Here is a 72,089-nt window from a genome sequence, read left to right on the forward strand (position 1 = left end):
TCTCTCAATGTAAATTTTGTTGACAAAAATGAATCCACAAAACTGTGGAGAGAAAATGGACTTTGAATGACTTTTCCTGGGGCTTTATGTCAGTCTGAAGATATGAATCAGAAGGATTCCTATCATCACAATTCATCATTACACTTGGCTTACCATTTTCTGTTGGAGCTTTTTTCTTTTATACCTTCAGGATGCAGACACATCACGTTGTGCTGCAGTGCATTCCAGGGTCAGAGCACTGTAGCATGACTTACAGCAAGCAAGACACTTTTTTACTTGCTCTTCTTGAATAATTGCCTTTGAGCATCTGCCATGTGGAAGAATGTTAATGGAAGTGATTTGAAAATGAAAAGAGATACCCAGATTTCCTTAAATGTTGCAGCCATATCTGAAAATTGCACACGAGGTACAATATCAAAACATATATATCTACATAAACATATGTATTATTAAAGAGTTTATAGGGCTGACATCTTTTTCTGAATGCAGAAAATTATTGTGATGCATGTGAGAAAGGAATGTAAACTAAGTAATTCCAGCAAATCCTATCTGTAGGAAATGACTGATTGGATGCAAGAGAAATTACTTCTATTTTGACTATGTCAGGTACTATATTACATGTAAAATGTAGTTCTTACTTATGGATAAAGCTGACTGACAGTTTGGATTTGTACTGTTTGCCATGATCCATTTTGTTAACTTTATTTGCAATGTGAAAAGGTGAGAAGATCAATTAACAAAAGCATAGTAAGTAATTTGCACAAATTTACTATACTTCTTGTCAAACTGCCATTTTTACTTTATTAACCAACACATTGCTTTTATGCTGGTAGCATGCAGCCTCCAAATTAACTTATCCAGCTCTGTTCTTTACTATAAGGAATATTTTGGTTGGCATTAGAAATCATGGATTATTTTCTAAAGTAGGCAGCAATGATTCTCAGAGGTGGCCTATGAAACACCAGCCATAACAATGCAGTGTGATGCTCTATTCTGTAAAACAACCCAGATTGCAGCAGCCAAATATTTTTTGTCCTTGGTGTTTCTGGGTCTCCTTGCCATTTTTAGAGTTTCAGTTGTCTGAAGGATGAGGTACATTTAGCATAGCATCAGCATCCTTGTTCACTGGAGCAGAGAGTTGCTGCACAGCAGCTCGTGATTCATAGCTGCCATCCCATTTCTGCCACCTATGGGAAATATGGCTCCTACCTAAAACTCCTGGATTATTTTCTGGGAAATACTGATAAAAGTTATGAGCATGTGAGATACAAAGATAGTGAGCTAGCAAGCAGTGTATCCGGTACATTCTAAACACGATAGGCATGTTGCACAGATCAACTTCATAGCACGCATCCAGTGGCCAGCTCTTTAATTGTTGAAGTATCAGGCAACCTACCTGGAAATAGGGTTTCATATGAGATACGGCGCATGTGGTACGACCCTCCACAAATAAACATATTTGTTGTTTTCATCACTGCCAGCTTGAAAAGAGCTATGGAACTCCTCTACCTAGAAGAGTTAAAGATACCTTTGATTTTTTTTTCCAAGAATTCTCCTTCTTGACACCTTTCACTGTCTTTACTCTGGGCAAGGGGATAAGAAGAATCTGCTAAAAAGAAACCTTAGAAATGACCCGGAGGAGTGCTGAACAGCATTGAATTATTTTGAGGCACACAATGCGAACAAACTAAAATGCAGAAGGTTCTGTCTGAACATCAGGGAAAACTTTTTTACTCTGAGGGTGACTGAGCACTGGCACAGGTTGCTCAGGGAGGTTGTGGTATTTCCTTCCTTGGAGATATTCAGAAGTGATCGAGATGTGGTCCTGGGCGACTGGCTCTAAGCAGCCCTGCTTGAGTGGGGGGGGGGTGTGTGGACAAGATGACCTCTGCAAGTTCCTGCCAACCTCAACCATTCTGTGACACTGCCTTTCTATGTGCCTCCGATCTGTATCAGGCAGGTACAGTGTGTATCAACATGGGAGATGTAGTCCATTAACGCTTTACATCATCGGTACTTGCAAATAATGTATTCTACCCTAATACCTGAATTTAGAGACAGTGGGCTGTGAAGAGAAAAATTTCCAAAGATGATAAAGAATCTTGGACAAGGTAAAACCAGCATGTGACATCTGGGTGTGTCCACAAGGACATCTGGGACATCCTAGTAGTTCTGAGTGTCAACTATTATCAATAGAAGAAGTTGCACCTTTGTCACGATGCATTACACATCAAGAGAATTAAGCAGTCCAATTGTCTGAAACTTAGGAAAATTTATCTTGGACAAGTGGCACAAAACTCACAAATCAAGTAATGAGATAGGAACTGAAAGGATTAAGCCCTCTGCGTAGCTCTTCAGGGGAACAGGCTTGACAGGTTTGAAGGAAATAGCAAGAAACTTATAGGCACCTCCCACCCCCCTGCAGATATACAGATAGCAATGTGTGAATAAAGAAAAAAGATACAAAGAGCAACAAATTTACTGACAACGCTGAGTGAGATCAGAAAGACTATCCACGCACACTTGCTGTTTATGATAAAGAAGCTTCTCTCTACTGCCTTTATAAATAGGTTCCTTCCCTTGATATCTCATTTTGGAATAATTTCAGAGACTGCTAACTTGTTTTGTCAGGTTTGTAATTATTTCCAGAATTGACATCAGCTCCAGTTGTAACAAGCGCTAACAAGGTAAGCTCTAATGTGCCCCAAACAACAGACACATTCCCAGAATCTTAAACCCACCCAGTCCTGCTTAAATTGACACAGAATGTCATTTTTCCAGCATGTTAAATTTAAAGCCATTTTGAAAAGAAATAGCTCAAAACCTGTTGCACCAGTGAGGTAGACAGTGTTTCAATGAGCAGAGAAAAGAACTGACTCAAGGCTACTAAAAAAATAACCAAACCTTCCCTTACCTTTCTTTTCCTAGACTTGACGCTTTGCTTCATTTCTGCTTTGTGCATTTCCATTCCAAAATGAAAGTTACAAAGAGTATGGCAGGTATGTAATAATTTGTTTCTAACTGGTCCAAAGAGGAGAACCAACACGGAAAAATGGTGGGTTAACTCGGCCATATTCTTCTCTCACTTCTACTTTAGTGCAAAAGGAAAACAGTTCAGTCAGCAACATTGCATTGCCGGATTGTACGTACTGATGACAAAGGAATCAGACCAGATGTCTCTCCACTCCTAAATAGTTTTTTTGGTTTTCTCTTTTTAGTAAAATAACTATTGCCTTACCATATCTGACACAGATGGAGGCGTAGAGGCAATAGTGTGCATATATTAAATGCTATTTTAAATGGTTGTTCTATTACTATGGGAGGATTGATTTCATTAGCTGTATACCTCATCAATTCCCTCCATACTTCATGGAAAAGACACCGCTACTGTTTTCTCTTACAATCTTTGCATTCATAATATGTAAGTCCAGTGTTATTTAGCCTAAACTGAGTCCAAACTTTTTTCTTCCTTTCTACACAAACACTAAAACAGTACAAGACCTTGTAAACCTGCGAACTTTGTAACAGATGCCTGACAATGGGGATGGGCACCTAGCATTCTTTTCCAGAGCTATTTGAGTTCAGGTCCCAGCAGCAAGCATGGGATGGGTTGCATCTGGCTGGAGCTCTTGCAGAAATTGAGCAGTAACAGTTTTTAACCAGCCACAGGAATCAACCGGGTGGAGACGTTCAGATCTCTGCCAGCCAGAGCATCACAACAACTTGTTCAGGGATTGAACTCCCGCCTGCCTTATGGTTATGGAGAACAATACCAGGAAGTTTATCAAGCCATCCAAAACATCTGCCTTGGCATCTTGATATTTTTATGATAAATTGGGGAAGGGGGAAATAGAATTTGGCAAATATTAAAACTTTTCTGTTGTTGCTTTCTGAGTAACATTCTCCTCTTGTTTTAATCAAACTATAATTCCATGTTCTTAGAATATTCTCATGAGTGATTTTTTTTAATGTCAAAGTAAAAACGTTCATTTTGTTTCTCGCAAAAAACTAGAATCTTTATGTCTACATCAGATAAATATGATATTTCTTCCCATGTGCAAAACCACCAGAAAAACTTCAAAGTTGAATTCTATTAGGATTGAGAAACATAGCAAATGTTGTCCTAAGTTTGTTCTTCCATTTCTTCATTAACTATTTTTCTCTATGAGTTTAGGAAGATGTGGTGCTCTTTTTTTTTTTTTTTTTAAACATCTAGTCTTTTCTCTTTAGTCTGGAGTCTTCAGTTCCTGTCTGTGTCTTCTAAAGGGACAGAGATAAAATGTAGATGTGTGAGGTATATCTTCAGAGTCTCATTGGTTTTATTATAGGTATGTGTCTGACAATATATGTTTTTTGGTTTTGGTTTTTTTTGACAGAAAAGATAAAATGGGAATGCCAGGCATTAGGAAGGCTGCCATATCTTGCAACATATGAAAGACTCCAGTGAAAAAAATGCAGAGCTTATTACATTGCAATTGAGGTAGAATAGACTACAATGACATTGTGGATTTAAGTACTCAGCTGTCAAATTTAGCAATTAAAGTAATATCTACCAGTATTATTTTTTATGACGTTCAATGGAGGATTTTCTGCAAAAACCTTGCTACTTCCTGAATGTCACTCTTCAATCCACATGGAATTAATAAAACAGAGCTGGAGAATTAAACTCAATACTGAAAACAAAAGGCAACATTAATGGTCTCAGTACAGTTCATAACATGAACATTTAAAGATAAGAACACTATTCTTTTCCTTAGAAAGGTGAAAACTAATTCCTGGGTTTACATATGCATTTCCTCTAAGTACATTTCATTTCAAGCTATAGGCATAAACTCAACATAGGATTACACAGTGGTGACAAGTATGCACCACACTGATAAAGCTGTATAAAGGATTTGTAAAATCTGCTAGCTGATGGCACTTGCAGCCAAGCCCCTTCAATTTTTGGGGCTCTGGGAGAACAGATATACCCTTTCAGTAATAAATTTCCCTTCCAATAAAAAGGTGTTTACCCCAAATTGGAACAAAATTGATAAAATTGAGCTTTTCCATGGAACAGAAATTTTCAAAATATTTTGTTTTGGGAGAATGAAATGGAATATTTCAAAAATTCCAAGCCACAGAGCCAACTGACTAAATATCTTAGACAGAAATCACACCAGACCATGGATTCAGCTGCTCCTATGAGTGGGGAACTCCATAAACCAGCAGGGAGGCCCAGTTTGCCCGGCTGGCAGACTGGAGTCTGTCAGGGTTTTCCGCAAAATTAATGTGTTCCTGCAAAATGATTTAATTTCACTGTATCAGAATTTTCCACAGAAAACCAATCCGTCAGAACATTTGTCTAATTCTATTGTTCATGCTCTACATAGGAATAATTTATTGTTTGTTTGCCAGTGGCTTCCGTACTCTTTTGCAGAATTTATGACCACACCACGACGGGTGTTGCTATTGGGTAACCCAACAGATAAATCATCCACAGACCCTGAAAAGCAATTCCTCCCATAGAAGTACCTCTAGCAAAGGGGAAGGAGATTGGAAATGGGATATTGGGGGATATAGATTATCTCAACCTGTAAAACTAAAGTCAAATAATTATCTTTCTCTTTGCCATTGTTTATGTTTGCATCAAGTACTGTACTCTCAATATCTGACAAATCCCATGTAAAACAACACCTTTTCAAAATGTACTGAATATACATGTTAATTCCAGAATTAGTTGAGTTCCCTGAAAAGATATTTAAAGTATTTGTTTTCTTTTTAAAGTAAGAAGATCCCCAGGTAGAGCCCGTCACATTGTATGTAGAGTAATATTTTCATATTTTACAATTTGTTACTAAAAGTTACTTCAAACACATACTTGAGGAGGATGGTGTAGGTGAAGATCCAGAGTTCAATCAGGTTTTTGGTTAACAGTCTGAGAAGCGCAGGAACATCCCTGACTCTGTGGAGTCAAAGAGTCAAAGGACTTGCTAACTTTGAGGCAGTCAAGATTTTACTGTAACTGCTTTAAAGTCTTACTCCCCTTAGCCCAAATTTCTCCAGGATTTCAGAGGCCAGTCTTGGGATCCGCATAGGTAGATCAGTGAAGCGCATCCCTTGGGCCAGAGGAGGCTGATGTAGAGGAGGTGGTGAGGGTCCCCATCAGCTTGCTCTGCACCCCATGTACCCGAGAGCAGCGCTGGGGCTGACCTGCAGCCACCTGCTTAAGAACAACTTTATTTACTTTTGTTCTAAACTTGCATCATCAACTGAACACTTCTCACTCGTACTCATTTCAGTTGGGTTTAACTAAAAGAAATGGCTGATAAGTCAAGAAACAGTGCTGACTCCCCACTGCCAAAGTGCAGCTGGAACACAGTAACCCCAGAAAACCAGACTGCTCCTGGAGTTATCAGATCAAAGTGTAAAAAAGTGGTGAGAAGTCAGACAGACTAGTTATGAAATATGCAGATAAAATGTTGTTTGACCACAGAACAGCTTTCAGAGAGAGGTGAAAAACAGTTCAGGACCAAACTCACTTTACAGTGTTCAGCTCCGTTCTGTAAAACCATTAGTCTCATCAGACATTTTTTCCAAGTAATATTTCTCTTTTAAAACCAAGGCCCTGAATAAATGCCATCACTTTCTTCTCATTAAAATCCTTTTAACTTGTGCAAAATTTGTTAATCAGCTACTGTTCCTTTACAGGAGACATATGTCACAATAGAAGCAGAGGCAGATGGAAGAAGCACAGTATAGATGGCAAAAGTAAAATACTTAATGCTCAACATAATGCTTTCTCATTTTAAGTAGTCTATATTTCAAAGCTGACAATCAAGTACTATTTGACATTAAACTGTACAACAGGATGTTTTTAGAAGCATTCATTTTTTTCACATTGAAATACACTTTCATTGTCTCGTACATTAAAAAGTATATTCAAGCATCCTGCAGATTTTAATTATTATTTTTTTAAAAAAGAGAGAATATGCATTATATAGCATACTTGCATGCCATTCTTAGGCTCAGTGTCATAATTACTAAGAATTACAGAAAGGTTTACCAATAGGCTAAAACTCTAACCTTGTCTTGGGCAGCTTCAAAAGAATGAAACAGAGCCCAAAGCAGGGTTCGGAGATGAAAAACATAGGAAACCCTGGACCATATTTCTCTTCAGGCAGAAGTTAGAAAACTTGTTGTGAAAAGAGAGTCTCCATACAATTAATGCCTATGAATTCCTCATAAATTCCAAAATTTACAGCAGAGGGCAAATTGGAGGTAGAAGCAGTACAAATATTTAAAGATAAGGACTGATCAAAGTAAAGTTCACCAGACATTAATATAGTTCTTTTTAAACTCCTATGAGTTAGGGAAATAATATTTTTCATCATTGTTATATTTTAAGGGTGCAGTCTGGAGACTGGTGAAACACATGTAGCAGTTTGGGATCAGACTTAATTCCTTTCAGTCCCTTTCAAGTATCTGAACCACAAGAGCAATGCTCATATAATAAGAAAGTGAGAGAGGTGAAAGAAAATCCCTGGAAAGGCTAGGAAGCAGTATTGGGCATGAACAGTTCCGGCAGGTCGTGAAGGAAAATAAAAAGTTCATTTGGCCTATGATCAACAGAGTAAGACCTAATTCTTTAGATTTCCCAATTGTAAATTATTGATAAAACTGAAGGTCATGTATGCGACGTGGTGCATTCTTCTGCAAAGGAATGTCTTGATTCATAAAGATACATTGAGCATTTTTATTGATAGTCTCAGGACACTAGGAACAATAAGTTAGAAGCAAAATCAGAAGCACACTTTCTTCATCCAGGAATCTGATCTAGAAGCCAAAACCTATGGTGTTATTAACAGTGACCAGGACTAAGACTTTGGCCCCATGCTTTGTGCATGGTTAAAGAACAGAGAACGTCTGGACCCTAGAAAACAGGGACTTGTAAAGGCAATTGTACCTCCCACTTTGAAGCTGATAGAAATCTAGCCAGAATTACAAAGATCTTTCCTCAGTGACCTCATCATCCTATTCCAAGAGTGGGCATGGAACACAGGTCTCTGAAATTCATGAAGGTAGACTCTGACTTTTAATTAATGTAAACAAAAAGTGAAAAACATTTTTTCCGTATTTGCACAAAGGGACTCAGCTACAAAACACTGGCTGTAACGGAAGTACACTCTCTTACGGACTTCATAAGGTACATTTGTCTGTTTACCTGTTTTCTACATGAGATGATCACAAATACATTCACTTAACTGATCCTTTTCTTTCAATGTCTTCCCAAGCAGTAAATTATACTGCATCCATAGTCCTCTAAAGTGTAAGTCAGCTTCCGCACGATAAAATTAATGAGCAGTGTTGCTAAGAGCCAGGTGTGCCAGCCTAAATGAAATGTCTCGTGGAAGCTTGGACTTTGGACCATTAACCATGGCTAATTGGTATGGCTATTTTATACACAGAAACAGATGTCCCTCCAGAACTGAATTCATTTTTTTAGCATGCAGGTACCAGGAATTACTTTAAAACAAACTTTATACACTACTCTAAAGGCTGTCGGACAACAGGAGTGGCAATGTTGATTCTTTCACCTGTTATTCTGATTCTATTCAATAATATTGCTACTCACTATGGTGGCTGAAGACAAGAAAGAATGTCTATTCTTTTGCTGCAACAGGCTAAATTTGCAAGACCTTCCTACACATGTGTGTGGCTAAATGCATAGTATCTCTAAAAGTACACAAAATATGCCAAAGTACTTTTTCTTTTTTTTTCCCAAAAACAAAATGCTGCCTTTTTAAAGTGCTCTGGGGAAAGAAATTGAAAGATGCCAGATGACAAATGCTAAGTGCTCATTGCTTAGCAAACATGCTGAACAAATATCACAAACCTGCAAAGCCATTAAGTACAGGAACTCATTCCACTGAAGCCCAGAGCAGGAAGACAAATAAAGGACTAGCACTACACTCATGATAATACAGTTCAAGGCAACCGAATTGTATCTAAATTGAATGGGAAGAGACATTTATTGGTGCAACTATATTGTTACACATTGCTTTATATTAAGCTCACTTTAGGATAATGAAAGGAGTCATGACAGAAATGGAACTACATTATGAAAATTAACATGACAACAAAATAAACTCTTCTTATGTAAAACTTTCATCTGCTATTTTTACTTTCCTCTCTGCAACAAAGGAATGGACCATGCATTCAAGTAGAGTCAATTACCATTCTGTTGTTTTACTAATATTTAGCATCCTTAATCATTGAACCATCAGACATTTTACAGTGTTACACTGCAAGCTAACACGCACCGTATACTTTACTATCACTTACATTCAATGTTACTGCATATGAGAGTAAAACAGAAGGTGAGAGAGTTGTCATAAAGATGTGTGGAAGGCTACAGGTAGGGAGAAGACATGCATGTCTGGCTCTTTGCCAAAGGCAAACTACATAGAAAATAAGGAGCCTGCCAAGTTCATCGAAGCTACAGGGCCTGTCATAATGAAGAATTTAGGCATAAGCCAAGGGCACTTGTCTGAAAGCAGAAATGATTTACTTTTGCCGCAGCAAAAAAGTTTCAGGTTCTCAATAAAGGGGAATTTGCACAGGATAGCATACCTCACTTACAAGGTATAGTAAATTTGTTTTAGCAGTTCCACCCATGTACTACCTTGATACACAAATCTTATGTTTTGACAAAGTCAATTTATAGCTCTGTTATTAAGCAACAGAGGATGATTTGCAAAAGGTAAACTGGCTACCTGACCAATCCAAAATTTGAATCTAAGAGTAAACCCTTTTGGACACATACTTTATCAGTACTTAAAATGCCATTTAGTATGTTTCAAGGAAAATTCTCTGAGATTTTAAGAGCTTGATAATGCAATATTCTGGCTCTCTATTTTTTTATGAATGATAAAAAAATATTTATGAATTGTAGAAAATGACTCATGAAAAAATGCTGGTAAAACACTAACTCTTAAATTAAGTAAATTTCTATTAGTGAAGTCAAAAAGCTATGTCTGGGGTTGGGACAGAAGATTTTGCTTCAGAATATGGACCTGCCAGAAAATGTCCCTATGCAGAAAATAAAAGTAAACAGGAGTGAGAATATACCCTTCACATCAGTTAAGGATTTATTTGAGGAAAGGGTATTTGAGGAAAGGCTTCTTATACCCAGAAGGACAAATGTGGATTATGGCACAAGATTCCAGGTGCTTCTCCCACCTTAAGAAAGATGCAAGTGAAAAGTGAGAATACCAAGTCAATGCAAAGCTCTACCCATATTTAGTGATGGGATTCAAAGCCTAGGAAAAAGAGCCAGGAGATAATTCCTGTGCTGTAAGCGACCACAGTCTGCGTATGAGAATGCATAGACATTCTCCAATAGATTTATGTGTGAAGAAGTTTAAGAAGGGGAGAAAGAAGACCAGAAATATATAGGTGGGGGAGAGTAGCTGAAGCTGAGCATGAGAAACATAAATTTTTGAGGAGGCCATGAAAGGCAGAATTAGACACTTCTAAAAAGTATCATCAGCAAGTTACTTGGACCATCTCCAGGGCAACAACCCAACCACATCAGGTGTTTTTGAAACAGAGGCTCCAGAACTTGTTGGTTGAAGGGGACTCAGCACCAGTGTGCAGTGGCTTCCAGAAGAAATAATCAAGCAGATGCTCAGGCAGTGTTGCCTGCATGAGACACTTTTCACTGCCTATGGGACTCTGTCACCCTGTTCGCGTCCAGAAACAGCGCATAGCCCACGCTCAGTGAGACCACACCGTATATCCAGAAGCCCCACTGAGGGCAGGGCGATGGTGAGCACTCAGAGCATCCTCTCCGATCCGTTTCTCCCTTTGGACCTCTCTTCAGAGAGCTGCACGTCAGTCGCCCAGGGATGCAGAGCACTGTTTATCTGGAGGCGATTACACATCATTCTTCCCTCCACATGCATGGTGTTGCACCCGAGTAAAGCCTCCTTGAGAGGCTTCTGCTTACTGCTGTGAAGATTTTTTATGTTTTAGCTGCCTTTGAGGGGCTCTGTTTGAATGTCTGAGTCCAGGCCAGAATAGCCTTTGTTCTACACTTCCATAGGTGAAGAACCTAGTGCAACACACTCAGTTCCTGATGCCTAGGTCACTGCGAGCTGTTTGCTCCTGGCATACCATAACCCAAGGATGCGCTGGGTCACCTGGAGGTCTGCAAGTCAGAGCTAGAATTGCAGTGCAATGCTGTCTAAACCGTGTCACTCTTCTATCACGGCTACTGCTGCCAGGGGGCCCAAATATAAAGCATAAACTGCAAGATTAGAAACCAGCAGCTAAAGATTTTTGGTCCTGCCTGTGAAAAAAAAGAAAAAAAAGGAGATAAAAAAAAGAGTATTTCATCTCTATACTCTCTGGCAGAGTTAAATACAAAACCGCCTGTTGTGGTAAGTGGTCAAGTAAGGTTCAGAAAATCAGCACAGATTCCTCCTGCACAGATAAATGACAAGATATGGATATGCTGCCCTCACACCCACATCATTCTTGCCAAGAGTTCTGGAAAGTGGTGTACTTAAGCATTCAGACGAAGGCCAGTGTTTACTGGAATCTGCTGTGAATTGCAAGAGGATACGTATATTATTAGGCCTCAGAACATTCATTGGCTCCATCTGGGGAAATAGTTTCCATACTCTCAATGCAGGCTGTAGCCCCCGAAGGAAATGCTGCAAAGAAAACCATTTAAATGAATAGGAGCAACATTTACCACAAAGCAAGCCAATAAAGTCACAAATTCGACAATAAAATTACATAAAGTGGGCTGCTAACCCAGAGCAGTTCCAACCCAGAGTTGCTGTCAGATAACTTCCCGAGGCAGATTTTGTCCCAAAGTCACTGTTAGAAGTGGCTGTGGATTTAAATTCACCCAGCAAAAAAAACCCCAAACCGAAATCAAACAGAGAACACAGGGTTGTAAATCCACATTCTTTCCTAGTGCTACTATTTCGGTCTCTTTAATAAGTCCTTGTTCTGTCATATAAGGTGGTAACACTGGCTAATGCCCAGGTAGCCCTTTTCTGATGTTCAACCAAAGGCAGCTGTGGGTCAGGCAGGGGGTCTCAACAGCCTGGTTTGGTAAATGACACTGGAACATCTGTCAACAACTGGCAGCCTTCTGAGCCCCACCTGGAGAAAGTCCCTTTTTCCTCACTTTTGTGTATCCTTGTCATCGTGTGATAAATTGTGGACTTTTCTGTCATTGAAAGTTTTCAGAATTAAGTAGTCTTTATTCAATCTGAGAAACTGCAAACATGTTCAGGCAAAACTGTAAAAACTAATGATAAAAATACAACAGAAGTTTCCCAAAATTTTCTGGTTTGTGATAGATCTGAACCCACAGCCTGTGATAAACTGCTGCTGACCTTAATAATCAGATTTTGGCTTTTCAGCGCAAGTCCATTTGATATTCAGTTCAGAAATTAAGCATGTGAAAAAATATAAAAAAACATAAATTATAAGACCAAGCGTGAATCTGAGTATGTGCTATCAATGAGCTCAGGTAGGACAAATGGATTTTCAATATTTAAAGAAAAAAGGCAAAACAGAGCCTTAACTGAATTCCTTTTCCAATCATTTATATATTTGGACATCAAAATTTTTTCCTGTTATGGACAGAAGCTATTCTTCTCTGCTTTCATTAAATACTAGAACTCAGATTTTTATACAGTATACCTGATGCTACTCAGTAAAAATATTTTGCATTCTGCATAAGGGGTTGTTGTAATCTAACCTACATAGCAAAGAAGTATGATTCTCTGTGTAACTCAGGTATCTTAGAAAGCACACATACAACTGAGATTAACTGTTTTTAGTTTAAATATGCAGGTGGTAACAGTGCCTGCAAAGCTTTGCTTGTTCATTTGAGTGTACCATGTTGGAAAAGAAACCAGCAAAATCCTAATCGCAAAAATGTCAGGAGAAAGGTTTGGTTCTGCTTTTTTTTTTTTTTTCCTTTCAACTTCTGTCAGTTATGCATTCTTAAATGAAGGAAGGTGCATACATACATAAAGTCACTTTGAGACATTACATAAAATAACAGAAGACCAGAGAGTGACAAGCATTTTGGAATTGCAAGTTGTTTTAATATGAGAATATGTTTTGAAGTACTGTAACATTTTTCTTATACAGAAATCGATTTCTGCAGTATTTTTGTTTTAACTTAGCACCTTCGGTGCACTTTCTATGCTTCTTGGATCTGAATTCTTTCTTTTTTTCTCATTCAGTGAAACCAAGACAAATAGCCATTAGAAGGCTAGATCACTCAGTTAACAATACCATTCATTTATAGACTCTAAGAGCAGGAGGAATTTCCCCATGAATAATGCCTTACTGTTGAATTAACATTAAGAAGTTGAAGGAAAAGAGTCACCCCTATCACAGTTTACATTGGAAAAGGCAGGTACATTTACATTTCTAGCAAGCCACAGTATTATACTAAGCCTATTTGAATATATAGGGAATAGAAGTAGCTAGGCACATTTTATGGAAAGAAGTGTCAACATGGGCATATCAGCCAAGAAATACTTATATTCTTTCCTTCTCCTCCCTCCCTCTCTTCACCCACCCCAGACATTCTGTAGTCTTAGAAGTTTTTATTTGTTTATTTCATTTTGTTCCTTAGGACACAGATAAGTTTTCTAAATAAATCCATCTGCTCCATAATTGTTGCTTATTCTCACACACAAATGTATGTGGTCTATGTCCAGCACTGATTCTCAACATTAGCGTAGGACATGGGATGAGAAAAGTGACTATAAAAAGAACAAGAAATTAGAAATCTTAAGTTTTCCCAATCCATTACTTATTCCCCTCACTGAATGCATTAGATAATGATTGGTAATGATTTAATTTGGCCCAGGTTCTCAAGTGTGTGTGCCAAATATCAGTGGCCTGATTTTCAGAAGTAAGAAACTTTCTCCAAGACACACAGACATATTCGAAGAATATGTAACATTTTTAGCAATGGGCAAAAGTTGCAATGTCTAGATCTGCATTTAGACCCCACCAAAGCTAGAATTCAGTTTGGATCATACCCAAATTTTGGCAGTTATTTGGAAATGAGCTCCCATCAGATAAGAAAATAACATTGTCAGAAAAAAAAAACAAACCCAAATCCTGTTATAAACTTCATGTGTTTGCCCTGCCAAGATTCTCCCTGAGTCAAGCAGCTCTTCATCATCTGTAATGTCTAGAATATCTTTGTACAGTTTATGAATTTCTGGAGGGGACTCCCTGAATCTCAGATTGCAAACTTTGAGTGTAGAGCTTGTCTTCTTTCTCTGTCATCTCTTAAGTCCATATGGAAAGAAAACCAGTAGCAGGTGACAGGATAAACTCTTACAACTGTCAAGGAGCAACCAAGAAAAGTCAAATAAATGCTGATGAAATTAAAAATATGGAGGCTGAAATATGAAGTCGTTAATGTGTTAAATTCATCAGTGTGATGGTATCATGAAACACTCTCAACATTGACCTGTGATTGTGGAAGCCCATCTGCCCTAAATTCCCAGCAAGCCACTTCACAGTCACTCGTCAAGCTCCCTTAAGCAGAACAACTGCCTTTAACCAAGTATGATTAGAGGAGGCTCACAGAAATTGAGAGAACCTCAGGTTAACTCTGTTTCAGACAAAAAGATGTCTCGTGACCCTACACAAGCCTAGAAAGCAGTCCTGGTGCTACCAATGAAAAATGAGTATAAAAAGTGGTGCAGGCATCTTTCAGTTGATACACTATTTGAAAGGACTGTGTGTGTTTACATAAACCCCCTGGTTCCACTGTCTACACACGTTTGTCTATATTATGGATGCAGAAAGAGGGTATGAGGTGCTCTCACTGAACAACAAAACTTTTTTAAACCATTGCTTTACTATACAGAATATGTAACAATGGAGAATAAGGTTGACATTATTTGAATTATAACCTTTTTGAAGTAGAGGATGTCATTTTCTGTATATTTAAATAGTTACTAGCAAAATAAGAATGGTTTTCATTGTCATTTCCAGGCATTATGAGTATAGCTATATGGATCATAATTATAAACCATTGGCTCATAGTATTTTTTCCGAAGTATTTCCAAGCCATTTTCAAAAGTATATTATTAAAATTATAATTACAAAAAGAATGCTTTATTTTTTTTAATTGTTCATATCAAAGCTAAATACTTACTTGGAGAAGCATATTTATGACTAAGTAGTAACCCCTTCATCCCCCATATTTATACAACTTAACAGTCATGCCACGTATCATACACTTTGCATAATTTAGTCATGTCCAGAAATAGTTGAGCAATGTGCTGCATAAAAATATCCCTTAAAGTGTATCTTGAAGTGTTTGTTAATAGAATTAGAGGGTCATTTCCATCGAAATGCTGGGTACAGCACTTGTAGACCTATCCAGTCTATATTAACCAAAGCAAGTGTGAGGAACAGGATACCTGGCAGTTGCACAGAGTGTTTCATAGGCTATGACAAAGCTTTCTCTACATACATGTTTTTAAGATTAACATGAACTGAGGTCTGCACTGCCACAACTATACAGTGATTATTCCCCAGGCTAGAGAGTTTAAACTCTATAAACCCTGTGGTTAAACATTTGGCTGCAGTGTAAACATATCCTTAGGGGCAAGATCTCACCACATGGATGCACAAAAGTCAACAGGAATGTATCAGTAACATTAAAATACAGATCAGATTTGTCCATAAGATGTTGGCCAGAGTGTGGTCCTTAACAGAATGGAGAAAAAAAGTACATATTTAAGCCTAATTATTTCATTGTGTTTATATTTTGTTTTGAAAACACCAAATGGATTAGCCCATATGGACTTAATAAATATGATTTCAAATTGGACTCATTTTCAGTTATTCAAGAGTGAGAAAGCATCTTAAATGATAAACTTTGAATTCTGTACCTTATATGTAAAGGTTATTCCAGCACCAGAAAACTTTTCCATTGAGAAATTCACTCCTAAAAATCCTTTTCTTATTCTAAGATTTAGAATTATTCTAAGATTTAGAATTATTCTAATTTGCTATTATTATTTAGAAACACTCTAATCTACTCAAGAGTGAATTTATGTGGCAAAGTACATACACAAGAAAAATACACTTCACGATGGAAACAGTAACTCAACTCTAAGTATAACATAGCCAGGGGCACCATTATAATCGTGAAAACCTCACTTGAGATGTCCTGTCTGCATACACACATTGATTTTTAAAGACCAATTCACAATCAACAAAATGACAGGTTCAAACAGCTTATACCACAAATTCCTAGCAACCTAAAGAATTAATTCACTTATCAAGAAGACTTTAATCCTGTTTCCAGTGCTTATGAATCATAGTAAAATCCATGATTTATGAGATGAATTGTATAATTTGCAGTATAGCTTCTGTACTATGAAAATAAAACTGTAGGGTTGGACGCAATATGGTTTGACTCATTTGGTTTAATCAAGCTGTAAATCTCTGGGACTCTATAGAGCCAGCTCCAGCTCAGATCTCTTAGAGTACCTCTTTGCTTAAAGGCTCAAGGTGGAGGCCACATTTATTTCCAATCTAGATTTATTTCTTCTAATGCCATGTGCTTTCAAAATGGAAAAACATTACTTTGCCAAACTGAGAAATGTCCACGATTAACCCTGCACTCTTGTATGTTAGCTTTAGGAAAAGGCTGTAGGGTGCTTGTTGCTCAGAGTCCTGCTCCTCTGTGTTTTGGTTCCTCTCTGGAACGCACCTTAAAGCATTTCTGTAGGGTCAGGTTTTGTGAGATAAGATAAAAAGTAAGTAAATTCCTGTATCTCTGAGGGCAAAGAGTGTTTTGCTGCAATGGCAATGCAAAATAAAAAGAACATTCCAACTTTTGCTTAAATAAAAATGACCAGAATTTAAGCAAATGGTACAAAAATATGTCTGCCTTCACTGTCTTCAGTAACATGGCTTTGATTAGAGCGTTGAAGAAATCTGGTGGGGAACTGAATTATGTGAAGCATGTATGCCTTCTTTTTTTTTCTGAAGTGGGACTATAATACTGACAAGCAGACACTGAAAAGTGGATGTTTATAGCACGTCTTCGAAAAACATACTTTCAGCAGACAGATTTGCCAGAGGAGCAGGATGTGATCCCCCATTACCGCAGCCCGCTGCAGTCGGTGTCATGTAGCGGGAGAAGTCTGACCCACAACACACCAACCTCCGCCGGATCGTGGCCGCAGCTGCCCTTGCTGTAGATCCTTTTCTTCTGGTCATCGTGAAAGGAAATGTTGTACTGTTTGGCGATAGCCTGCTCACTGCTGACAAACTAATCCCCCATGGCAAACTGCCTCTCCCCCTAACAAACACGCTCAGGCGGTGTTTGCTGTCAGCTGAACAAACCCTGCAGAGCTCATACGTACTGTATTTTGAACTCTGGTATTAAAAATGGTCTAACGATTTTCTTCACTTAGGCTCCAGTGGAGCTGAGGTGATGTCAGTGTCTTTTTATTATTGTGCTGCTAATAATCTCCACAAACTCCAGAGCGCTTTCTTTTATTAAAAATTGAATGCAGAAAAACAGATTCGTATAATCCTCACAACTTCATATAAGGAAATTAAATTGCCACAAGACCCTACATTCTGGTGGAAAAATCTAATTTTAGGGGCAGTCCAAGACAATCCCTGGCTTGCCCACAAGTGCATGAGATGAATAACATCACTTATAATGCTCTGCTTTCCCCCGCACGGTCTGGCTGTGGGCTTCTCCCGTCACGGTGCAAAGCCCCCTCGGGGAAGCAGCAAGCTGTCAAGCTCCTTCCTAGTTGTGCTAATCACATCTGACTCTCATCAGATGAAAACAGAGGAGCCCTGCACAGACGTGCCGTGGAAATACCACTGATAGTATGATGGGTAGATATTTACGTTCCCTGACAGTGACAGGCTAAGGGGGGGGTGCAGGCAGAGAAGTGTTGATTGGAAGAATAAATAAATTAATACAAATTAAAAAAATAGATCCAGTAGCCGACAATGTTTAGCACAATTATCTCTCACCAGGATCTTTGGCTCAAGTCTTTGTCAAATATGAATTGCTTCTTGGTCCTGTCAGACCGTTTAAGTGAGGGGAAGGGTTTTGTCTCTTTGCTGAAGTTTGCCTTCTATGCAAAGACAGCAAGATACTTGCAGGTCCAGATATAAAAAATTATTACCCTGAAAAGCAGTCAGCCTGGGCAACCATAAGAACTGGTACCTTATCATTATTCCTAAAACCCAGATTTTTGTCACAGAAGTTTTTACCTCTAATAGGGAACCTGTCACTTTGAGCAAGGAAGACTCGAGGATGCAGGAAAAAAATTGGTGGTTCTTTATCTACCTTTTACACACTTGGGATGTTTGCGGTTTAATATGGCTCAGTATTTCCTCCAACTAAACATCTAACATTTAATGGGGTGATTTAGTTGACAGTGAATGACAGGTCCTTGTCAGGGTCCCTATCATGTTCCCCTGACACAGTTAGCATTCACCTCTCTTATATTGTTTTCTAAAAATTAGGTGTGAATGAACTAGTAGAGTAGGTTGTGTTTTTTTCTTGTAGAATGGGGTGTTCATGCAAAAAAAAATCTTAAATTTACTGATATAAACTATTTACTAACTTTGAGTTAGAGATAAAAAAAATCTCTTCATGACAAACTTTAAGGCAGATATTTACAATCTGAGAGGATACTAATCCATGTAATATATACAGAGTTTTCAAATGTAGTCAAATAATCTTTGAGTGTTACACTCTTAAAAAAAAGGAAACAACAACCTTGGCTATCATTTGATTTTCATATTTTTCCATAACTTTCTACTGTTTTAACTTGGAGACAGTAAATTTTACTTGCTAATAATTGTGCCTGGTCATGTTTGAGCATACATTATATCTATCTGGGGAAAAGAGTTTCTTAGGTACAGGATTTGTAGGGGAGGAATAATAACAGCTTACAAAAGGCAGTGAACCGCTGATGCAAAATCCTCTTATTGTATAATAAATGGTGAAAAGGCTTAGACAACTACTTTCACAGTCAGCTTTAGTCATTTGTCAGCTTTATTTATGGTTTTCTCACCGTGCAGAGTAGGAATAATCTCCTGCCTGATGAATGCGAATGGTCTGGATTAAGGGTTCTGGGGCAGGAAGGACGAGAGGAAATAGTGAATTACTGGCATATGCAGAGGTTTGGGCTGGTGCCAAGTGCTGTGCAGGTTTGGGATTACAATGTAGTTCCCTGTTTTTCAGCAAGCTCTTCTGCCCATGATTGCATTTGAGTTTGCTGTGCAGGTTACCTCCTTCAGGGGCTCAGCTACATCCCTGAGTGAAACACCTCCCTGTCAGAATTCAAATATACTGTGGGAAACAGAGGAATTTTATATAAAACTTATCCTGTTGCTTAACAAAACAGTAGATTCCCAGATGTTTTTACAGCACTAGATGTTTTGTATATGCTACTCATGTCACTCGGTCTTTGCAAATTAAGTGCCCTGGCATCTCCAGCATATAAACCCACATATTCTTAAGGCAATAGGTTTGGAGTTAAACATCCTGATGATATTTTTGTGAGCACTATACTTTATATCTCAGACTAAACATTACTTGAACAGGGATTTTATATGTGTTTCATTCCATTTTATAGTCTTATGACCACCAGTAAAATTGTCAGTCATGATCTTATATCAAAAAGTTTGTGAATTTCAACTGAGAATACCATGTCTATAATTATATTGGTCAAGGAGAGATGTGAAAGAGATGTGGGAACTTGAAAAGTCTACCCCATGTCAATGGAAGATACATAAGCACTTTTACTATATAATCCACAAATTAACAATATGAAAATAAATCAGCAAAACCGTTAAAGTTACAACATAAATTTTGCCATTGATTTTATAAGGCATATTGCATAGTTCACCTTACACAAATGTTTTACTTGTCAAAAAAGTTATGAATACCTTTTTAATTGCAAAATTTTCAAAAACATTTGCTACATACTGAACCATAGCTAGTGTTTAGGTTGGACAAACATGTAATATTCACATGCTAAGCATGATCACCATTTTGAATTTGCTTTTCCAGCAACACAAAGTGTACACTTAGCCATAATCCTTTTGAGGACTGAAGAGCATGGTATGATAAATCCCATCTTTCACACATTCAGTACATATTTTTTGAGAACAAGTCTCATAATGGATGTTGCAAGTCTGGCTCATGGGTTCATTTGTCTTTCATAGATCAGAAAGGCCTGATCCAGTGTCTTATCCATGAATTAAATCACAGCAAAAAAACCTCAGTAATTTCGGTAAATGGACACATTGCAGACTCAGGCTTCTCTATTGCAACAGCTCTGCCAGTATGTCTGTAACTATTGTTGCAAGCACAAAGTTGTGCAAGCACAAATGCCTTAGTTCAAACCTCAGGTTAAAATCAAGCCTTTCTAGATATTAAAAAATCTTGGAGTAAAGATAATACTTTCAGAAACAGACAAGTCATTTGAATCCTATTTTCAAAAATTATTGAGAGCCAGGTCTGAAATGGGCTTAGGTGTCAAAATGTTCAGGTTCACAACTGCAAAAATTGAGCTAATTGCCAGCAATTACCTGTTCTGAAAGAGGCATCATACAGCAATTGAAGAGAGTTAAATACTTAACACCCATGAAAGAAATGCACAATATCCAGCTCATTGGAAGGAGAAATACAGAAACTGCCATTGAAGAGAAGGGAGTACTGAAATGCAGATTCCTCCCGCCTTCTTTTGGAGGGGGGTGGTGGTGGTTTGTTTGTGGCAAACCAGGAGTTTTTGACACATTTTCTTGATGAAAACACAATCACAAGACCCAGCATTTTGAGTACAATGTACAGATATACACTGAGTGGTTTAAGTTCTGTAATATTCTTGTAAGAATTAAATTCCACAAACATCACTTTATTTGCAGCAAATATTATGAAGATAATATATGGGCAAATTTTATCTTGGCATTAATGTGAATATTCATGGTAGAGAGAGAAAGGGATCTTGGGAATCAAAACAATCACCTACATAAACAATGCGATCCAAAAAGCAAAGCTTTCAGAAAATTATTTGAACCCAAACTGCATATAAAATATAGATCTACCATGAGACAAATGGTTGATTTACCTAAAGGATTAAATAGTTGTCTGATTTCAAGCAAGAAACTTTCAAATGGTAGGGGTGCCCTTAAGTGTCTTACTGATCTTCTGTAATCGGGCAAGAGCATTTGGGATGGAAGAAACAGAGTTATTTCCACCCTGAGATTTGGGGGGAAAGACTAATGAATGCCTTCATCAGTCAAGTTGACAGGACCAAAGAGTTTATTGATTACTGTTGCACGCAACTCAGTAGAGACCTGGCATGAGCTGACCAGCAGCAAACACTGGTGCTCTTCTGTCTTACTAACAGTTTCTAGGGGTTATAATGGGGGCTTTTGCAGGAATGACATCTCTTTTCCCAGTTAGACATGAACTGGGAAAGTCCATAGAAACATGAAAAGGAAATTCAAACACTTAAAATCAATCAGTTAAAACTAGTTAGTAATGCTCAGACGATCCCAGGAGCAGTTCCTCCTAAGGTATGAATACCTTGGGCAAATAAAGCTAGTAGCGTTGGTCATGCCACGTTCGTGTCAGCTCAGCCTTGTCTTTTTGTGGCCTCCCAAAGAACATTTAGACAAAATCATCAATTCAACACTTCTTTCTGCTTTTTCCTGCCTGTCACCCTCCCTTTCTTCCCCACCATGGGGATTTTGTAGAAGGTACCATATGCTCTTCTTCAGTTTCCCTTGCTGGGGGCAATCACACCCATCAAGCCACCATTTGACTTATGTGGCCTGTCACTCTGAAAGGACTGCTTCACATTATGGCAGTTCTCTGAATAGCAAGTCATATGTTTTTTCTTTTGCACAAGTCTTTTTTTTTTTTTTTTTGCTTTGCTTTATACATATCTTTATTTATAAAGACCCACTGACATTGAAATGAGCTTCTAAATAGAGCGGAGTCTCAGATTGCTTTGGGGAAGGGACATGTTTGCTTGTTTGTTTGTTTCTCTCACTTTTTTTTTTTTTTTATTTAGCTAGACATTCATTTTCCTATGTAAACTGCCATTCCCAAGTCCTTTTTCTGTGTTTCTCATGGGAGAGTTTTTGCCTCAAAAAGTGAAGGAACACACAAGCTTGTAGCTGAGATTTAGCTCTGATGAATATGGAGTCAACCCCTGGGAACATAAAAGTACAAGGTAATTAAGACAAAAAGTCAAGAAAAAGAAAGACCAAACAGGAAACAGTGCCTTAAAAGAAGGATTGAGGAGACTGGCCTTCTTTATTCGGGCGCAAGAGAAGGCTAAGGAAGAGCAAGTTTTCTGAAATGCCACAGGCTGCCTAGAGGTGTGAAATCTCCTGACTTGCGAAGTGACTAGGTGACAGTCAGGGATGGTCTGGGTATCCCGAGCTGCCTCTCAGTGCAGAAGGTAGGGCTGAGTCAGAACCAGCAGCACTGCCTAAGCAATATTCCCGGTCCCCTTCCCAGATAAGCAGTTGCTGCCCAGCCTCGGCAGGAGTCAGGAGTTGCTGCCTCCTGTAGGGCTGTGATGCTGCTGACAGTAGTTGGCTGGATGGGAGCAGGAGAACCCAGATTGCCCTCAACTTGGAATTTTTTGCCTCCCACTAATGCCTCCCCAGCTGCCATGTGCTTAATACCTGCTGGGATGCCATTTTTGGCCCCGAACCATAGCTTGTGTGATCTTTTATGATCCCTTTCTGCTCTACAGACATATGAGGCAAGAGTTTCAGAATCACTGTGATCTACCTGCCCTGCCTTGTGACCTAATGATATCAGCGTTTCTTCTAAACACTAGCTCTGAAGCTCAGAATTTACATTTGATTAGAGGTTGTTCTACGGCTCTGACTCTTTCAAAAACTAACTCAAAATTTTCAGCTATGCCCTTCGGAAGATTTTTTTTTCCCAAATCTAAACAAGTTAGAAAGTCTTTCCCTCCTTTTTTGCACTGAATATATGCTATACTATCCTGTGAGGCCCCTTCATTACAAAACAAACACAAATGCTAACTGGAGGATGTAACACTTTCCACAATGAGTGTGAGATGCAAATACCTGCAGAATCCTCCTGATGTTATACTCCACATAAAATACGAAAATTACTTGGAATTAGCTAATCAATTCCCAGTTCATCCATTTTCTCAATGATTTATTTAATTCCTTCTGACTGTACATAATTAAAGGACCCAGATTCTTCTTTTTCTAACAAGACTGGCAAAGGCACCCCTTATTATATATGTTCTAACTGTACAATATTTCCATTCCCACCTTCTCTCCTTGAAATACACTGTTTGTTTTCACAAAGGGTCAGAAGTGTCCCCAGGTGACAATGGAGCATCCCTTTCCTTCTTCTTGGAGAGCTTCTGTGGGAGCTGGGAATAAACCAGACCACCCAGAATCAGAATTTTAAAGAAAAAGATCTCTTCATTTGAAGAGAAGCTTATTACAGGCTTCTTTCCAAGTAGGAAGTGACCTTTAAAAATAATCTTTAGCAAACCACTCACGCTTCGCTAACTTAAACAAACACTATAGCTTTAGCTAAACCAGAGAGTATATTTCCTTCCTGCTGATTTGTTCCCAATTATGCGTTGTAACAGAGGGGAAGTGGAAGATCCTCAAAGGAAGTAAGCAACAGATGCAAGATGTTTGGAAAGTTATTATAATTTGTGTAAACATTACCCTGGAATAAGCCAAGCATTAGCCAAATTAGGGGTATCAATCATTCAGAACCAACCTTTTTGTCCAGCAAAACTGATCCATGTCACAACACAGCTACTTTTTCAAAACAAAAGATAGGATCCTGTGAAGTCCTGAAGTCCCTTTGCTCCCACTGAGTTCCCTAAAAATTGAGAAATGCCCTGAGAAGGCTGCGATTCAGCATGCAAACAATGGCCTCTCCAGGCTGCCCAGAGCGAGAGATTCATGCTTATACACACCCTTGCATTTACGTGGGAGACCACGGTTCTTTTTCTGTTCAGTAATATGCAATCTGTTTGAAAACCAATGACCAATTAAAAGAACTAGGTAAATATTATTAACCTTCTCCAAAGACTTGAAATTGGTTGGAAATTTGTGGAAGCAAATGGAAACATGCCAAAACATTACTTTTTGTTTTCAGTACCCAGGAAATATTTCTAAGGGACGCATGAAAGGTGACTAGGAAAAGCTTTTTGTCAGCAGACTGAAGTTTACTATGGGTCCTTCGGACCTCCCCTGGGATAGCTTTTTTCCAGAGCTTTACATGTCAGAAAAGGTGGACACGGTGCTCGAAGGGCATAGGTAAGTCCGTACAGCACACCGAACGGCAGCTCAGCCTACTTCCAACGAGCCAGCTTGTCTACTAAAGTCACTCGGCTGCAACAGCTCGAATTAAGACTGGTTCGTGCTTGTGCATGCTCGGGACCTTGGCAGCACCCTGGAAGGGGGTTCAAGGGAAGCAGAAAGCCTGGCACGCTCTGTCTCTACAGCATGGCTTTCGTCTTGTTTGCAGAGCGGCTCCCGGGTGCCTCCCCAGCGTGCTGGGAAGGGCACTGGCAACGCGCTGAAGAAAAGCTCTTCAGATTGCTTGTGCTCTGAAACACAGGTTCTGGCAGTGCCTGCAGCTACCCTTGTGGTCTGATAGTCTCGACAGCGAACAAGCTTGGGTTTTTGAGCTTTCCAGGGCATATAGAATACACCCCTGGTAATTAAGGCATACAAATCTTACTTATAGGAAATCCTTACTCTTTTTCCAGTAGCAGTGCAAACCCCTGTGGAGTGAAATAAAACAAAACTAACAATGGCCTTGTTTTTCCTACAGGATTACCTACCATGGACATCTCCAAATTCACCCACGGATTTCTCTGAGGCTCTAGACCACCAGTGGAAAACTGCAGATTGACATACTACATTCTTTAGCACCAGCAGAACTAAGGTCTCGTATTTACTACAAAGCTAAATCAGTCTTAACTCAAATACAGGTCCTACAGCAAGCCCTATCCGTGCATGGAAAATTTTAATGCATGTATATAAAGGAATATATAGCTATACTAGTAAATCAAACAGGTCTAGATCCATTTTCTAATCAATGGGCACAGAACAGTCCACGTCAAAGCTGTTAAATTCCCTTCCTCTGCAAAAGCAGGATAAAGGGAAAAGACCTTAGGGTTGGACCCAACAGCTGCTTGGGAAGAGGCTGGTAGTGTGCCAGGAGGCATGGGCAGACCTCACAGCTAAGCAGAAGGGAACAATCATGTTCCAGTGCCCAGGCATATTCCCAGACACTGTTTAATTTACCAGGCTAAAGCTTATATTTATTTTGCATCTGTGTATCTATATTTATTTTGAAACCAAACCCCATTTTGTGTAATGTCAGTTTTAAATCTTAAGTGTATCCATCAAACATTATGTAATTAATAACAAATACACAAAGCCCATTTCTTTTGTTGAGTACAGTGGCAGAGTTGTTACTCTGAGTGTAGCACTGAACCAGATTTCTTCCTTGTCATTCCCTATCTGTTTCTCATTTGATAGATTTGGTTGCGATGGGTTTTTTTAAAGCTAGTCAGGATTTCTACTTTTTGGGGGGGCTCTTTTCCAAAGGAAAAAGCAATCACAAAGCATGTGTGTGTGCCTGTATATGAGAGCACGCCCATATGTGTTTGACAAACATTAAGTTCTTGCTAATGCAATAGAAACAGGCAGCTGGGGAAAACAAGGCTGTCCTGTGAGTTTGTATAGCTCTGCCTAAGACAAAGCTGCTTCAGGCACTTCTGTGTTATTAGATGCCAATGAATGCAAAAGGGGAATTTGCCCTTCTTATTCCCAAATGAACAGAAAGCCTGGAGCTCCAACAAAGAGAAAATCATAGGAAATTGAGAACTGTTAATTTGGGTGCTAGTGAGGTACTTGGTTTGGCTATCATCAACTCCTTTTTTACAGACCTGCTATCTTGCAGGAGGTGTCCAATGGTGATACCATGGCATTGCATATCCATGCTGACCACTGCACATCAGGACGCTGCAATTTCTCACTTGACTGAAGACGTGTCCGTCATAGTCCAAGAGGTTGCTACCAATTCTCTATAGGTCACTGGCTTAAAAGATTCTGGATCATGAGTAACTGAACACCACAAAGCCACAAAATCATAACAATCTGCAGCTGCTCGGAGCACTTGTGAAATAGCTGAGAGGTCCCAGTCTGGTGAGTCAGATTTCCACATCAAGATACCTGCTGCCACAATTGGAACCTTTGGGTAAATTCTTCAGAAAACAAATGGTTGGAAACGTCACAACCTTTCCTAAATTATCTGAGTTAGAGAACACATAGCATGCAGAAAACACAGGAGAGCTATGGGAGAGTCAAGGTAGCAAAACCAGGAGTGTTTCTCTCTCTCTTGTTTACCACCCATATAGGACCTCAGGTTTTTGCATTCCAGGTCTGAAACATGCCAGGTCTGGGGGGCATACCAAATGGACATTATTATCTGCTCTGCTAAGTAAAATCATTGGAATTTAAATAAGATCATATTTATATATAGTTTATTTTCTTTTCATCAGTCTGAACACATTTGCATATGGCACAAACATTTATTCTCCCCTCTAAATTAAAACCCCTGAAGTAAAATGTGAATATGAATTCTTCTGAAGCTGTTGTTGCTGCTAATTCTCCTGTTGCCCAGGTGAGATTAATTATTTCCCTTTACTATACAAATGGAATAGCTATCCAAACCAGAGATGACCACAGGTCATTTGACAAAACTTGCTATCATGAAATTTCAAATTTCTACACATATAAAATAAATGAAAAGGCAAAACCCCAAAATACCTTGAGAGATGGCCCTTCCTTTGGGAAGAGGCCATGACTGACCTCTCCAAATCACTCAGTTGTTACCCCTGCACCAAAGAAGCCAACTGCTGAGTTTCCCTACAGGATCTGAGCAGCCTAGGTAAGAAACTATCAACAATTGGCCTCTTAGGGTAGTTTTCACTTGTCAGGATCCTGCTGCTTTTGTAGGTGACCCTATCTCATCCACAGCTTATGAAATAGGATGGAGATCCTCCTGGAAACTTCTGCGACTTTTGGCACTGCTGCCTCCCACCTCCATCACTTCTTGATGGCAGATGCCATGAACTGCATTGTTCTACAAACTGCAGTCTTCTCATGCCTGGTATTCACTATATTTGCAAGATTCTCGATTAAACTACTAAGGTGACAGAAAGTCTCTACTTTTGGTTTTAAGAACATCTTGGCAGTGGCACAAAAAATATCCTGAAAACCTGCCTCTCCTTTATTTAAAATGTGAGCAAGCACCAATACTTTCCAGTTATTGTAACCAGGTGAAAGGTGTGTGGTTGTTGTGGCTATCTCTAGGAAATCCTGACACAAGGCAAGGAGAGATGGGAAAGTCAACTAAAGACTTTCTCTTCCTTTATAATATCTGTTATTATCAGGAGTAGCTCAAATCAGATAATTAAGTAGATTCACAGCTTTAGGATATTCCAAATTACATCTTTTCTTACCAAAATCTCTCCTCTAGCCAAGGAAATATGGAATCGTGATTTAAATATCCTACATGCAAATTTCACAGAGAGACCAGATATCCTGAAAGACCTTCATTTGGTAATGGATACACATCTAGTTGACTATAATCAGAATAGAACTGTGAATAGATTTTTGCACAGGGTCTGCTTTGTTTGTTTAGCATGGGTAAAAACCTATGTCCTGACAAAGTGCTCTCTGGTGGCATTTTTTTTTCTTTACACACGTTAACTTTTTTTATCCTATCAATGGATTTCTAACTTCATAATACAATCAACATTTTTTTGTAAGAAAACTTCAAGTAGATATTTTTTTCAGTTAGAAAGCCTCTTATGAACTTAACCTTTTTTTTCCCCTCTAGAATAAATAACATTTTTAATAGGCCAGTTCTGAAATAATAGAAAAAAGATCTAGATTATGCCATTCTATATATTTTAGGAGGACAAAACATTTTTTCCATCAACAATTTCAATTTACCTAAGAAGTTTCCCCTCCTTTATCATTATAAGGGCACAGATTATTAGGACTGAAATTGTCCAGATATAGGAGGGATGTATTATAAGAACTGAACTGTGATTAGGGAACTCATATTTTTGAGAGCTAGGAAATGTTACTCTAAAAAAACAGTGAAAAAACAACAGACATTGTCACAATCAGAATAAATCATTCATCTTGATTTGTTCTTCCTCTGTTTTATGTGTAAAAATAATTCAAAAACAATTTGGAAGTTTAGTAACAAAGAGTAATTCCTATTTAAAATACTTTGGACTTTTTAAAATAGTGCAATATAAAATTGCACTATACATATATATTGCAATATAAATACTTAGGACTTTTTAAAACATACTGCACTTCTGAACAAATTAGAACTGGGCTTTACTGAACCCGGTGTTAAAATATAGTAATGATATTTAAAGAGAGAAGTCTAAGTTTCATCAGTATAAATCCATTCTTTTATCCCATATTATCTTATGGTAAATCTTGCTAATATACAAATTTAGGCTGGATCTAGAGTTTTTCTTGTGGATTTATATTTTCATTTGTATTTGGCCAGCTCTTTCCTTGCAAAAGAATGCTAACTTAGGGATCAAGTAATACCAGGGATTTCTTGTAACTTCCACTTACTTGCTTTTGGATTTGATTGGAGCATATTATTTATTATCTAATATATAATTTTTGTGTTTTCCAAACCTATAACTTCTCACAATGCTGTCTGAATTGTACAATCATACTTGTTAAATTTGGTCTTTGGTCTCCCAAAGAGAGATGGAAAAATTAACTAAATATATGTTTTGATAAACAGAATACATTAAGTATAATGGGGAACACTTTTACATTTGCTAATTAATGTAAAGTAATGCTATAGCTATTTACAGTCTGATTGACTGTTTACCAAACACCTGCATACTTGTTCAGTGTAGGTTTTATCAGACAACATTGTGTTCCGGAAATGTTTGATTCAGGATGCTCTTGCATTCATTAATTGATATCTTTCTTGGTTCACTTCTAATAAATATTTAATTAGCTTTTTAATTAGCTTATTTGCTAGTATGCATAAAGACATTCTTGAGGGAAAACAAATATGTGGTATTTACAGTTGACTAAACTTATGATTGTAAACTGTCTGGGAATGTTAAGAGTCAAGTCTTAACTATACTTGTGTGTCATTTAATTCTAGAAATTGGATTAGACAATCTTTTAAAACGAGACAGCCATTGCCCTTGGATGTACAAGATGATGAACTGGTAGTGAAAAAGCTTCTGTTTTCTGGTTTTAAGTGACTGATATTTTGAAAAAACAGAAAGTGCTTCACTTAGCATTTAACATAATGATAATATTGAAGAATTTCAAGAAGCAGAGGAGAAAAAAGCTTCTATCTGTAAGAAAATGTGTATGAAAATGTCTGAAATTAGAAAAGGGCAGTGGCATAGCAATCTGAGTCTCCTGTTTTGGCAGTGTTAATTTTTTACTGTGTTATGTTCATTTACAGACCTCAAATTCTAGAGATTAATCTAGATTCTCTTATTTTTACAGACAGTTTTAGATCATTTAAAACTGAACTTGCTCACAGTGTGGTAATGCATTAAAAATCCAACAGCTTACAGAGATATAAAATCCACCTCACAGTCAGTGTTGTCTTCAATAAAACAATTTTATTACTGACACTGATGATGATTGTCACCCCATCCTACAAAAAGTATGGAGGATAAAAGGGCTGAAAGAAAATGTTTATACTGTTGTACATAGTCTCTACAGCACTGCAGGAATTTCCCACCTTCCTTTTCTTAATAAACTGCCTGTTGAAGAACTATATAAAATGAGACTTTCTGAGTAAAAGTGGGTAACTCCTTCATGTGATCCCTCAGTTCTATTTGGTTCATCTTCAGAAGTGATTCTTTCTGAAATAAGGCGTCATTTGCCTTCTAACTCTTGGCATGAATACATTCCCGGGAGCAATGATGGTTTGACCTATTTTAACTTGCTGCTGGAAAGACCTAAGAACAAGACAGCTGAAACAGCTCAATTTGCAAACTTAGTAGCCCCCTTTTGCTCAATCATTTTGAGTCATGATTTGAATCCCATGCTGTGAGGCTCTAGCTGACATGGTCGCTAATGCGAAGATGAGGAAGTCACCACAAGGATGCATCAAAAAAGCACAATCGTTTTTCTTTAGAATGAGGCAGACGGTATGGCTCAAACCCGGGAGCTACCCCTGGGTGGCCTCAATGTGAGGAGAAAAGGAGGAAAAATGGGGAGGAGAAGTTAGCGGTCAAGTGCAGGAGGTGTTTGGTGGGACGCAAGACCTCTGAAAAGTCTCTGGTTGAAGATCAGCAAATAATCTTAAGAGGTGATGGGGACCTGTGATCCCGTAGAGCAGATGGATGGGGGAATAAGAAAGTGTTAGTGGTTCTACCAAGCAAAAACTCCAAGAGCTTCTTCATGCCTCTGCCTTCCTTATGCTGTGAACTACATGAAACACCCACTGAGGGTTGTTCCTGCTGTGGGAAATCCAGCATACGGTACTGGACCAACTCTGCGCAAGTCAAAGGGACTTCTGAAGACTCAAACTGTTGTAAGAACCAAGAGGCCAGCTAACAGTCTTGCCTAAATCCTATCTTTTTCCTTTGAATGCAGGACTGGAGATAGGAAACAGAGATAAAGAAAAGGTTATAAAGGACCATATGGAGCAAAACTGGTCTTGTCAGAAACAGTCATCAAAGCCTCAGATAAGGCAATGGGGTGGGAAGGATAACAAAACAGAGAGAAGAAACTCCTCCCTGCTACATTCATATCTCTCTCTTCTGTGACTGTTTAGCTTGCAGAAGACAGGAAAACCGCTAAATATTTAATCACTTTGTGAGCGCACTGGGGCTTTGAGATAGAATAGAAGCCCCTACGTGCAGCTCTTGCTTACTCTGAAGTCTGACAAAATACAGAGTATTCAGAAAAGGGAAGACAAAATGTTTGGGTTTACTCCAGTCAAACTCTCCACAATTTGTCACGTTTAACACTGTTCTTTCAGTCACAAATCCAGGATTCACTTCCTTTTCAGGCAGCACCCTGCCCAAATGAGAGACAGCTTTGTGTCTCATCACTGGCTATGGTCACTGCTGCTAAGCCTAAACTCAACCTTTTCTCTGAAGCCATCTTCCCAATACTTGCAGGTTGTACCAGGATCAGTCCTGACCACTCAGGAGGGATCCAAATCCTTTCTCCGGTTGTCATGTAAAACAATTAGAAGAGACCAACTGCAGCCCAAATTCCCATACCAGAATCCAGACTTCTTAAAGTTGAGTCAATACTGCAGTTCCCAAGAGTTGGCTGAAGCACCTACTGTCTTCAGAATAAGGCATAAGAATGAAAATTGGCATAGTACATCTGTAATGTAATGCAAATAGTCTACTGCCAAATAAGGAATTGATGAGGTTACTTGTGAGAAAAAAATTACTGGCACAGGAGGACCAAGTACTTCCTAATGGAATTCTGTACATCATTATTTTAAAAATATTACCCCAGACACTAAAATTGATGTACATTCATATGTACCTTCAATTTTGTATTCATTGCCCTTACTAAAACTAAAATCTTTTTTTCATAACCATTACAAAAAGAGAGTATCACTCCATAATCGGGGATTGTAGAAGGAAATACAAAATCAAACATTAAGCTGTTTGTCTTCATTCTTCAAGAGCAGTACTCCTGACATCCAGAAGTTAAAAGCTGAACTTCCAGGTTCCACCTAATGTGATGAAGAGAGAGGGACACTCCAGAGAGCATCTCCTTCCCCACAGTTCGGGCCTGGGTTTCTTTGGATGGGATGAACCATTCCGCAGAGCTGGCGATTTCTCTGTGTTGGCTCCAGGAAGAAGCTAGGTGGCTACCTGAGATGAAATGCCTCACTATGAGGGAGTTGTCAAGAAGGATCCTACACTGGGAAACTTTCAAGCACAAAAAGTAGCCGGTCAAATGCTTTTACCAACACATTCACCATTAATATCTACTTCATAGATACTCTGCTGAAAAAGAATAGCCTGCATTTTTTAACTGTCATTTATAGGTTTTAAAATACTGATTTGTCAGAAAGAGTAGAAAGTTTTGTCTACCCAGACACAAGTTAATTTATTTTTCCTTTTTTGATTTAATTAATTTCATGCATGCGTATTTTTTTCTTGCTCATTTACATATTAAACATATTGCATATAGTTTTTTGGAGAGGTATGAGGCCAACATCATTAAAAGAGTATGCAACATCAAACTAACCGCAATGTGTGCTTTATTAGTATTCAGAAAGCACACAACTACTCATGCGAGAGCTCAAAATCAAGAGCTGCTCCCTTTTTTCTTTCTGGTTCTTGGTGAAAATTTCAATCAATAAGTTTACTGAAATGCTGCTGAATTACACTACTTCATTAGAGCTTTCATAAGTTCACCTGACCCTTACTTTTGCTCTCCAGTTGATAGTTTAAACTTCTTGCCTATAATAAGGCTAATCATTTCCTCTCTTAAAACAGATTTTGTTCCCACTTTCAACAGAGTCTTTACTGAAAGAAAACAAAAAACCTGATCCTTTTTCTTATTGTGCTTAAAGTAACATTTGTGACTTTGAAGTTTTCCCTTTATAGAGCATTTCTCTATAAAGGAGCAAGTCTCCCAGAATTTGCTGTCAGCTTCTCTTTCACAGCGCTGATGCTCTCTGGCAATGCTTCTACTCTCCTCTTTCTGCACAGACTAAACTAATGAAACATCACTCTACCTGTTGTTGTGGTCTCCCTCTACTTTATTAATTTATTCCATTCTTTTTGGCCTCAAGAGGGGGACAGTATAACAGTGTGAGATATGACATGGTCTTGAAGAATAAAAGTATGAGAGCAAAAAACAGGAATGCCATTGCTTCCTGATCTGGGCTGAAATACCAACTCACTTGTCCTGAGCAACCCTCTCTTAAGATTACTTTTCTGCCTTCATTTTCCCATATGTCAACTGAGGATAATGTATCTTGTCTCAGTGAGGATTTGGATAATTAAGGCTTTTAATGCAATCCTTATGTAATAATCGGGCTTACTTTAATAAAAACATTGTAAGGATATTTCTGGCAAATCGGGAATCAATAGCCTCAGGTTCCAAGTATCCCAGGCAGTCCTTTTTTGAACTCTAGCAAAAGAGATGCTTTATCAGAACAGTTGAATGAATTGACTTTTGGTTCACCAGATGAGCCAAAATAAAATGTTTCAGTTAAATAAAATATTTTGATCTGGATTTTTTTTGCTTTCGACTTTTCTCTTCTGCAAAGATGCACTCGGATAAAATTGGAAATACTACTTTGAAAATAAAAGCTAAAATATATTTTTGTTTCCTGAAATTCAGCTGTCACTATATGTCTCCTTCCCATTTGGTATATAGCCTCTGACATTCCAAATCTGAAGTTTTAAACAAACACATATTTAATCAAAAAATTGTAACCAGTAGTGTCCATCCAAAAGAGGATTAAGATTATATTAATTCCTGGAACAATAAAGACTTGGGATGGGTTTTCTTTTATTTGTCCGACTGAGTCACTTTTTGAACAATTGTTGTACTGCTGCTGGATTACAGTAATCACTGTTGCATGATAGGGCAACTAATGTCTTTCTATAGTCCGGATAACTATCATGTTAATAAACAACATATACATGCTAACAAATAAAAGCAGCTGTGTCACACTTCAGCAGGATCATCAAAATATTACCAGCCCGAACATTTTCCCTCCACCCTTCAGATTTTGATAGCAAATACCCTTTGAGCTCCTAAGCGAAACGTTGTCAAAGTCTCCTTCAGATCCCCAGGACTGCCTTTTGTACAGCGCTGGGTCGGTAAGACCCACAAGCACATTTTGGTGGGGTTGGGAGGAGTGGTTTTGGGGACCTGCTGACAAGGCTGGGGCAGGGTCCCGTGCCCTACCCCCAGTGCCCCCAGCACAGTAGCTCCTCCCGGGATGCTGAGGGGTCTCTGCATTCCCTGGCAGCATCTGCCTGAGCAACACCTCACACCAAGGAGGTCACCGTGCCTTGCAGACAACCTTGTAGCCCTGCCGACGACCACATTCAGGCTTACAGGAAGGCAGCTGCTGAAAAGATCCTATGTCGGTATGGCAGCGAATGAGCTCATCACTATTGGATCAAGTGTATTTATTTTTGCCAGCATTTGTGTGATTCATGAATTGCTTACTTTTTTACTGTTGGAAAAAAGTGTTCAATAAGCGAAGACTGTCTCTGTCCCTTGACTCGAGCCCAGCATCTAGAATATTCCCATTTTAGAAACCCTCCTGTATTTCCTGAGCTCAAGTGACAGAGCTTTTACTGGTGTGAGGTAGACTGCAGAGAAGAAAAAAGTAGGAGGAAGATGCAAACCAATGCATGACTCTCCACAGGGTAATACTCTAATTTGCTGAAGTCTTCATGGGAAGCGAGATATGAATAGGGCTTTACTAACAGACATTTCTGAATGAGAAGCCACAGTCTGGCTCAGTTTGCAATATGCAAAGATTTTAATTCTTTTAAGGTTTGGTTTATTCCTAAATTCACTGCTTTTTTAAATTAGTTCTAAACAGGCTTTATTTTTAAATTTACTGATTTCCTTTTCATATCCCTTGTCACTGATTTGTTGATGGCAAGGGACAGAGAGAGCACAGGACCTGGACACCTAAGTAGATCAGCACAGGAAAATCAATAGCTCTGGAAAAGCCCCTAAACCCCTTGTGTACTACACAGGCAAAATCAGGCCCCTCAGAAGGGAAAGGACCTTGTGCCGTAGGGGATGTGGTTAAACCAGTCATGACTGGGAATCACGGGGCTGCAGCGTAACTTAATATCCTTCCAAAATACTTCCAGCAGAGCTGCAGAAATGCAGCCCGGTGCATTAGGTACGCAAAGCACGGATGCTCTTTCTTTCCTCCAGCACCACTTTGAAGAGCCTTGTGGCTACAACATTTTGTCCAGTTCCTCGACTCTGCAGTGACAGGGTGTTATTGCAACTCCGCACCCAGGACTCCTCACACAGTTCACATATAGCGTAGCAACAGTATGTGTTCTATATGGGGACCTGACAGCAGGAACGGGGGTCAACTCTGCCGCTCTGCTGGTGAAGCGGCCACTCAGAAGCACGTCCTTGCTTTTGCTCACTTGGGGAGCAAACATTTTATATTCTTCCGTGCACCTTTTCAACAGGAGGGGCAGACAGTAGTTTCTAGCTAGGCTAACCTATAGTCCAGCTCCCCAGGAGCTGAAGCTCTTTTTTGGGGAGATGGGAACACAGACTTCTTCCTGAAGGGAAAAGTAATGGAAACCTAGATTTGTATATAAGGCGAGTCCTCTCCTCTGCACCTTAAAGGGAAGCAGGCCACTGCTATGTTACAGAGCCTGCTTTTATTGCCTGGTATTAGGATTAGGCACTACCTTGGAGCCCACTCATCCAACTCTGTGAAAACCAAGGTACTTCTGCACAGAATGAGCTTTCTAGCATCTCAGTGCTTTACTCACCAAACTTAGTCTCCATGGGAGTGTAGCAACGGCCAGGTTTAGCTGTTCGCTGGTTTTCTCGGTATTGCAGGGCACTCCGTGGCTGCTGACGGACCAGGATGAGTGACTAAAAGCGTGGGGTTGTGCGCTGCTGGAGCAGCGCGCCTCAGTCCTGCGAGGCTCGGGCTGCTGGTTTTGCGTGCTGCAGCCTGCGTGCGCGGCAGCTGCTGGTGGTGCGGTGTCAGGGCATCTCTGCACCCCGATCCGCTGCTCAGGATAGAGGCTGTCGTCATTTCAATAATCCTATGCTGCTAATCAGCTCTTACTTCTCAAACATTGCCCTCACTGAGTAGTCTCCCATTTTGAAATACAAGGCCAGAAAATGCCAATGGCCAGTACAACCCCCTGCCTAGTAATAAGCTTTAAAAGTCTCCACCCTGAAGTGGTAAATGCCCCAGACTTCAATTTTATTAACACTTGTTAACACACCCGGTATGATTGCATTAACTAGTCCCAGCTGACTTCATTAGGACTATTTACCATTGCAAGCACTGAACTTGATTGATTTTTACAGGAGAAACAATGTCATTGGCCAGAAGAAGCTGAGAAAACTGCCAGGGAGGAATTGCAACACAGCACAATCTCATTCACTTACGGATTAATTGTGCCAAGGTGTAATTTAAAAGGCTAGTTTCTGTCCCTGTTCAAGCCAGCACGGTTATCTGTTGACAGCAAAGTTATGTTCACAGTGACCTTTATAAAATTGTTGAGATTTTCTGTCATTGTGCCCATGACAATAAGGAACAATTAAAGCTCTGACGTAAAAATATCCGAAAATATTTTAACCCTAGCGTCTTGCAACCCTCTTGGAAAAGATGGATGATCTGCAAAAGTAGGAACCTCTTCATCTGCTTATCTTAATCAGGAAACTATTTGGCCAGGTGACCCATGCCAAGACTGCTGAAGACGGCAACTCCGTATCATTTCCCCAGGCTCTCGCCCCAGCCCTCGTACTTTCGCGAGGGTGCTGAATTTTTAGCAAGACCTTAGTACATAGTGACTTTAACAGATGCACGTTCATGCTTTCATAGGAGTGCATATTGTAACCAACCTAAAAATACATGCAGAACTGTGCTGAGTTTTCCCAAACAAAACCTTTAAAATGTCGTATCTTGTCATACAAGACAGCCTGCAAATACTGAAAATAATGTGTCCTCTGAGATGTCCTCATGTCTTTTTTTTCTTTTTTTTAAAAAGAAGACATTACAATGATGCACACTCCCTGTATCTACCCTCAGTAGTCCGATTAATTTCGCATACATGCACAGTCTGAAAAAATGAAATAAACTGCTTTTCATTGCTTTGTTAATCCTTCTTTTCTACCCATCTCCTGCAAGATCAATACTCTTCCTATCTCAAAGGGGTGCATAGGGAAAGACAGGTCAGAGGAAAGGGCGTATGAAAGTGAGACACAGGGCATGATATGGAGGAAACTGTGTACAGAGACAAAAGATGCAGGGCTCCAGATGGCTCTGGACTGGACTCAGGCTTTTTTGTGAAGATTAACGCAGATTTTGAGAGATCAGCAGAGTGTGTGGGTCAAACACATGGAGTTCAGAGGTCTGACAATATTTCTCTCCTCCTTCTTCCAAAAGAGGACCAGTCATAAGTACCAGTAATCAAAACTGGGGCAATCAATCACTGTGAAAAGACAGTCAAAAGAAAGGGAAAGGAAGAACGGTATATTTAAAAGCGATAACTATGAAAGCAGCAAAAAGCTCAGAGAAGCAGAGCAGCTGAATATCGGTGCAGGGAGATGAGGGCACATTAGGACTACTGCATTAGAAAATGACATTTGCACACACCCACAAAGAGTCAGTGAGACAAGATATAAAAAAATGTCAACGGCTCTAGCATAAAGCAGATGATGATATGAGCAGCTTTTCTTCTTCTGGAAAAAGAAAGCTTTGACTTGAAGAGAGCCATGAAGCAAGTAAAATAGAATAAATATGCCAATACATTTTTATAAAAATTGAAAGCATATGTGTTGTGTTAAAACATACATTTTAAACAAAACTTAACTTATAGGGATCTTTCCATTGAAGGAGAAAATTTGGGCCAGTTGGAGACTGAGCTGGTAGCAAGGACTGAAAGAGATCTGCACAATGCCACGGGGGTCTGAATCGGGGAGGCCCCTTCCTTGCAACACCAAAAATCCATTGCAGTAATGCTCTAGGAGGCAGAGCTGTGGTCCTTCCGCCAGCGCTTGAAGGAAACCATGGGAAGGGAAAACTTCAGTACGTGTGGTTTTTAATTAAAAGTATTGCAGTTCATCCCCGGCCCGTATTGCACCGACGTGACATAGGTGTTCAGCTCTCTGGCTGCACATGTGCTGTGACAGAGCAAGCTCAGATCCAAACTCACCAGTTGGTCACTGTCTGCTTACATATGGATTGAAGAGAGCTGTGTTGGGATGTGGGGAAAACCATGGTGCTTGTTGCAGGACCCTCTCTCACCATCTATGAAGAGACCGGGAACACTGGGCTGATACTGGCTGCACCCAGGTCCTCTGTCTGCACTGAAAACAAAATCGTATCACTGTTACCAGACAGAAAAACAGCTCTAGGTCCAACTGAGAAGGGTCGTGATGTTGCCTGCTATGAGACAGATGGGAACTGTAGCCCCTGGACATCAAGGTGCTCCAGTAAGCAATATGAATACATGGAGTCAAATTACCTTTAGCGCTTGCAGCCCCGTAGGGCTCAGCAAAATCTAGTCAAATTCAATCGCTTTCAGGAGTCAGCAGACACAGCAGCACATCTCAAGACAAGAAACTTTAATGCATTTTCCACAGACTCAGGAGAGAGGAGGGAGAAAGGGCTGTTTTGTCTGAAAATCTTTGACTCAGGTGATAGTTTAAAATGTGCCTGCTGACATACTCTGAGATTGCCACTAGCACTGCGGGGCTGCAGACTGATTTGTACTGGGAAGTCCAGATCTAAATGCACTCCTTTATGAGCAAATGAAACTTACTGAAAGTGCCAATTAAGAAATTTATAGCCTTATAAAAGCCTAGCCAACACCAAACTCAAATCTTATGTGGACACAGCACACCGTATACATTAAAATACTAATGTGCCACCCTTCAGCTTCTCTTGTTCCTCGCTCCATTTAAATCTTCCTCGCGAACCAATCTTAATGTGTCCTCACTCGGCCTAAGATAAAATATTCTTCAGGCTCAGCATTGGCGCACGTTACGTCTAGTCTTTAAGTTTCCACTGGTTTCAGACCCAAGGCATTATGTGTCTCCATCTCACTGTTACTTCAATATTTATGGCATCCAAAGCTGGATGTCTCAAAGTTGCTTAATGTTCAATTCCACTCCCATAAAAATTGGAGCCCCTCCTTTGGCAAAGGAGACAGCTTGTCCACCGCTCCTCCCACCTTTCCACTCAAATGGTGAGCGCTGCTTTGCTACCGAAGAAGTCGGTCATTTTAATGCTCCATGAAACTTTTGATTCAGCCCTGCACCGGGTGCTTAAAACCCTTTTATATTTCTTTACTGTTTGAGAAGGAGCACCAGAGTAAAATGGGTTTTCCTCCCTGCTGACTCTTGCTAATGTTGCCGATTTATCACTTCACCAATTGACTCTTAGGCCGATTGCTAGGTGCTGTCATCTCGCCCCTCGGAGGGGAGGCAGGAGGGTCTAGCCAGCTCCGCATTTGGAGGCAGGTTAATCACTTGCTTGGGAAAGAGTTTCTGCTTCAGTCACTTTGTGACCTTTCTGTTCATTTTGCAGCTTGGCTCATCTCTAACACCACTTCTCTCTCCTTACACTAGTTTCTATTCCCCATTCCCAAGCAGAAAACTAACAGAAAGCCTTTCCAGCACGGGCTGCAGATATCACAGGCCTGATACACATAAACCACAATCACGTCCTTTGTGTTCTTCAAAGCATTTAAACATCCTGACTGTGGTTCATATCTTTTTATTGCTCCAATTATCCCACTCCTTTTTGCACAGAAAGCTGAGATGCTAACTAGTATATGCACTACAGAAAGTGCTGTGTAGGAGCAATACCTTACTGCTACAGTATTCTAGCATCCGACTGTTAATTACTTTTATAAAAATGGTACGATATCTAGATTTGAATTGTGCTTTCAAGTTCTTCAGTATGCTACCCATTTTTTCCTACTTTTTGGTTCTTGGGCGTTGTGATTTAACCCCAGCCAGCAACTAAGCACCATGCAGCTGCTCACCCACTCCCCCCACTCCCCCCCCCCCCGCAGTGGGATGGGGGAGAAAATTGGAAAAAAAAAGTAAAACTCGTGGGTTGAGATAACAACAGTTTAATAGAACAGAAAAGAAGAAACTAATAATGATAATAATAACAATAATAAAATGAAAATAAAAACAATAATAATAATAATAGGATTGGGATACACAAGTGATGCACAGTACGATTGCTCACCACCTGCTGACCGATGCCCAGTTAATTCCTGAGCGGTGATCCCCCCCAGCCCCACTCCCACCAGTTTATATACTGGGCATCATGTCACATGATATGGAATATCCCTTTGGCCAGTTTGGGTCAGCTGCCCTGGCTGTGTCCCCTCCCAACTTCTTGTGCCCCTCCAGCCTTCTTGCTGGCTGGGCATGAGAAGCTGAAAAATCCTTGACTTTTAGTCTAAACACCACTCAGCAACAACTGAAAACATCAGTGTGTTATCAACTTTCTTCTCATACTGGACCCAAAACACAGCACTGTACCAGCTACTAGGAAGACAACTAACCTCTCCCAGCTGAAACCAGGACATTGGGCAAAACTACTGTCAAAATAAAGGATTTATTAATGAAGCAGTAAAGAATTGCTTATTCACAATATATGTTGCCTTAGGATTTCTTCAGCCTGTACCTCAAAGACCTGAAAGGTTTTGTACCCTGTGTCTCAAAACAGATCCTCTCCTTCAGCCAGCTCTGGGCTCTGGGGCATATCCAGGTGATGCCCAGAGCAAAACTCTCTTCTTCTGGAGGGTACATACAAAATTTGGTGGAGGTGAAAATTATCAGGAGAATTAAGCACAGGGCCATCTTTAAAACCGAACCTTGGAAAATTCATGTTTTGAACTTGTAAGTCATAGAGGATAAGCGTCTTTATAGAAGCGTATTATTTGATAGTTGTATACTGAGTTAGAGAAATGAAAGACCTGAAAGTACATGATTCACCTGAGCAGGAAAGGCAAGAATAGGACTGGTTTACAAGGAATCAGTACAGCCTATTTTAAAGGAAAGGATTTGGTGCTGCTGAATAAGAGCTAAGAGTCCATAATTATATGAGAAAACGGGAAAGTACTCTAAAGGTGTATTTACAGCAGATAAAGAATGGTGTCCTGACTGCTTATTGCCAGTCACAAAGACTGAAATTTGTGATGTTTCCATCTGAACGTTTTATTCCTACAAAGAGCTTTTGAAAGAGCAACTTCTTTTGGAAAAAACAAGCAGTGTCTAGACCTGCAGCGAGCTTGACACTGATGTCTGCGAGCACCGATGGGTGCAATCATGTCCTGGCACGGGTATGGTCCAGTGTCACTTCCCATGGTCACCTACTTTGGGGTGTTGCCCAAAACCCTCACCTTCTTGCTGTCCTTGCTCTTTACCATTATCAGAAGTACCAAAAGACAGTTTTCAGTCATAAAAGACCAGACTTAGTCCCTTTCATTCACCTTCCCATTTTCAGAAGAGTAATAGATATTTTATAGCCTTGAATTAAAGCTCAAGAGATTCCATCCTGGCAGCCAAAGTGAGATAACTCCGGTAGCTCAATACCTCTACAGAGTGCTAAAATTTGTCTCATCTGCAGCCGTGTAAGGAACCCTTGGGGTCTCACTGACCTACTGGAGCAACAGCCAGCTCCCCCTGAATTCACGGGTTTGCTTGCCTGAGACCTTGCCTCCAGTTCATTGCCACAAAACTTAGGGACGTTGCTAACCAGGTGGAGAGGTTTCATTATTTTCCTCCCCAGTCTTTTTCTCTGGCTTCATGTAAATTATCTTTTTCCATAGATATATAAAATATATATCACATAATAGATATGGAAGGTTTAGATCATAAGTACAAAACACTGTCCTTTTGCCATGGTGAAATGGCACAAAATTAGTGCACTATTTAAAAAAAAAAAAAAAGGAAAAAAAAAAGGCAAGAAGCCTCTATTTCCACAATAGCAGCTTTGCAAAGCAAATTCTGGGAAATTTACACAGCTGCTTTTTTCTTAGTATTTTAACTTTTATGTTCAAATTTCATCCAGGTAGTGGGAGAAAAAAAAAATAAGCAGAACTTTTGGAACATGAACTAAACTAAAATAGCAGCAGGCTCAGAAGCTCAGAATGAATATTATAATAAACACAAGAAATAAACAGATCAGTCTCCTTGCATTCTTTCTTGTTGTTGTTGTTGTGAGTTGTTTTCAGAGTGGGATTTTTTGTACTACGCACAGGTCTTCGTATAAAATTCACAGCAGGGGCTATGTGCAGCATTCCCAGAATTTTTTGAGCACCAACCACAGCTTTTTCATTTCACAGATCATTACAAATTTGATAGAGTGATTATACAGAGACAAATGACCATATCCTGCCACATTCTCTGCATGTAGGTTGGTTAAAATAATTTATTTTTCTTGCTTGGGCTGAGGGGTGTATAGTTCAGAGGGACCTGTGAGTGGTGGTAATAAATATGTTCTTTTGGTAGGATTAAATATTCTATTGTTTACTGTTATTTGACTGGCAATTAGTAGTGATTACTTTGTAAGTTATACTGTAGCAGTATCTTTCCCCCATTAGTACACATTAAAAAAACTTAGTTAAATCTTGTAATAATTATAGCTAATTTATGCCATCCTGCTTTGCATTATTTTAAGTAGATTCTAGCCATGGTCCTTCTCTTTTTTTACTGGCAATTAATTTCACGTTTTCTATAATAGGGAACTAAGTCTCAAAAGTGAATTAGGCATATTTAAAACTGTGATATGAACACAGTGAATTTTTTAAAGGAACCGGTCTATGAACATGGAGAGTGGCTTGAAAAATCAGGATGCTGAAATCAAAATTTAACCATTTCTTACAAAATCATTGAAATCTCTCCTCGGTGCTCTGTTGCTCAGAGTGGAAAAAAAAAAAAAGGAAAAAAAGGAATAATACTTTCTTAATTTCTCAAAGCTTCTAAAGTTTTCACATCTGTAAGAGGTCATGGAATCATTTATGCACAAAATACCTTGCAAAAATGTTACTGAAAGCACTTATGAGCATATGGCAACAACTTGCAAAGTATTCATGTAATATTGCTTGTTACTGACACACCAGTTTAGAGTCAGTTGGGAGCATTTTTTTCAGATCATGAAGCTGGTATTTCTCAGTGTTCTTAAGATGGCAACAAAACACTCTATTTAAAAAAATAATAACCAGAAAATCATTAATTAATTCTTTAGCTTTTCTAGAGATTTGTAAACTGAAACTAAAGGTACCACCTTCAACACCATTACTTTTCCTAGATGAAAGTGTTTGGGTGCTATCAGAATGCACCGAGCTCATCCTGATGCAGAAGACACAGGAAGATTACACCACACACCCTGGAGGGAAACTGGGCGTTCATTTTACCGCTGAAGGAGTATCATAAACCTGATGTCTTTCCCCATCAGGTTATACAAATATGAACTCCTGAATTTAAAGTTAATGCTATTTCTTTCTTAATGGACGATGTATTTCTCTGTCATTTACAGTTACATCAAAGGTATATTAGGGCAGTAAACTAAACTTTTCATGAAACCAAAGTCAAAGGCCGTGGTATTTATTGCGTGAATCAATAGCCATCCATGCAATGTTTTTTTTTATGTCTGGTGGTTAGACGTTATCACTTGTTTATATGATACATTGCCACCAGATACAGAGATGCAGTATCCGTCTTGATACAGGGATCCTGCAGATTGTTTTTACAGCAACTAAACAGTATTCCAGATCCTTAGCTAAATTAAATCAGATGAGCCCCATCAGAAGCAGTGAAGACATAGTGATTTGCGTCAGATGAGAACTGAGCTTTTCTCAACCTCTTTTTTAGGAAAAAAAAAAAAGACCCAAACTAGCCTCCAGCTGTGCATCAAAGCAGATCCCATGGACCAGGTCGCCTCCAATTGTCCAGACTGAGGCCAAGCTGGGTGCTTAATAAGGCTCCTGTCTGTCGCAGGGCTTTAATTTCTGAGGAAACCAGGGCACTTGGGACTGGTGTGTACTCCAGTCTCACGCCAGGATGGAGTTAGGAGACAGCCAAGGTGTATACTTGAGAGCTCACTTGGGAGCCCAGACTTAGCGAGTGCTGGCAGCACAGTGGTTTAGCACACTTACTCATGTCATTATAGGCTCTTCTCTCCTTTCTCCCGCAGCTCGACGGTATATGGGATCTCGTGGATTGTTTCCACCGAGAGGCAGGAAGCAGGATTTTCCTTGATGCAACCCTGCTCATCGATGACACGAAAACCCATTTGCTAATGTAAACATCGCGAAAAGTGGCTATTAAGAGGAATAAATGTTCCCTTTTTCCCATGAAGACACACGTGCTGTGGGACGATGAGGTGGTTGGCAGTTGTCAGTGCCCTCACAAAGGCCTCCCGTGGGTCAAACGGGGCATGATCTGCAGCACCGTCTGCGGCTGGGCCAAGGTCCCAACGTGTGGCCGTGGGAGGGAGGGTGGGTGGGTTCGTAACTCAGAATCCGGCAGCATGAGGGAGTACCAAGGGTCGACACTCCTGCTGAGCCTTCCTTCCATGGGGAATTTTGCCTATGGCTCAGTAGTTGCTTTGTTGAGAGGGCTGGGGGTCTCTATTTGGGCAGCTGGGTCTTTTAGAAGACTATGTGTGACTAGTAGGAGAGCAACCTTGCAACTGATGGCATAAAAGTTAACTCTTGTCCTGGATCTTAAGCCTGAAGAAGGTTTTTTAAGCCAGGGACAAGGCTCAAGAAGAGAGCAGCTAGCAAGCCAGGTGCCAAAGGCTAGTCTCTAGATGGCAGAAGGTGAAGATGCCTATGGAGGTAGCTAGGTAGAAGGTCTCCTATTTCGCAGACAGATTAAAAATTATGCAAAAGGCATTTCATTCACCTTGAATGGGCAAATGAGTAATGGACTGTACACTTTTCATGAGCTTGTCTCTAAAGAAAGCTTTCTCAACATGATGCTAATGCATGGAAGAGAGCTTGCACGACAGATTTCTGGTAGTAAGGCTGGCATCAGTACGCCCTTGAATAGCACTGCTACTAATCACAACACTACCACCACATCAGGACTGGTGGCTGGGACAAGCTCGCATCATCTGTGGACTCAGATTTACTAATGCAGGAAGAAGAAAAAAAGAGAGTATAGTATCAGATAAAAGAATAACAGGTAGAAGAATTCAAAACAAAAATACATATAGCAACTGAATCTGAGTTTTATTTTTCTGTTGTGATTTCTTTTCTGTGTGTCATCATGTATATGCCTAGAAAACTTACTATACACAGAAAAAAAGATTTAAAATATTCATCCACCCAGTGCAAGAATAACCTGTATTTTGTTCTTTCAATAACATTATAACAATTCTAGATGAATGAGTAATCAATTTCTTTTACAAAAATAAATAGACTTCTTAAAAAAGAAAAAAAGAGCCTTTTTTGACCTACTTATACCATTCAAAGTCTTAAAAGTATTAATTCTTCTGCATTTGTGACTGCAATATGTCTGTGGCATGAAAGATCACATTGAATTCAGGAATTAAAATACAACAGTATGGCTGACTTAATTAAATATGCAAATTAACAAATAAAAGAAGTAATTATAAGTTTTCTTCACAACTGCACTAGACAAACATCTAATTTACTACAAGACATTCTAACTATAAACACCAGTACGTTAGTACTTTTTTTTTAATGAATGGTTTTGCAAAGAGCAAACTGTTGTTTATTTATTTAAACTTGGAGAATAGGTCTTTTGTATATACTATGCCAAAGAGAAATGGAAGACCAGAGAATATTTTCCCTGGCACTAATAAGCACGTGTATTATTTTCAAGGCATTTATAACAGAAATATGACTAACCAACAGTGATATAAGCAACATCCTAGGGGAGTGTGGAAATTGTTTATTTTTATTTCAGGAGAAATTTTTGCAAAGTACTTTCCCCCCCATTATTTATATTTGGTTACAGACCCAAAGGTTAAGAAAAATTGCAGTCCTTTTCAGTGAATAATTTGCCACTCACAAAATCTGGTAAAGAGCATACAGAGAAGATGGGTTAGACCTTGAAAATCTTTTGGGTTTTTTTTTACAATTATTCATTTAGAAGAAGAAAGAGGCCTACACCAAAACCTTTCTTTCCACTCTTAACCCAGTTTTGAGGAGTGATAGCTCCTGGGAAAAACCTTGCTGCAAGATTGCAAGAGAGCAACCAACTCAAACAACCTCACAGAATCAAACTTGTTTTCTCACCCTCAGCTGGGAAAAAACTGGGAACAGATCAGAATTTGAGCTATGGCATCGTCTTCTTTTTAAAAAAAAAAAAAAGCAAAAACCTAGCTTATAAAATTTATTATTTCATTTGTTCCTGGTGTATGTAGTAGGGTTAGGATTCATTGTCCTAAGTATTGGTAAAAGACATTACTGTTAAAGCTTTGACAGCTCCAAGCACATGATGCTTCACATGGTGCATTCTGCTATACTGAAGCCTATACAAAGAACTCGTATGTGCGCTGACCACCCAAGCCACTAGAAAGCCAAGCAAGTTACTTTCATGTCAAGATTCCATATTTCCTCTTGTTTGCCTTTGACCTTTTAATTTCCCTAAAAACAAACCCTGCTCATACATATTCTTTTCTTCCTTTAGTAAAGACAATTGTGAGTTACGAGCTTCTGTGACCAGCCCACTACCTCTGCACAGACAGACTGGACTATGGAAGAAAATACACTACATTTTCTGAAATTTCAGAAATTTTGATGACAGAATCAGGGTTTCTTCCTTCACTGGTGACCTGCCAGCTGACCCCCTGGGCCATGGCTCGAGGTGGAGGTTGAGCAAGCAGTGCTCCCCACAGCCGTCCTCACCTCCCCTACCCACCAGCTCCTCCTGCTCTGCACCAGGGAGCCAAAGTGGCTGAAAATTAATGCTGGAGGCAGAAGGGGCAGTTGTTGCCCAGCCGAGTGGGTGTCCTGATCCTCTTCACCGCTTGGCCACGAAGGCTCGAACTGGTGTGAGATGGGGCAGAGGGTAGGGGCAGGACTGGGTGCTGGGGAGGAGATGAGTCCTTTCTCCCTGGGGCAGTGCTGGCGTACGTGTGCGCTGCACTACTGCCTCCTTCCCTGTGGTCTGTCCAGTGATCCCTCTTCTCCTGGTCGTGCCTGTACCACAGGGGAAATGTTCTCCCTATTGCAAAACTGCCATTCTCTTATAGTCACGGAAAAGAAAAACAAAATTCGCTGAACAAATTTCTCTTGATCATGGGAAGAAAAAGCCTGTGCGATCTGCAACCCCACAGCAAATTGAACTGCTTTTGCAGTGCTGTCTCATCAACCACGCCAACAGTGTTAAAAAAGTACAATTTGGTGGTGCTATAGCTGTTATTACATCAGTATATTTCATTGCTCTATAGACAGAGGCGTACCTCATACTGACGCAACTGTAGCCATACTAGCATTATACTAATATACATACTATGATAAATAAAAATTATAGCCCTCCATCTAGCAGGCATGCCTATTCAAAAACGTATTCAGTGAAGTGTTATAAACACATTAGAGAGGGCTGCAGTTGGTGACATAGCGGAGTCACTCACATAATGGCTGTGAAGTCAGCTGGAAAGTGAGGATTTCAAATAAGAAATAAGCAGAAGAAAGAAAATGACATTCTGAAACACGATCATGTTTCTGTGCAGGCATGTCTTGTAAATAAAATGCAGAAATCATGTGGAGAAGGCCAAAGCCTTTCTAATACTGCATCTGCAAAATTGTTTCAAAACACGAAGTTTTCCAGAGATATCCCTGAGGTGTCAACAGCTCTTTATAGCTTTTTTTTTTTTTTTAAACAAGTTGTTAAAACTGGAGAGAAGTTTAACTGACATCACAGTGGGATCAGTTACTGGGACAAGGGAAGAGAAACTCAGCAGCTGCCAGTTTGGATGAGGAGATGACTGTTCTCTGTCTCTGGAACTGGGGCTCCAGCACCTTTAATCTTGGGAAGCTGATAGTGCCTAAACCCCTCCTCATCTACCACATAGCTCAGCATTGCCCTGATTCTGTGCCCACAGAGGTCTGCGCAAGACTCACACATTTTTAAGTGGGAGTTGTGTGCCAGCTTTCCCCCTCCCTCAACACTTCAGCAAAAAAAGTTGTATCTTAACAGTCAATTTTCTTCACCGGTATAGATCTGTGGTCATCACCTTTGTCAAAAGAAGCATGCTGTTAGACTTTAAACTGTTTAAAGCAGCAAACACTAATGTAAATAGTTTGTTTAACTAAACTGAAAACTTCTTTTGAACAGTGAGCTGGCATTGCTCTGCATAGTGCCTAAAAAGATGAGAGCCAGCTCTCATTGCAAATGTTATTATCACTACAGCATGCAATCATAACAAATGCTAATTAGATGTTATAATTGTCACTAACATGTATACTACTCTGACCCGTCCCACTCTGGAATATTTAGTTCTAACAAGTGTAGTGGTATGATTTATTTGCCCAGAAGGGGTGAGTCCTGGGTACCCAACCCTCCACAGGTGTATTTCATTTTAGACACTGTTAGTAGACCACAGGCAGCATATTCCACCCTGAAACATCTCGCTCCTCATAGCTGTGATTCATTGATCATCATTACCAGTCAGCTGCCAGCTTTTGCCATGGCTTTCTTGCTAGTCTGTCACAAAAAGACCTGGAAATGTCCCTGAGCAAAGTTTTCTTCAGGCAGACTGGAAGTTTTAGCTTCCATAATATTTTAACCAAGGTAAAATGATTTGTTCCAAAGAAATTTGCAGCAGCTCAGAAGGGTTTCAAATCAAGACAAGCCTTGTAGATAACATATTTTCAAGTTTTATTTTTCTCCCTTTAGCAAAGTTCTCAATTATTTAGCTGCCAAAGTAGACATGCAATAAACTCAATACAAGAGGCTTAGGCATAGGCTAGCTAAGAGAGAAATAAATCACAAAAAGTAATGGAGGGCACTGAAAAAGACCCACGTGTATTGATCTTTCACTGCCTTTGAGTGCTATCAGTATTGAGTCATCAATTTAAGACCAGCAAAGGCAACCATATTAAGGGATTACGGGCAACAGAAGTTGGCATTTGCAAATCCTAAAATGAAAGCAAATAAAACTCCAAGGACCTGTCTAATCTACATTTGTTTCTATTTTCATTCTTCTACATTCCCCATAAGCCTTGTGGAAGAAAAAAATAATTGGACCAAAACATGGAATCCAGTAAGTACCTTCTCTTTTGGGCTGATTTAAATAATGTGGATCGAATTCTATCCATTCACCCACATGAGAGCTCAGGGTTTGCTTTGAATATCAAATGGTTGTAGCTAAAGAAGGATTTGACCTTGCTTGTATGTATTTTTGTACTGTAGAGCAGAAATAAATGCAGTAAGCCAGATCCTATCAGCTCTTCATGGCCCAGTGATCCACAGGTGGGAGAGGTTGATGCCCCTGGAGAGCCTACCAGCCCACAAAGAAGAGCATGGAGCTTCACAGCTGACTTAGCGGCCTTCCAGAACAAGCAGGGTTTGGGGAATCTGCCTCAAAAACCTCTGCAGGTTGGGGTGCCAGGAGGGAAGTGTTAAGTAGTCAAGGGTATTCCCAATAGTCAACAATTCCCCCTCCCTCCTCCTGTCTTCTTTCCCCTCCACCCCTTTTATCTTCCAGGAAGATTTAATGCCACATGCAGAAGTTTCCTCAAATCTGGGTAAATCAGCACTTAGCACATTGGATTGTGCACCCTGAATTCCATTTCTAAGGAACATCAAGCTGACCTCCTCAAAACCCCCCAAATATTTCATCAGGTGATCAGCGGTAACTAAATAGTATTCTGTGGTGGTGTCCTGCTGCCAGCAGATGACCTTATTTATGGTAAGAGCTTGCTGCAAGCTGCATAATACAGAGCTTTGGAATTTGCTCTCCCCTCTCCTAAACACACGCATTTCTACAAGTTACCCCTAATTTACTGGCATTTAATACATATCTCAAAGTCCAACTTACATGTAGCCAAGGGGAGAGGAAAATTCTTGTGGATTACAAAGTACTATAAAAGAAAGAAATGTAAGAAAAATCATATATGAGCTGGAATTTGTTCTTGAATTTTTCATTTTATTTTGACATAGCATCTTTCAATGCTTGACAAGAATTTCCAGGAGCTGCTTTCACTGCTTTTGCGTATTATGTGTGAGCCAAGTCTGGTGTTCTCCTGGAGGCACCTTAATGCAATCAAATTGCCCTGTTGAATGCATCAACTGTGCTGGCAAATTAAATATATTCTCCAAATATTTCTTACTTAAAATGATCCTATGAGGGCAAAAATAAGTTTCAATATATTGAATAAATTCCTCAGCATCATAGCTTAGCTGTACGTGAATGATACAGGAGTGGGAATAGATACAAAAGTACCATTTTTGCTTCCATGTCTTTAGATGCTAGACTGTACCATGTCTCTGTATATGCAGGAGAAACTAGAAAGGCAGTTATGACTTTAAAAGGATGGTCTCAACTTGAAATACAGTCACTTAACGTTTGACTATAATATATTACCAAGTTCAAGTCTTGCTCCTGAACCCTAATTAGTATGCACCTATAAAGGTAACAATTACTGTTTTTTAAAATATTCCTTTTACCACTGTATAAGAGATTTCAAAAAGTGATAGTGCAATGAAAAAGTTACAATCTTGCCACAAATGCTGCAAAAAGTACAAAACACAGAAGCAAACCAAAGGTTCAGTACAGTATTTCAGCTACTGATAGCTTTAAATTACACTCTGATCACTTTTAATTTTTCTGCAAGTTAGGAGTGAGCTGAAGTTCTGAGCTGTGAGGTACAGGGCAGAAGCCTTTCAGTGTTGGTATGTACTGTTTTGGCATATTATGTCACACGTGCACACAGAAAACCCAGAAGCTGCAAAAGACAACCTAAGTCAATCAAACTGCCTTGACAAAGACAGGAATCAACCCGTGCCATTCCCTGTTCCGACTGTTTTTGCAAGGCTTACAAAGAGTTGTATCATTTTTTCCTACAAGCCAAAAGCTTGCTGAGGAGGACTTGCTGGTTTTCACAGGTCGGAACAGACACTATAACATCAGGGGCTGTAGGCAAGGGTTTGGCAGTCTTGATCCCAGTGGTACAACCATGGGCAGACTCCAACAGCCTTCTGCAGGCGAAGCCCCTTGACTGTTCTGTGAACAGGGCCGTGCAGCTCTGCTGTCCCCAATCCTCTGTTCTCTGCTGCTGCTCCACCTGTGCTCCCAGTCCCGGCTTGGGTCTCACAGGACCCAAGTGACACAGAGGACTTTACAGTGGCTTTCTGCTCTGGGCAGAGCATCCCCTTTCATGCTTAGATAACCGCCCAATGTGAAAGATTATGTCTGCGGGAAAAAGAAAACTTTCATCTTGTAGTTCTCATTCAAGCAAACTAGTATACCAAAACGGAGGAGAGCCTTTACCTAACCTTCATACTTGCATTCTTGGCTTCATGAATAACAAGGGTTTCTACTGAGGTATTAGTTAATATACAGCAATAAATAATGCGAGCGTCCATTGGTTATGAAAGCACGCGTGAAGGGCTATCACAGGTCAGCTCGTGGGCAGTAGCTGGTAAAGCCACTGTATTACCTTAGTAACTTCAGCCTTAATGAGCACGTGCTCGTTACCATATGACCCTTGCTTGGCGGCGAGCAGATCCTGCTGGTCTGGGACAGCAACGTGCCAATGAGTGCACGGTGAATGGTACCCTGAATTACCAAAGGCATTTCAGGACATAGAGCTGGGCAGGGAAGGATACAGGCTGCTCCTCTCCCAAGTGCTTCTATAAAACACTAAATATAAGAACCCAGCCTTTACGTGAAGCCGGATGGAGACGTCATCAGACATCTAAGTTATGCTAAAATAAGTAGGTGAAAAAGGAAAACAAAGTCATTGATGATGTGAAAGTATTTAATTATTATCAGATCTAAGTATCTCACAGAGATCCAATATTACCATTCTTTTTGCCACAGCTGAAGAAAACAGTAAGAACCTTTCATCACTGTTTTAAGAAGAAATGAGCTTTTACATTTGAGGCTGGAGGGTTTTCTTCACATTATAAAAGAAAAAGAATGGGGGAGGTTAATGACTAAATGTCTATTAGAGAATGGCTGACATAGAAAATAAGATTTAATTAGTAGTGAAGTCTGACTTTTCTGAAAAGAGTTTCACAACCTCTGATCCCATCAGGAGATTCAAAACTCCTTCTGAGGTAAGCACAAGCACTTGAAGTAAGTAAGGGGAGCTTTATTCGACAGAAGGCAAATAATGAACACATTTCTAGTGACAGAAACAGAATCAGTGAAAGCCCAGGCTTGTGTGCGCTGCATTAAGTGACCCGAGAATATGGATTGTGCAAACCCACACATCTGCCTGCACTGCCTTCCTTCTGCTGGAGCTCGGGCAGGGATGTGATTGCAGGTACTTCTGGAAGGTGTGGGTGAAATGGGGCTCAGGTTTCCTGGCATCTCACAGAACAACATCGGCCTAGGAACTAGTAGAGGGTACACTGTGGGGAAAAACTTCTCCCCCCAAAGTCAGACACTTTTACCTCCATCTGGAGACTCCATTGGAAGAATTTCTCTTGACTGCAGGGGATGTGTTCATCCACTGCAGGAGACACTCAAAGACCTTCTGGAAACACAAAAGGCCACTGAACCCTGAGGATGAAGCCAATGCATTCATGGTAGATGTGGCAGAAATCTTTCTCCAGCGTCGTTTTATCTATAAACCTGTGTTTGTCCACTTTGGCTTATTTGTTAAGAAAGAATTTCATTTTATAGGTGAACTTGCATTTTCTGATATTTTAATAGCATCTTTTGATGTAAATGGGGCCATTCATTTCCCAAGAAAGGCTAGATACATAGCAACTACTGAGGGCTGTAACAAGTCAGTAATGGTTTCAACTTGTTGCTAAAAGTCTGCTGCTTACAATTAATTTCTCCCTTAGTAGAATCCAGAAAACAGCAAGTGTGAGAGAGAGGACAGGAATCCTTGTCCCCCATCTCACAAAAAGGGTGTATCTATCCATTCTATCACTAAATTCTTAGCAGATGCCTACAAAGTTTGCCGAGGATTTTTTCTTAAAAATTTTGCAACTCCCCATCTGTTAAAGGCACTTCCCCTCATTAAGACTATTTACATGCAAAGTTTTAGACTACAGCTGCTTTTGTCATGACACCATCAAAATATTTGGAATGATTTTTTTTTTAAATGGGGGAAAATGTATTTTCCATTTGTACTTGGCGTTACATTACTGAGAATCTCTTCTGGTAAAAATCAAACTGAATTTGCTGTGGTGGCACTAGTGTAGCTAACAGTTTGGCCCAGCATTGTACCCCTAATTATGTTAATATGTTTCAGAACCCTTTTATGAACTAAATAACGGCCATTCCTTTTGTCTGACTAGGAACTAGAAGAAGAACCTCGCCTATACATCTGCCTTCCCAGTCTTATGCTCCTTACTAAATCAATGTTCCTCCACCAAGGTTACGAACCTTAAGATTTGTTTCTAAGGCTTATTTGTCACTTAACAAAGTTTGTACTCTTTACAGTAAGGGCAACCATATTTGTGTATATTCACCCTAACTGATAACACAAAGAAAAGTTTGTAACTCAGTACTAATTGTTTTAAAAGGTTGACTATGCTATGTAGTTTATCTATGGCTAGCTTAGCAAACTGAGTTGCTGTGCATGATGATAGCAGGCAGAAGTTTGCTCTGTTGACACAATAGATTTTTTTTTTGCAAAAGAAAATGAATTCTTGCTAGTAGCTAGCTGATAAGAGAGAGAGTGAGAGTGAGTGCATTTCTCAGTAATATTTACAAGAAAAGTCAAATTTTAAAGTTTAACTCCTTGATACAGCATGTGAAACCAGTGGTAGAGCTGGAAATATATTTAGGTGTATCTTCTCCATGGGAAGAAAAAGGTCTAAGTTCTCCAGTCTGGACAAGGAACAGTGGAAAAATGACTCAGGGAGAGAAGGTGCAGGTGGTATGAAGCTCTCTGAAGCTTAGAGAGAGGAAAAGATATGCCAGTTAGGAAAGTCATGGATAAGGCGTGGACACATGGAGACCAACATTTTACCTCCACCATGCCAGGTGCTGCTTTTGAGACAACAGAGCACAGAATATAAAGGGCCTCATAGTATAAAGTAGACCTGATAACAGCTGATAATACTTTCCCTGCATCCCAACAGTGGTGCAAAGATGGTTGCATCACTGTAACATGCTAGACATGATGATAAAGAAGGTTTTATGCATGGTGTAACTAGATAGTGCACAGAGAGAGAGAGAGATGAGCTTTTACCAACCCAGTCAACACGTGCTAATGGAGTAGCTGAAGAATTTATTTAAAAATTAAATAAACAAATGTATTTTAACTTCACTGGATATCTACAACTTCTTCCTCCTCCAGTATCCCCAAGCAATCTATATCCAAATTTATATCATACTGTATATCCTAAAACCTATCTCCCTCCAGCTGTGTAACTGCACACAAATGCAGAGGCAGCAGTCAACAGAAAGAGAAATACAAGGCACTGTCAGTGTTAACAACAAGGTCATGGTGTTACCACTTCTTGAGTTTTTTCACAGTCTACCATGTAAATACAAAACTGCTTTCGGAGGGCATTTTTCTTGTTTAGGTAGTTTTCCTTGTCAAAAAAAAAAAAAAAAAAAAGGAACAAAAAATTAGGGGGAAAGGAGGCAGTCTTTGCCGAAAAAAAAGTTTTAACAGAACTTTGGCATCAGTTATGACAAGACTCTTAGAAAGTACAATTTGAAATACAGGCAGTTTACCAGTAAAGTCCTCCAAAACATGGCTGTTTTCAACTATGAACACAAACAGATATTGTATTTTTCTACTTAAAATATGTACTCCAAAATGGAAAATGGGTGTTAAACTGCTGAATGGGGCAAGAGTCCTAGAACAGTGTGCCACAAATGACTAGAACATTTAAATTGCAAATTGTACAGTTACACACACCAGGAAGGCATTGTTAAAGGAAGATATACACTCAAAATATGGCTTTTCAGCTCTGAGGCTGTAGTCCACCTGGGTGATGGTGCAGGGTCATGCCTTGATAATCAGACCAGTGGGATCACTACTGGTACTAATGGGTGGCAGTGGCTCCACATGGATAACATCAATGAAGCTTCCTTAAGGAGTCTCTTCCACCAGCCTTTCTGATCCTGTGCAGAACTTCAGCTTTCTCATTTTAGTGGCATTAATTTACTCCTATTTTAATGTTTCTTTCTCTGATCTCTGAGAACACCACCACAATATGGTCTTCTCTAATGGCTTGGTCCACTCCTTACAGGGCTTCAGGCTGGGGTACATCAGAGAAACAGCTCAGAATATCAGTACAACCGCTCCAGGAACTAACCCATGTGGAAATAGCTGCTACTACACCCTTTGGCATCTTTTGTCACTACACTTACCTGCCTATAAGAGGTAACAGATTGCAAAACACCAGACTCATTCTGCCTGTTAATTTTGGACTGATCTTGGACGGCCTGAATGAACACATACTCCTCTTATTTAAAAATACAGATCCACAAAGCAACCATGTGCCTAAAATGACAAAGTTATGCCAACCTCCTTTTCTTTACAGAACACTTGTATAGCTCATCAGCAGATTCAATTTTGGTCAGGAGTGCCAGTGCCTGACAGAAATAAATACCAGCGCAAAAAGAAGCAATTTCAGTTTCCAGCCAAATATAGGAAAAGTGTTGTCGCTTGGGAGGCAATAGCAGTTTGACCTTAAAGGCAAACGACTTCAGCTGCCAAGATAACACACAGCCAGAAGGCTCTGTTAAAGCTTAGTATCAATGCTAATAGTGTCAGGAAATGTCTGTCTTCAGCCAAATCACATGTCTTTCTCCAGATTGGACTACTGCAACAATTTTCCAGCAAATTCAGGGAGAAGAACCTGCAGAGGCTTTGGCTTTCCTTAAACAATAAAAGAAATGGGGGCAGAAAAAAGGAAGGGGGGATCCCATTTCAGCCTAGACTGGGGTATGGTTTTGTCCTGAGCTCTGAACCCCTTTCTCTGCAAAGCTCTTAATGGCCTGGCAGCTCACTACAGTTGAGCTCAGGGATGGAGGGCTGCTCCCAGTAAAGTCAGTGAGGCCAGGTTTTTGCCTCATTTTTTCCCAATATGAACCAGAAAATTAAGATTTTGCCATGGATAAAACTCACCAGAATTGAAGCCCTTGAAACATTCTGACAGAAAATTTCAAATAATCCCCCAAATGTCATCTTTCTCTAGGCACATCATACAGTTGAAAGCTGCAGTTAAAGAAACATTTTCTTGACTTCTACTTTCCAGCTTTTAGGTACAAAGAGCAAAAGAAAGAGAGAAACTTTTCTGCAGTTCACACACAGTATACTGAAAGAAGGATGAAAGATGGGTTTGGAATTAAAACTGGAAGTAAGGAGAGCTTCACTCAGTGTCTATGCCTTTGACCAGGTGAGTACTTCCAAGTCAATTCATCATTCCAAACCTCAGGTTTCCTGCTTGAAGACCTAGGTAACAAATAACCTGCCTGAAACAAGTATTACCAGATCTGGTTTATAATGACCAGTAATTAGATCAGTCCAGAGACTCTGTTTCAATTGATATGAACCTCTTAAACTTTCTATACCGACTATCTGTGAGAATTAAGTGACTTAAATAGCACCCACAATTTGTTGAGCACTATGAGTTGCGTGAGACATATTCAAAGGTTATGTAGCTTTTCTGTTTTCAAATGCCGGTTTCATAAACACAAAGAAAAACTTCAAAATATTTTCATGCACAGAAGTGCATTTACCTGAAAAATCCCATACTTGTCTGGCTATGGTGTTCTTTGCATAATAATTAAAAACTAGGTAATGAAAGTTGAATTGTTCCTGAGGGAGAGAAAGATGGGACAACTAGTATTTTCTAATTTGCTGTTGTCCTGGAAGGATGACAAAGGAAAAGATTTCCTAACCTTTCACCAAAGAAGTCCCATTAGACGCAAAGTAAAACAATGTTATAGAAATCAGATTTCTTGGGAGCCTTTATTTATTTTAATCTTCAGGAAGTAGGTGCATGTGTTTTTTCAAGAATTCATTAACCTATAAAATCTTCTTCCTGCTTCACAAGCAGTCATCCAAGCGAGTGAGGGAAACACCTCTTAAAAATAAAATTAAAAGTTGCGTCTACCTAAATGGTATGGTAAGCCTCCAGGTATGAAGAGAATGGAGCCAGAGGAGTTCAGCAGACATCCATGGAGGCATTAAACCTGACCTCTCTGTGGAAGGCGTATGAGCTCCCCATCCAGCAGCTCAGAGTCGGCGAGGCACTGAGCTGTCTGCAGCAGCCCGTCAGGAGAGTAAAGGATATTTCCAGGGTCTGCAACTTTAGTAAGTAGTTTTGCAGGAGTTGTATAACGTTTTTATTATGCATTGTTACAGTTTAATAGTCAGTCTATTAAACCTGAGGGTGACTCAGTGGAGAACTCGGAATAACCGTTTACTTCAGGAATGGGCCTAGATGTATCCTTTATGGTTTTCAGTGGTTTTATTTCTACCGCTTGTATTGCTTAGGACATCTACATGAAAACGCCATGGGTTTTAAGAGCTCATTTATTCAAGCAAGCAATACTTTACCAGACATGACTGAAATGGCTCGTATGTCTGACATGATATATAAACAACAACTCATTATCCTCTGACATTACACTTAGCAGCTGAAGAAATGAGTCACACATGACAACAAACTGATTCGAGAGGTTTTTTAGAAGGACAAGGTTAGTGGTTGTAAAAGCAACCTATTTCTGGTCTTAGAATAAAGAATAAGCAAAAATAATTATTGAAATAGAATATGCCCCGCCCCCTGATGAGTGCATGCATGATTAATTTGGAACAGAATATCCATCTTTTGGTTTCCCCTTCTTCTCTTCTGGTTTTATTTTTTTGGAAAGGAGATATGGGTACGGTTTGACAAAGTAACATAATTTTCAGCCCAGAACTCCTGCTGTAAAAGGACCTTGAAGAGGCAACGGGATGAGCTCCCCGTGCAGCTGTGAACAACATGGCACAGAGGCGCCTCAGAAGGCGAGGTTATGGCATCAGCAGACAAGAGCCAGTATCTCTGGTTACATATACACAATGGAGACCTCCGTTCAAGGTTGACAGCAGCTCTTTCTGCTTCTTCTCAGCTGCTCACCTACGTCTTTTCTCCCTCCTTTAGCACAGAAGGGTGCTGTGTCCTAGTAGGGGGCAAAACAAGCCTGTTGTTTGGCTGCTCTGTAAGATGCTGGCAGCCCTCATCGACTGCTGATTTTAAAGGGACTCAGATTTTTCAAGAGGTTTAATTCCTGTTTAGAAATTCTTATGCTGCAGAAGTCCTGGATGTTCAGCAGCTGACAGGATTAAAGCCTTTCTTTCCTACCGATTTGCCCAGGCATGCACAGTCCTTCCCATCAGTGGCTAAGGCATGCTGGTCACTAAGGGTAAAAGTGAATTCTATAAGGCCAACACATTCAGATGTCATTTGACATATGAGCAACTCCTACCCATCACTATTGTTTTCAGGGTAATCACCGGTGTGACTAATTGCTGTATTTCAGAGCTCTGCCACAGTGCACTAGTGTGCTTAGGTCTGAACGGGCAGGAACAGGGAATTCAAAAAGGAACGTAAAGGTTTTTAACTCCTTCAATTAAATAAGCTTCAATTAAAAACCGGCCCAGATCATCAGTGAAGGTTAGTTATTGCATCAGACAGATGTTTGGTTGCCATAGAGAAATGAGCTATGGTTCTCATTTCAGTGCCTAGCAAGCCAGTCCTCACATGCCAGCACCCATCCTTACAGCAGGAACCAATTGTGGTGTTGTGTCAGGAGGAGCTAAAATCTGAACGGGCACGGTGAGAGGATGGAAACGCCATGCTCCACTAACATAGGAAAGCACGCATCCTGCTATGCACTCTAGCTAACCAGCGCTTGAAAGTCATAAATCTCATATCTTCAGTCTGCAGTATAAATAAATTGTTATTAAGGAAGTCTAAGGAATGACTAAATTTATATATGAGCTGATGTGCGTATGTATGGCTGCGTCCCAAACTTCCCTCACAAATTTTCTAAATGCCCCTTGGTTACGATGATACAGTAAGTTACTGCTTCACCCAGAGAGCTGACATTTATAACTATACTAAACAGTTTCCTCTTAGGAGCAAGAGGTAAAATCAATCTGACCTTTCTTCTCCGCAGTTTTGTCCTTCTAGATTGTAAGCAAAAACCTGTTTTCTTGGACCGAGGCTGAGCAGACACCAGTCAAGCTCTTTTTTCTTTCCAAGCCTCCATGCCAGCTGGTCCTGCTCCACCCCAGAGAGTCCTTGGAGTTTCCTCCCTGGGGCCACGCTCGGTGGTTTATCCATAGCCCTGCTTTTGTTTACCAGCTCTGTCTGCTCCAGGCAGGCACTGCAGCACCAGGACAGTGTGTGTCCCATGCCCGAGGCCAGGGCTGCACTGGGTCCAGTTGCCCTGCCAGCTTCCCCAGCTCTCCCCAACCTCACCCTGCCCCAGGGCTGAGGCACCATGTCCAGCTTGGGAATCACGGTGGAGAGCTCCTCCTGCTCCACTGCAACTTCTCCCGATGCCTGAGTGGCACCCGGGCATACACAGACGATAAGGCATACAGGGGGACCATCCTGAGCCCTGAAAATATTGTGTAAATCCAGCTATAGGCTTTCTATAAGCTGCCATTATGGTCCAGCGTGGCAATGCTGTTTTGTGGTAACATAAACAGTTACACTAAAAGCATCACTCCTAGCATGCACAAGATTCAAAGGCATCATTTGTCAGAAAATAGTCCTTGCCCAACATGGTTAACATTTCTTGGGAATCCACTATCAGCTATCTAATTGCTTAAATGTTTCCTAAGAAATTTTACCCTATTTAAGATGATGGAAATTTTCATAACTTCTGCTAGTTCTGATAGTACTGTGGGGGTTTTTTTCTGTACAGAATGTGACTTTACTCCCTTAAACTCTTTGAATAAAATATGAACCTTAATCTTACAGTCATAGATTTTGTAATAATTGTCCCTTCTTTGGAAGAAGGAAAAAAAAATGAGCAGATGCTCCTTTGGGATTTGCAGGTTTTTTGCAGAAACTGCAGTCAGAAGAAAACCAACAGTTTTTAGAAGATGACAAATGTATCATAGATAAAGGCTTTCCATACATAAACAGTTTGTTTAATAACACTACCGGTATGTTCACAGAAGTGTTATAACAGTTTTGTGGCAAAGATGATATATTATTAGTCTGAGTATGACTTCTTTACAGGAAGATCACCATCAGCCTCAAGACTGTTACACTTAGCCTCACACCCTACTGCTGTAGTGTTTTCGGTTTCCTGACCCCTTTTTTTTTAGCTTGAAATTTGTATCTTTATAACAGGAAAAAACCCTAGTTGAGTGAATAATGTCATAGATAACAGTCATCTGCTGCCCTGGAGGAGATGACCAGGAAAGAACACCCACCAACGTATGCAGCCAGCTCTCCCTGAGGAACACAAAACATATGTGAAGTTGGATCTGTACAGAATTTTGCTGTAGCCAGATCTAGTCTATAATCTTGGAGAAGGTATCTCCAGCAGATCCTTAAGATTCTGCAATTTAAAATGTGCATCTATTATACCCTCTCAAAGCTTGGACACACTGGGCACATTCTGTCTTATGGAACACTTTGAAAGTCTTTCAACTGTTCAAAAGCTTAGCAATGACAGAAACCTGGCTATGTTAAAATAATTTGTTTAGACTCCATGAAATCATACCAACGGATGTTCTTTGATGTAAGATTTTTATCTATAGCTAGGATTTACTGGTAAAGTTATTTTTTCATGGCGGTCTTTTGTATCCTATTGTTTACAGAGCATCATCTCTGGAAAACTCACTTAAGGTAAAATAACTTTGTGTTAAAATGTAATGATTCAAGTTCCCAACTTGTGAATTATAAAGAAGTTAAGGAAAAAAAGAAAAAAAAGAATAAAAGAACTGTAGCAGTAAAGATACTGCTTCCACCAGTATACAGAAAGCAGCTGGAGTGCGGCGTGTTGTGTAGCTGGATCACCAGCAGAGCACAAAGCGTACAGCTGTGCATATCAGACAGCCAAATGTTGTGTTTAAAGCATGCTAATTAACCAGACCTTTCCCGGAATAAGGAGAAAGAAATTGCCCAAAGTGATTACACAATATTTCATTCTTTTTCATCTATCCATTCAGCTAAGCAGTTCACATGCCAATAAACTTCAAGCATTTTTAAGGAATGTGGATTACTTGTCCAATTGTTGAAAGCTCTGAAGATATTTCCCAAGTATTTGTAGCTGTCCTGAGTGATTCTTTGTCAACTTATGGAATTGCCTTTTCTCAGTTACAGTGCTTGGATACTAAATATTAAACTAATGAAATTTATTGACAGTTGTGCAGTAGACCAGATTAATTTACATTGGCAGAAATCCATCAAAGTTACTGATAAAAAGAGTTGCTTCAAAGGCACCTTTTCCAGGGCATCTAAAAAACTGCTAAAATTCTGCTAAATGATGGTGCAACCAATCTGTTCTCTTCAAAGCTTTACCAGTAGAACATGGTAAACCATAAAAACATTTTCAGTTGGAAATGTCCAATTGCTTTGTAATGAAATAGGATGGACAAACCTCAAAACATTTGGTTTAGATCCGTTTAAGTAATGAAAAGTGTTCACGCTTATTCTAGTGTTTCAGACTATAAAAAATGGGATGCACATGCTATGATACTTGCATCTCACGCAAGATATTTTGCAAAGCTGGAAATGCTGCTAGAGAAAAGTCTCATGAGGTTTCAGCCCCTCCACTTTAAAATTATATTTCCTCTGATGTTTTAATAAAAGTATATGCTGCACATATGATATTTTTAACATCCACCAACTGCAGAAATACTTTGGTTATATAAGTGATTCAGCCTTGACAATATTTGAGCAAACTTGTCCTAACTGGGAGCCAGATGCTGCTCCTTTTCAGAATAATCTTATTTTAGGGAATGATTGTCTGGACCATTTCTCAAAAGCATGAATTGAGATTGTTCTACAGTTAATTCACTCCCCAGCTGTGGCCATCATCAACTGCCAGTCCATTTCACCAGCAGCCAGAATATATACATCTTAATTTAAAATCAAAGTATAGACCATTCTGGAAAGCAATGCCAGACACTGACACTTTTTCAGGACAAGTGTTTTCTAACAAATAGTATATCCAGAGCTAAATATAATACAACTCTACCACGGAAGTATGCAGCTACTCTTGCTCTTGCTCAGACAATTGCAAAAGTGCTTTTCCAGCCAAATGATTTGCTTATTTGCCTATCCCAAAGGTTTACATGGGTTTGGACAGGAAAAATAACCAGGAGACTTTGTCAAATTAGCTTTCCGTGGGGGAGGTGGGAAGATATTGTCAGAGGAGAGTTGTTTTTGTTAATTAGAATAATAACAGCAAGCATGTCTGTACAATCAGCTTCTGTCTAATTAATTTAAATCTAATCAAACACAACATGAAATCCAACTACAAAGGAATTGATCTTATTGTCAGGACTTTTCATAAATAGGAACATCTCCAATTGCCTTAGCAATTAACAACTGAAAGTGTAAGAAGGCCAGCTCCTAGTCAGCATAAATTAGCATAGATCAACTGGTTTAAATATGGCAATATTAATTTACACTAGCTAAGGACTTGACCTCAAATGGAGTTTAAAACTGTGTAAGCAGCTGTGAATAAAATGTGTAAGCAACTACAGCGAGTAACATCCAACGGCAGGTAATATAATATTGGCCATGCTTACAAACCTATGGAAATATCTTATAAATCCTCAGTATGTCCTCTTCATCCACATATGATAGGGTAAGCTGTCCATGAAATCTTGAATGTGTCTTTCACCAAGGCTACACCATTAGTGTGCTCATCCATAGCCACAAAGCCCACACAACATCTTCCTACATCATGTCTATTCTTCATGCATGTGCAGTGCATAGATGAGAGAACATGCATGTGTGTATGGCAAAAAGAAATCTCTTCAACATCAAAGTAAGCTGCTAACAAAGGCCTCAGAAAGGCACAGAAATGGCCTTTGAAATTAGAGGGGTCTTATGACATGGTACCATCAAGAGGGGAGCAAAAAATTAAAGAGAGAGATCCAGCTTTCACATCTGTAGTCTTCGTTTCCACAAAGATGAGGAAAATGCTCACTTCAAAAAATCAGCCAGATGGACCAAGATTTTCCACTGAAAAACAAATGGGACATTTTTTTCAGGTCTTTATCTGACATCCCTTTTTATTTAAAGTGATCCAGGAATGCTGTTTCAAACTCACCATCCTCACATCACTTTGTAAGAAGAAAGCCTGGAGTCTGCTTCTACAGGTCAGGCTTCATGCAGGACTAATGTCTCCCATAGCACAATAGAAAGTGGTACCTGCGACATCGGCATGGATACGGCACTCAACTTCTTCAGCACCAGGCGTGTTAGAGCACAGAAGCACTACTCAGGACTTTTGAAGTCCGGACCCTGTGAGGTAACATGTCACTGTGGGAAAATGCAGCTTAATTTTGAAAAGAAAAAAATTAAACCATCTCTGGTTACTTTAATAAGCTGAGAGATAGTGCTTCAACTTAAGGAATGTCAAAATGTCTCTGAATTCTTATTTTTCTGCAATTTTCATTATAATATTTTTTGGTCCTGATTTGAGGAAAAAAGCAAATGTTAAAATACGCAAGTTTCCTGTGGGATAGAAGTTCCAAATTTAGTTCTGCTATAGCAGACATAAAAACAGAGTTGTCATAATGCAGAAAGATATGTGTTTTCCATGCGTACACCTACTTCAGTACTCCTGTCTCCCCCTGACTTCTCCAAGAAGATTTTTCCTACTCTGAATGGTAGGAAATGGCCTTTTCTTGTTAGCCTTTATGTAGATCTGTATGCTGGGTATCTGTGTCTCCAGGCTTCTCAAACTCAAGAAAAAGAAAAAAAAATTATTTGTCCCTGAAAGTAAATAAAAAGAGACACACCTGGTAGCACCAAGTTGCCAGCTAGTGAATTGTAATTATCTACGTGGGTCCCCAAAAGGAGTTTTGCCAAACCAGCAAGGTACCTTAAGAGATGGATTCCAGCCTTTGCTTATCTGCCAGTTTCAGTGCCTTTCTCCTAAGCCATTTGTATCTCTTCTTCCCAATGATCCCTGGTCATTCGTTGGTGCTACCTCTGCTGTATCTTTGAGAAGAGCTATTTCTAGTTTGTCCCAGAACTCCTACACTTTAAGGCATGCATGGAAGCATTGATAATTAAACTGGTGCCAACCATGTAGATACTTTCTCAGTTTAGGACCTTCATATTTTCAACATTAAAAAGAATGATGCATGCAAGGGAACTAAAGGTAAGGAAAAAAAGTCCTGTGAGGATAATGGAAAAGTGTGAATCATTGTCTCCAAACCAAGGTCCAAGCCAAAGGCACGTGGGCTTTTTGAGGATGCTTCAAACTCATCTCAGTGCAAACTCCTGGACCCTTGCTCTCCCAGTCCCTTTCAAAATGTAGGCCCCACACCCCAGAGTTCCCATCCCCTTAACTCCCTCTTCCCAACCCTCCAAATCCTTACTCCCCTATCTTATTATCCTTTCCTTGTTGTTTTCCAGCTCAGATCTACCACCTTTACATCTCCTTCCGTCTCTCACCATCCTGTCTTTCCCATTACGGAGATGTCCCTTTTCTTCTCAGTGACCCAGCTTCACCCCTGAGAACCCAAACCCTCTCAGGAGCCCCTTCCTCTTCCACCTGCCATAACGTGCCTTTTCCTTTCAGCTCCCTACCTATCCCACACCTCCAGCCGCCACTAACGCTGCTGATATTAAGATCTCCCTTTTCTCCTCTCTGCCCTGGCTATGGCACAGCCGGCCAAAACTGCCAGCCTTGAGATCCCCTCTGGTTTCTCGTTGTCTCTCCCCCCCGGGAGCAAACTCCTGGCTCCTGGTAGGGATTACCTGCACAGTGTTTCAGGCTGCAGTTACCCCAAAATTCTGTGTTGATCCTAAGAGAGACTATCAGGGCATGAAGCAGCACTACCCAAAGCAGGTCCCTGTTTCCAGTCAGGGCCTTATTCTCTTCTGATTTTCATGAGGCTGAATGAGAATTAACTTCGTTCTAGTCAATTAATTTAAATGAATATGAAATTCATACTACAGAAAGGGAAACTCAAGCCTATTTTAATGATGAGAACACTATCCAGTACATTGTACCATACACTGTAACGGTTCTCATACCGTTGGTACGGTCACTTACTACCAGCCCACCCAAAATAGAATGAGATTGAGGTTATCAAACTGTGGTTTTGCCCACCAAATCAGACTTGACCAGCTTCTGATGAAATACTAAATGCATCAGTCATAAAGTATTCTCATTCCACACAGATACTTGGGAGCTATTTCAGTTGCAATGTTTTCCTTCTAAAACCTCATTCCCTGACTGAGAAAACCATTTGCCCAGGAAGGTTTTGAGCAAAGAAAATCTCATGGGTGTACGCTATAATTTCCCAAACAGAACATAAACCAGTAGAAATGTCTACACTTTTTTTTTGGTAGTAATATTCAGCAGTTCACATAAACTGCATGAAATAAACTTCTGTGTGGAGCTAGCCTTCGGCTTTAGACATTTCCATTTCATAGTCAGTAAATACTGTGTCAGTCCCAGTCAGCTTGGCATCTTGCATGATCAATAAACACATGGTGTTTTAAAACGGCGGTGCCTGTCATGCGTGCTGGATGGTCTGTGTAGGAGCCATTCTTTCACCACCCCCTTCTGTTTTATTTTGCTTTTAACCCAGTTAAAACAATTAGAGCAGTAGATTAAGTGTATATTGTGCTGCCATCTGACCAACGTCTGAGACCTGCGTCAGGCCCCATAAAGGCGGATGCAAAGGGACAGTTTGGGGTGGTGCCAGGCTGTGATGGACGCTGCTGTCTCCCTCCTTTGCCAGGTCAGGAGCGCTCAGACTGTGTGGAAGCAGTCCCAGCAGGTGATGCTCAGTAACCAGACACTCAGTCTTGCTCATAAAGCAAGGCTATAGATAGTCTTTTTATTTCTTGTTGACATGCTTACCAGACACATGCGGAATAACTAAACATTCTCTACTGGTTACTTAATTACATTTGGAAGGCCTGTTTTATCTACCCATACTCATCATATTAGCTGCAAATGAAATAAAATACAAGTCTTTTTCATATTAGGGTCCAGCATATTACATTGTAACACTCATATTTTTTCCTCAAATTAACATGTTTAGAAATTGTTTTTAATCAACTTTTATAGACATGTATCAATAAGCATGCACCATTCGTGGTGGTTTTGTGCCTTTGCTGGTACAGTGGTAAGAAAAGGTTTTAGATGATTGTCAGATATGCAGCATTAAAGAATTTTAGCTGGCTCAGCTATTCTGATTAAGATTCTAATGCATATTTCAGCTAACTTTATACAAAGTCATTTTTAAGGCTAGCTAATTTGAGAGGACAGACAAGTTTAAAGCAAACCTTCTGTTGCCTGGTATTAGGCCCAGAATGTCAAGAAAGCAGTTAAAGGTCATCTGCAGTCAAACCCCAGAAAGAAGGCAAATTAAGATCCTGTAGCACAAAACCCACTGGTGGAACCCGGTAGAATAACAAAGAGCAAGTTTTACTGGGGACACCTATAACCACTGGTATACTGCAAACTGCCAACTACTGTTTTACCAGCCACAAAACCAAAATACTCACAAATCAATCATTTGGCATCTCTTCTGTATGTCTGTGCAGATTTCTAAATAAATACAATTATCCTCAGTTGTCCTACAATGCACATTGTAACAATGCATAGATTTTGTATTTTGTTCTCTTCAGCAGAAAAGCATGAAAGTCAATGACAGCTTAAATTAAATTAGTAGATCTGGTTTTGTCTGAATAATGTTATTCACAAGTAGCTCAGATTAACCATGTCACTGATAAATTAGAATAGTTATGTGAATCATGTGAACCAGAGAGTGATAAAAAAATCCTTGTCCTCTGTTTTTTTTAAATGGGAAGATTGGACTAGGGGGACTACTCAGCCTAAGTAAGTTTTACAATGATCCCAAAAAGAAAAGCTGAGATTGGGAGCTTTGGCGTTTTTTATTGTCTTTGAAATAGATCCAGGAAATGGCTCCTCCTTCAGCTGAATATAATTTACAGACAGAAAAAGAGAACTGATTTTGAAGGGTCAGGACCATTTCTATAACCAACAGTAAGCTAGACTTGCAGTTTTGTATGTTCACTTTTTTCAGCCATCAGGATAAAATAAGCATTTGTATCATAGAAAATGACTTAATTATTTAAAGGTGTAGTTCAAATTCTTCTCTAAATGAAATTACAGTTCGGGTTTTCAGGGCCCCTGTTTGCCCAAAGCTGGAGTTATATGGACATAGACTCTAGGAAAATACCGCTTCACCTGGCATATCACAGCACTGGAAAGGGTGACCAGGCAGGAGACCACTAAGCTGCTGCTAAGGGCTGCTAAAAGGTGACAGCTCACAGCTGCTTGAAGTGACTTTACTGACTAGACCCCTAAAAAAATGAAAACTAGAGAATAAAAATTAGAATTAGCAGTTTTAAGGAGTGTAATTGAAGATTCATGCTTTGTGCTCGCACTGGATTAAGACTGCTACATTTAACAAAATAGATGAAGAAGAGGAGTTCAAATATTTCAGGAATTTTAATGCTTCTTTCCCCAGTGATGCATTTGATTACTGCAGTATCCATGAATTATGGAAGAAGAAACAGGGCATATTAATAGGATTTATAGTGCTGTTGATTCCCCATTCACAAATTAATTGATTGTTTACATTGTTAAATTTCACACATGGTAATATAAAAGTAAGCACAATTATCCCATGGAAGTAGTCTGATCTTGGAATAGAGCTTACATTTATCTCCTCCAGAAAATAACTGTGCTAGGAGATACATGATGCTTCCCTATCTACATAGCTGCCAAGGACAGTATTTATCTAGTGAGAAATTCTGAACATGAAAATAAATCATTTCTGCACAAAACTGGAAGTTCTTCTCCCACATCCTCATCATATAAATCAGCAATGATTCCCATCAAAGGAAAAGCATTAAAACCATTCTGTTAAAATCTAATGATTCTGCAGCTAAAACTGTTAAGCAAACATGGAAGATTAAGGAAATAAAACATGATGATATTAGGCAAAGGTTCATTGGAAAATGAATCATGAAAATAAAAGATATTTTATTTTCATTAAGAACAAAAAACAGTCCAGAAATCAGTAATCCTGATGCACCTTCCCTCTTAATAAGAAGGCTGAAGCCTTCTGAAAAAAATCTAAGAAGATAACAACAATTAGAGGGACAGTAGGACACAAAAGAAATTTAAGACACATTTCTGTCTGAGAGGGTGCTTGCAGATGTTAAAAAACCAGAACACATAGTGAGAGCAGAAGATGAAGGACTCCAATAAGGAGTCCAGATCTCATTGTAAAAACAGAAAATTTGATATCACAGTATCGCAATCCAGTTTATTCAGTTTCTTAAAGCTTGCTCAGTATTTCACTAGACCTGACTATCATGATAAAGTCAGACATGTTAAGCAATCATTTCAAAGCTAGTTTGAAAAGCCATTTGTTCACGTCTTACCCAATTAACAGTTGTGTTGCTACCAACCGTATTGTTTCCATAGTAATATGTTGCAATACAATAGAGGGCTTCCAACTCTGACCTTAGACATGGGAAATTGAAGGAAGACCCTTAATAAGAAAAATGGACTTTTAACGTGAGTGGAAATATGGTAAGTGGGAGCAAAGGGACATTCAGCATCAAATGAAACTTATTTATAGAAACATTCTACATGACCCTACATTCTGCATTAGTCATATCTCAGCCTAGTGCCACCATCTCCCCTCAGCAGAAAATATGTGTTCAGCAGTTGTTAAACCAAACAAGTTCTACAGCCAACAACCAAGACTGAAATCAAGTGATAAGTAATTCTGCTTCAGTTTCCAACCACATGGCAGCATATGAAGACAAGCAAGACTCATCATCATGACATAATGAAGAACTATAGTCAAAGGACATTTTTTGCAAAGCAGAGCACGTGACATTAAGAAATGCCAGAATTGAAGTTTGCTAAGTACTCTCCTAGGTATGTACATGATAGTATGATAGTTTATTCCATGACCACACAAATGCAGGTATGAATGTGTATACATTCATATATACTGCTAACACATAAGGACATACCAATTTGCAACGTATGTAAAGGGCAAGTAATAGTAGAAAGGTGGAAATACTACTTCAGGCTTCCTAATTACATCTCTGTATGAATTCTTCAAACCATTTGTTTTATTTGCTTCTATATTCACTCATGAGTATTTGCATAGAAAGAAAACTCTCCACGGAAATCTAGATGGAAAGCAACAATAAATAATACTGTTCACTGCATCCAGGTTTTTAAAGATAAGTAAGCTTTTACTTCCTTCTCCCTGTCTGAATGAGATAATTTTTTTTTTCTAACAAATTCTTAGTTTCAAAAGCCAAACTGGATAATATTTTTAAGAACGTAAGCATTCTTCTGAAAGTTTGGCACATTGTTTAATGCAATTTTTTTCTACATCCTTTTTCTTTCTGAAAATATCAAAGACACCTACAATTATTTAGGTAAGATAAAACTCTATTTCTTTTCAACCTGTCAAAGCTGTTCAATGAATGGATGAAAGATTGTTGTAACATTATTGTGAAGTATAGATAAGTGAATCATAAAATCCAGATACAGGTGTAGTTCAAAAAAGTATTAAAAACTTTTAACCCTTTCCTGGATTTTTTCTGCTCCTTAATGCACAAAATTGCTTGGAAAAAGGATCATGAGCACAGACTCCTATAAGACTTCTAGCACAGGCACTAATTGTCTTGGGTGAATATTTCATAAAATCAATTAAAAAAGATAAAAATAAGAAATACTTAGCACTCACAACATTTTCTTCATTCTCTTATCTATTAAATCTATTTTAAGTTGCAGATCATGCCATATTACCAACATATCAACCAGCCAAAGAAGTCTACAGAAGATAATCAAGTGCGATGTGCCATTTCAACCCCAAATACTCATAAGTATTTTACAAAAATAATTTTATTTATTCATCTTGGGTCAGTAGCTCCTGATATTCACAAGTCTTTCATATTTAATTTATAAGTTAATAATCATAGAATCATAGAACTATTTGGGTCAGAAGTGACCTTTAAAGATCATTTAGTCCAATGCACCAGCACAGACAGGGATAGTAGCTGTTAGCTTGTCCTGTATTTAGTCATAAAAGACCATTCCCACTGTGAAAAAAACCTATCCCATGAATAACACCTCTATTTATAGAGAGCGTACCTCCCCAAATCATTACGCATTTTTCCAGACCTCAGGAATAACTCCATTGGTTCCAGGTATAAGACTGTGAAAATTATAGACAGAAAGAGCCTATGAGATTGTCTAGTCTATCCCCTTGCTAAAACAAGATTGACTTTTGTCCTGCTTGCTAACTTGTGTCTAGTAAAGTGCAGTTCTTCAGCAGTGATTGCAGGGCTTCACGTATAGGTAAAGAAGAACCATATACTTTCATTCCCCAAGGTATGATGTATTTGTAGCCTTTCTTTCCTTTTGTTTGACCCCTTTTAAAAGTCTCAGAGGAAGCTTTCCAAGTAATCTTTAGAGTTTTCTTTAGTCATTTAGGCTACTTCCTAAATATCTTCTTAGTGATGACTGACCAGATTTAACTTTTTCCCCCAAAAGTATCAGTTTTCCAGTTTCCACTTGTAACTACTATTTTCTAAATTTTGTTAGGCACCCTCAACCAATGCCACTATATCTATTAAGTAAACACCAAGAACCTGCCACAAATCAATTACTAATTGTTTATCTATGGTTCTTCGGTTGCTTTCCAATAAACAGAACCAGATTATGATGAGGAACACAGTATTTGTTCTGGAGAAAATAGAAAACTGACTCAAGCCAGAGCTAAGCAGCAATTCTGAGTGCTATTTCCTTGTGGAATAAAATAATTTGATAAATTAAAAAATGTTTTGTTTCACTGTTACTGTTTCAACTTTTCAGTTTGCTGTATGCTCACTGCAGTGTATTGTAATACACATGCTAGTTAGGTTGTGTGATAAAGGACTCACCTCCACATACACACACACAAAGAGCCCTGAAGCACAGCAGTAGGCAGGAGAAATAAATAACCCAACCTGGGAAATGAAGACCCTGAGCCAGCTCCTCCCAGGCTGACCACAGCTTCAGCCCCATGATCCAGGAGAGGGGCAACCAGCACCAGGAATCGGGGAGACTCTGGACCATCCTGCAAACTGAGGGGGGTTGCTGCTTGCCAGTGTTTGGGATTTATTATGGGAGAGCTGGAACCAGTGACAGAGTGGATGCAATAGAGTTTGAAGGACCTGTATGGCGGTATCAGCCAAAGGAGTGAAGGAAAGAAGAAATGAAAAGAGATGACTGAGAAGATAAAAAATAAAATAACTTTTGGTATATTTACTCATGTTGGTACCTGTTTAGTTGTTGCTCTCTGGCATAATACATCATCTTAATCTATGAAGAATATTTTCAAATGAAAACAAAACTCTTGTGGAAAAATGCATGTCTGTGAGAACTGGTATTTTCAGTGGCAAAAGATTAGGTTTTTAGAAGAAAAGAAATAATTTATTTTGGAAGTTGGGAGATACTATGAAAACCTGTTTTTAATTGAAAAATTTCAAAAGTGGGTGTTTAATTGTCATCAAGGAAAATAATTTTCTACTATCTTCCCTTTTGACATACATTATTGCATGTCTGTTTCTTGCAGAGATATCCCTTGGACAAACAGCACTTTCAAAAGGATAGGTGCACCAATTGGTAAGACTGCTACCACACATTCCCCTGCCAATTATAATTTAGCTTCTTTCCTTCCAATTAGTTATGTAGCAACTCATATTTTAAAGTTACTTCTGTTAATTCTTCCCTGTGAGGGTGGTGAGGCACTGGCACAGGTTGCCCAGAGAGGTTGTGGCTGCCCCATCCCTGGCAGTGTCCAAGGCCAGGTTGGATGGGGCTTTGAACAACCTGGTCCAGTGGAAGGTGTCCCTGCCCA

This window comes from Buteo buteo, chromosome 15, assembly GCF_964188355.1.
Source record: "Buteo buteo chromosome 15, bButBut1.hap1.1, whole genome shotgun sequence".
Lineage (NCBI taxonomy): Eukaryota > Metazoa > Chordata > Aves > Accipitriformes > Accipitridae > Buteo > Buteo buteo.